This window comes from Chelon labrosus (assembly GCF_963514085.1).
Source record: "Chelon labrosus genome assembly, chromosome: 1".
Classification (NCBI taxonomy): Eukaryota; Metazoa; Chordata; class Actinopteri; order Mugiliformes; family Mugilidae; genus Chelon; species Chelon labrosus.
Window position 1 is genome coordinate 4,373,211 of NC_140337.1, and position 72,089 is coordinate 4,445,299.

Consider the following 72,089-nt stretch of genomic DNA (forward strand, 5'->3'; position numbering starts at 1 on the left):
CCTCTGCTCTACTTATCTATCAACAAACTGAAATGTACTGAAAAAATTAAAACGTGACTGAAAAAATTAACCTGTTCTGCTTGCCATTTTTTTCCCCCACAGAAGGGATATTTTTGGCTGGTTATTTTGCCAGGAATTGGTAAAGTGGTTCAAACGAGTAGGCTGAATGGATGTTAAAGTTTTAGCGTACAGGTTTAACAATAAAAGTAACAGAGTAGGAGTAGGACTGTACATAAACTGGAAGAAGTTGATGTTTCCTCAGCTAATTAACTTGGTTCTTCTATCAAAAAGAGGATAAGCTGACAGGAAGGAACTGATCAGTTCTGAGATGTTTGCTAATGCAATCCAAACGTTTCCTCCTGCTGCAGCCTCACATTAAAAGCTTTTACCTGGAAATACATGACTAGTTGACACGTTTTTAAATTAAAGTGGTCACAGGAAATGGAATGTGGATTATGTCTTTTGCCAGCTAGCTTGGACTTACCGCTTGCTTTCATCAATAAAGCCTCAAGAAAGAATGGGAACCAGGAGCAACCACAGTGAGCTGTTAGATGAAGAGCTGCAGGAGACATGCTGGAGATCTTTAACTTGTCAGACTCATGCCATAAGCAGAGTAAAATTAGGTTACAGTTTCTCACATAATGACTGAATAAGACTAATTACTTCCCTACTTATTAATTAAAACAAGTTCGATTTTCTGGCCCCGAAATTGTGTGACCTGTAGCTCTAAACTTGACTGGTGTAGCCAGACTCAGTTTTCTCCAAAACCGAGATAACGGAGCCATTTTGTTGCATAGTAACTCAACCAAATGTTGCTCAGATGACATGTATGACTAAAGCTTGTTACATACTCCACAAGAAGTGAGAAATTTGTTCTTGATCATAGGGCTGCAAGAAGAAAAAAGTTCATTCTGGCTAGGTAATTTATTCTTCACAAGAAACTCAAGTGCAGAACTCTGGGGAAGTCCTCTTAGGGCCCTACCACGGCAGTATACTTCACAGGCACTAAGCATCAGAATAGTTGCCAGACACCACACGTGAAAACCAGTTCTGCCCAGCTGATGTGTCAAGAATAAGCTGTGAGAATTAGCAAACAAGGGCTGCGAGAACAAACTTCTCGCAGAGTATGTAACAGTGCTGAGTCGCCGTTACGCTTATGTTCATCACCACATAAAGACCACCTAGATGATTTACCCGACAGATGTTTGCCAGAGAATAATCAGTTGCCAACAGAGAGACTCCAGGCCAACTTTCTGCCACAAAATATCCGTAGGTGAGGACGTTGCTTTGGCTACAAGGCTAGTGGTAAACCACATTTACTGGACTGAAATGTTGGTGAAACGCATTAAATACAGTAGCTGATGAAAATGATGGTTAAAAATACATTAAATCCGAATTTTTATTTTCTATTTTAATTATCGGGAAGCTTTATAATTATTTCCCTGTACAGTACACCTTCAGCTATAGCTACTATGCAATGTGTTGTGCCCAGTCCATTTAGTTAAGACTGCAAACGACTGATTTTTTTTTTTTAACCAAGCATTGAGTTCTCATCAAAAAGTGACACACTGAATACAACATCAAGATCTCATCTCTTTGCCCAAATGTTCTTCTTTTACTTCATTCATTGTTTAATGAGTACAGTGAGAGACAAATAAATACAGAAAGAACAGCGGCAAAAAGGAGAGGAGGACGAAGAGGAAGAGGGGGTCGAGTGTGGAAAGGACGGAAGAGGAGCAGCAGGGTTGAAGTAGGACTACAGTTGATCCTTCCGAAGTCCACCAAAGCCACAAGGCAAAACTACTTTTCTTTTGCTTCTGCTGAGATTATCTTTACCCTACAAGCTGGATTCTACTCTGTATAATTGTGTTTTTAACTGTAACTCGGCTAAAAGTCCTGCGTGTGAATGTTGTTACTGGCTGAGGAAATAAAAGAGTTAGGTCAGAAAGGAGGGAAAATGCAGGGAGGAAAAGACGATGCCGGAGAACCCTCACTCGTATTCTGCCCAAAAAAATAACAGGAACACACTGAAATCATTAAAAAGAATACAAAAATTGCCTCATATCCTTTGTTTTTTGTTAGTTTTTACTTGAAAAAATACTTTAAAAAGTAACAAATCAACAGAAAACAGTAGTGGTGGAAGTTTGAGCTTGGCTTAATAGAAAGTACAGTGAAAATACCAACACAGAAACATGAAGCCTGCTTGAATTTGTCAGGCCAAACAATCATGAGCTCAAATCGAGCGTGCCACCACTTCTAGATAATATTTCAGACGTGCCTTCTATGAGCCAAGCTCTGGTGTGAACATACACATGACCTGAAGGGGACGGGGTTCATTTATTTTTTTTTATTGACTATGGGGAGTTAACTAGCAGATGGGGCGTCGATATTAAGACTTGTCTGCTGATTTGATTAGGTTTTCTTTGCTCCTTCTCATCACGTCCCAATTGTACACTCGTGCCATGTCTGGGGTAGGCAATAGGTTAGGGAACAATGGTAACAGAAAGATTGATACATTGAAGTGTTTCATTTCAACATACGCTTCCAGTTTTGTTTAATACACAGATAATAATATCCTCATAAGACCCATAAACATTGAGAATGAACTTGTCGGGACACTTGATGGTGTTTTAAAGCTCGCCTTGTCCTGTAAAACAATAACAAAATGGCGACTCATCCTGCACTCAGGGGCGTGTACTGATTTGGCGTCCAGTGAAATGCTTTCTGGACTTTTCATGTTCCTCGCCAAGGCCCATATGAAACCACTCAGCTTTGTGTAAGGGCGGAGCCTGATTAGGCCATTGGAGTTGACCAATCAGAGACTGAGCTTTTTAAAAAAAAAAAAAAAAGTTAGTACTACATTATAAAACTATTCCACACTTACATGTAGTTTCCAGCCATGTGGTATGAAGTACGTATATCCTATAAAATATACATATTATAAAAAACAGGCAGGGTGTTTTCAAAGCCCGATAGAGAGACTGGATTTTCAAACTTACCATGTGGAGTTTTTCAACACTAGTACCATTACGAAGGTAAGTTTTTATGAGTGGAAGACCATTTTCTGATCTTTAAAGAAGAAGGAGATGCATTTAGTGCTAAAATTAACCATCTACAGTTCCATACCTACATCCCATGTTTTTGGACATACCATTTCTGACTAAAGACAGATCAACATTGCCGAAAGTAGATAGCTTGTTTGCTCTAATACTTAGAGTAAATATTTATGTATATATTCACAAAATCATTTCAAATTCTATGATTTTGCCGTAACCATAAAAACTCTCTATTTAAATAAAATAAATCAATAATAATATTGATGATAATTAGAGTATTAACATTAGTTGCAGTCCTGACTTACTGTGTGATTATGGGCCCCATTTATAAAAATGTAGTATAATGGATTGCCCACTAGATGTCGCGTGTGGAAACACGGATTGAGAGCTTCTGAAAGCTCTGTTCACCAGATGAGTGTGCAAGAAGAGAAACCACAATAACAGCTCTATGACTGTCTGCAGTAAGCCATACCTGGGCAAACTACACAGGAGAAGGATACTGACTTCAGTGGTGGTGAACTGGTCTCGAAGGAAATCCAGATCCTCCTCGAGTGTCTCTAGGTTTCGAGATGCCGTGGACAGGTTCTGCTCTAGGAGAGCCTGGGCTTCATCGATGTCGTACTCTAACATGACGTTTGCCTTTGAAGAGAAAATGTGGAGGTGGTTAGGGATGAGTGAAGTTAAAAGAACTTAAGAGAATTCTGTACCCACAGCAGCACAAAGCTTCATATAAATATCTAGTATAGAAACTGAAGTATAAAATGAAGTCTGGATGAAAGCTGACTGATTCGCTGTTCAATTTACTCATCATTCTTGTTTATGAAAAAATATCCTTATTAAGTATATACACTATTTATGCCTCTGAATACAATAGTTCTGACACATGGTTTTGTGATGAAAAACTAAACACAAATAGCCTAAATAAATGCTACTTACCCCTAACCATAGACCGACTTTATCGGTGGGCGGCACTAAAGCCTTGCAGTAAACACTTTCAGCCAACAGGAAGTGTGTCTCCATGGGCTCTGTGGTTTCCTGGAGGAACAAAACAGAGAACATGCACAAAAGGTTTTTATGATTAGCGTCACACATTTTCATTGGCCAAGACTCCTCTCAAAGAATTTGACACGACTTAGGAAGACGGAAGTTATGATGAATCTTCCACAAGAAAATAAGTCAGCAGCTGGAACCATCTTGTACATTAACAATCATTCATTGCTCATTAAGATTTATATGAAAAGATCCAGAATTTTCTCTGATTCCTAGTACACCTGATTCGACTGTTGAGTTTGAGACCACAATGGATATCACTTACAAAAGCGCAGAGAACCAAAGCTCTTGACTGCTACAATTCACTTACTTTAACTAAAATTAAATCACAACTCCAACTGAAGGTATGTACAATATACCTATTGTGCCAGCATCTTATTACACTGAGCTCATACAAGCTCAACACGACTACAGCCAGTGTTGCAAGAGCAGAATCCGTTTTCAGTAACATTTCAAAGTAACCAACAACCATACGCACCTTTTTCTTCTGCATGTGTTGTAGGATTTCTAGCGTCTGTGTGATCTGTGGAATCTGGTTTTGCAACCTACACATGATGAGAAATAATCAAGAAAGTAAGACACAGTAAATCAAATAAACTGATGCAGCATGGATGCTATTACTGACAGTATGCAAAGGTTTAGGGAAGGATTCTTTCAACATTGTCTTGCAGAATGTGTAAATATTGATTGTGAAAAGAGTTAGGTGGAGTTTAAACCTCTGCGGGACATAGACGGCGCGACATATGCACATAGCCAACGCCAGTGTGAGCCATTTGTACTTGTGCGCTCATCAGTCTGGCTTACGCTTTAAAAACGCCACCCAAACACTAGTAGGCGGCCATGTCTTTTTTACCATCTGGGTTCACTTTTGTTTCTACTTCCTGATTCACTTTCAACAATGGCGACTGAAACCAAAATCTCACTAAAGACGAGACATACAAATGTTTGTGTCTCTGAACCTCCCCAGTTAACCTTTCACTGATGTGTGCCATCTTTATTGATCCAAAACAATCAATTCAGAAACTGTTTAGATTGAGAAGCAGTCGAAAATACTAAAGCGGAAATACGCTACTACCAAGCGGACCAATCACAGCTCTTGGAGTCTGCTTTGCTGTGGTGTGTCGTTACATTTCTGAGGAGGTGCACGTCAGTTAGGGTCTGCGTTGTCACTGAAGCCTCTGCATCAATTTAACGCATACGTATAAGCTGCCTATTATCGGTTAAATGTCCTTTTGTTGATGTTACCTGGCTTTCTTCTGAGACAGATTGACCTCCATGTATTTATATTTCTGGTACTGTTCGTCCAGCTTCCTCAGAGCTGCGTCTGCCGTCTCATTGCCAGGCTGCTTCATGAAAGAGTCGACGTCCTCCTGTATAAAATACAGCCGAGCAGAGTTCAGACAGTGAGCCAAGATGTTAAATAATAGTAAATTATTGAGAACAATATAACGGATGACACAACAGTTGGGTCAAGGTTTGATAAGATAAATCCTCAGTAGGATGTTTTCAGTGATCTCTGGACAAATGAGCTAATTTACTACACTGTGCTTTGCCAATCACATACTTCCAATTTCTTGTTTTTTCTACGCCAACAAATACACATAATAATATAAATAAAAATAATAATAATACACAGGCTAGGGTCTTCTCTGTCTCTGAGCGATTAAAAACGAGGATGGTGATTTTCATATGACGACATGACAATTCAAAAGTCTGCAGAGAAAAAGGTTTAAACTGTCCAAACTTGGTTACAGATGTTTCAACTAATAATCTGCTAGTTATTTTTCCTGATGTATTGAATTCAATTCAATATAAGATTCAATAACAAAAAAAACAGAAAAGTCATTTTGCCATTTGGCATAAACTATTTCATTGAGCGCAACATCTAAGATTGTTTTCTTTTTTGTTACGCCTAAAAACCGGTTAGTCTTGAATTAGAGAGATTTGCAGCCACTCCCCACAATTAAGGGGCTGGATCTGGAGAATAATGACTTATAAAGTATCAAAACTCTTGCCCTTAACAACCCAAGTTCTAATTTTCTGTTATATAAATAATTATTTTCTTTTTCTTAAAAAACACCTGAGAGATCTCCATGTGTTTTGTTGGTTAAATGTTAAAACCCAAAACCCAAATACATTCCTGTTATATTAAAAGATCATTTTAGAGGTTTAAAGGAAATTAAGAAGTTGTTGTCTCGGTTCAAGTGTCATCTGACCTGTACAAAGACATAGATATTACCCTATTAATTATGTCTGAGAGCATGTGACCAGGATTGGTCTAGGTAGCATCATTAGCAAGCAATAAATTGAGATTTTATGCAGCTAACGCTAATGAGCTAATTAGAAAAGCAGCTGCCTGTTGTACTAACTAGTTAATGTATGGCTAGCTGAAATATCTTAAAGCCAAAAGAGGAAACTGAAAATAAAGAGGCGGCTAGCACACAGAGAGCAATGTCCATAGATGGAAGCGAGCAGCCGCCCAACCTGCACACACAGCAGGATCATCTCTGTTAGCTATCCCGCTAGCCTAGCTAACTAGCTCGTAAGCAGCGTGACGCGCCCACACAGCGGCTACAACAACAAATTCGTTTTCAGCCGTGTAATTCCACTGTAGTCAGGCAGGATGCTGAGAAATGTCACGGGCTACGCACCAGAAACACCGCTTCGGGGATACCGAGGTGCTTTTTCTTTGTCGCCTGTGCGGCATTGCTGTTGTCCATGGTCGCCGCCATCTTGGAGAGAGGCTACCCCTTCCTTCCTTCCTGATGTACAAGCATGCGCACAAGGCGTCAACCGTCTGAAGATGAGTAAGGAGGCTCGGCTGCTTCTAGTGGCCACAGGCTGTAACCGCAAAAAAAAATTCAAACTACAATAACAGAGCTTTTGCAGAATTTATAGTTTAATTTAGGACTTTGTAAGAGATTTAAAGCAGTTTAATTCCAGTTTTACAAAAATATTGGACAAAATATTAACCAGTATTATTAAAAACATAAAAAAGCAGTTCAACATAGCCTTCTCCAGCGCATCCCCAGATTCTCAATGGGGTTAAGATCTTGAATCTGTGGTGGCCAATCCATGTGTGAAAATTATGTCTCATTCTCCCTGGACCAGTCTTTCAATTTGAGCCTGATGAATCCTGGCATTGTCATCTTTGAATATGCCCTTGTCATCATGGAAGAAAAAATCCATTGATGGAATAATCTGATCATTCAGTATATTCAGGTAGTCAGCTGACCTATTTGCTTAGTCAAATCCAGGAGGAGACTTTTTTTGACCGGGCAGCCTATAATACACATCAGGTAATATAAATTTCAAGCATTATAGTTAGCTATGGTATAAAGAGTTGTTTAGATCTTGAAGGCAGTTCATACATAGTTGTCCCAACGCCTCACCTGAGAGTACAAGAACAGCAAATGCTCTCCTCTCCATGGGCTTCAGTTTCATTAAGACAATAAAGAAATGCATTAAAAATAATTGTATTTAAGGGAAAACAAGAAGCATCATTAATAAAGTTATCACATAACACCTACCTGCGATGAAGTTTTAATGTGAGGACCTCAGAGTAACCTCCTCTCGTTCTAAGCATTCAAAGTAGATGTCATGCCTGTTCTTCCTCAAGGGATATCTGTGTCACACCAACTCTGGTAATTCGCATAATGATGCAAAAGCCTCCCAGAGATCCTCTGTCTTAAGGACAGAAAGAGAAAAGGGAGGCGGCCAGCTGTTAAATAAATAGCGTTACCAAAGCTGCTATTATCAATGTTTTATATTAGTTACATACCAAAAGAATGATGTATAATGTGGAAGATGTAAGCTTATAACCAACCAGCTTTTCTCAGTGTCTATGAGCTTGTTGTTTTGGTTTTTGAGCATGTGAGTGTGCACTTTTGTTCATCTTAATCTCTTTTATTCACTCAGTTTTCAGAAGTAGAAGAACAAAAGCTGAGGAAAAAGATTCTGTTGTACAAATAACATGTTAACATTAGCATCACGCCAGCTAGCTTATGGTGTAATTAGCAGCTTTTCCCTCAAGTGTTTATCCATCAAGTGGCTGTAACACAACTCCAAATCCTAAATGATATTATTGCCCTGCTTCTTCTGCTTAACATTTACAAGGCGACATGATGTTAGGGCAGTGTTTTGCCTTTGTTCTGCTGTCTCTAATTGGCTGTAAAAACCTACAGTCAGTGACTTAACTGAGAGTTTTGTTTGCATACTTTCATGCCTCATATGCTCCTTTATTGCATAAAGACTTTTCTATTTGCATAATTCCTTTTGCTGACCCTGCATGTTTGGGAAGAAATGTTCCTCTGTGGATGCAAAACACATGGAAATGCAGTGAGGTTTTGCAAGACAAAAAAGCTTTTTGCGTGATAAGTAAAACAATTAATTCCTTCTTTATTTTATAAACAAATCACCATAGGAACACCGACAGAGACTGGAGAGTTGAGGTATTATTCTATTTTTTAAATCCATGGTCTTCACATATCATTAAAGAAATTGCAAAATCAATCGTATGAGTCAATACATGATGGTTGAATAGTAAAGCTCTTAAAGGACAGTCTCTTAAGCTTGAGGAGTCCACAGTGCAAATACATTGCAAAGCTCTGATGATTCAAGTGGTGTAGGTGTTGGCAAAAACCCCAGGAATGCTGATCTTCCGTTGAAGATAATCGCCACTTGAATGTGGGCCTTAGTGGGTTTAAAGATTAGTTTATTCTCCCACAAGGGATCTATGCAGAGCCTACATTGTTGTACATTTAGACTTGTGCACTGGTGTGTCAGCATTGTTCCGTAGCTACGCTGCTAAAACCCAGGTTAGCTGCATTGGTTTTATCTGTGAACCGCGTGGCTTATGTTGGAGATGGCGCTAATAAATGTTGAACAACAGTTACTTTTACTAAAATCACTGAAACACAGGAAAGAGGCAAGATGTTTGAGTAGCTGCTGTGTGTAGGAGGCAGAAGGAGGGAGAATTTTCTGTGATTGTCCTGTTGCTCAGGTCTTTGCCACTGCCCATGGAGCTACATTTCTTAGCATAACAAGCTAAATGTAGGCTAATGTAAGGAAGCTGAGAGAAACGAAAACCGCTACACAGCTAAAGGTGGCCAGCTGCAGTGTTAGCAAGTGTGGGCACAACCTTGAAGTGCTGCCATTGTGTTGACGCTTGTTAGTGTTGACGTCATCCCTTTACAAGCTGAAATAAAACATTCGATTGGTTGATGTGTCACTGCGTCATTGAGGCGGCAAAAAGGTTTTCATTTGTAATTCCGACACATCATTGAAAATCATTGTTGCGCTATCACCGCTAGTGTGAACACATCAAGAGCAGATCAGAGGCAAAGCCATAAATCTGACTGAAGGCTGGCTATAGGCTGCAGAAAGGTTTGATATTTTTAAGATTTAGCATGGATAACTTCGTACTGAATCTTTACCAACAATAGCTTCCATGATATGATCAGGTTTGGCTTCTAAATTAAAACATATTGTCTGTCAGTTAAAGCTTTGCCTTGTACGCATCTTCATGGATTCAATGCAAAAAATATCCTGAGAATCGGAAAACCTTTCAGTTATAAACGCCAGATACTTCTACAGTTACATACCAAATCATCAAGACACGTTTAGATTTATAGATAAGTTAAAATTAAGTACAAAATGAGCTCTGTGACAGGTCTAAGTCTCGTGATTGACAGTTGAGATGACCAAAGGCTCTGTGTTCTTCCCTTCGTCACAAACCCCAGGGCTGAAGAAAGGGAAGATCCTCTCAGAGAACAAACACCCATTAAAGGTGTAGATGTGCATTCTGGCCTCCACGTTGAAGAACGACACAGTTCCCGCCTCATAATCTGTGAAGACTCCCACAGTCTGAGGCTTCTCTGTAAGAGAAAGATGGACAGACGGGGAGTCCAGGGCTCGATATTCGTTCCCCTTCCTCAAACGCACCGTCCAATAGCCGTTCTCTGGCTTGGAGGTGATCATGCCCTTCCTGTTGACAGACTCTTTGACCACACCAAGATCCCAGAAGGTCTTTTGCCCCACTGTTACCTGATTGGAAGAACAGAATATGACAATTAGTGACACTTAAAGAAGGATTGACATTTCACTAAGAATACTAAGAATACAGTTATCCACCTGGTAGTAGAACCTCCCAGACAGGAAGCCTTTCTTTCCCAGAACACAGATGACAGGGTCGAAGCGTTGGGGGTTGTCGGGAACGATGTGCAGCAGCTCGCCGCGGCCTGCCTGCTTCCCGTCAGCTGACAGGACGATGTTTGGATGGGCGGTGTGTGGATCTAACACGACATCCACTAAGACATAAGACAGGGAGAACTTCAATTCATACTGCCATAAATATCATAATTAATTCAGGCTTTAACATGGACTGAGTAGCAAGGCACCGGCTGATGTAGTTTGTCCATATTTGATTGTTTTCAGGTGTCTCCAATGGTTTTTCGGCATATTTGAGCTTCACATATCATCGGAATATGATTATTGATTACAACAATGACTCAGATATGATATGAATCATGCTGACGTGTTTTATCGATCAGACTTGGATGTGACTTGGACCTGCCATCTTTTTAAGTATTTTTTTTTTCAGTATTGTCTATCAGAGAGAAAATGAAAACATGCAGCAAATATCCCTAGCCTGCAAACAAGCAAGCCAGCAAGAAAGTTATGCATCTATGAAAGCGCTGCTTCCTTGAATAAGAAAAAGAATGACAAACATAAACCAGCTACTGAATATACCGTATGTATACTGAAAACATGAGCCTCACTGTCTTAGTAGTAAAGTAAAGTAAAGAAGGTCAAAGGGTCAGGTCAAACCAAATTTTTAAAGACTTTTCCACAAGACGGCGCCAAAATCTAACATTTTTTAAACCCCGCAAAACGGACCAGCAGTTCAAAAATGTACTCAGCACAGCAATGAAAGCAATAAATAGTGCGCTCATACCTGCGTATTTCTGCATCCTCTTCATCTCTGCCAAAAAGACAAAACAATTTCAATGGATTTTTATTACACAGACTTAAATTAATTTTGGATGCAAACAATGAATTGTAAATATAATTTTTAAAAAATCTTTCAGTTTAATTTGTGTAGACTAATATTTATGCTGTGGTATTATAGCATATTGGAACATGTCTTAGTGATCACTAATCTCAGGTAATGTTTGTGGTTGTTGCACAAAGAGGACAATGCTCTACTTTTTTTTGTTTAGGTTTTAAAGCCTTTATCAGCCTACCAAAGTTATAGTGTGCAGTCTTCTCACATCCCTTCTATGCATTTATAGCAACAAGAGGAAGACATCTCATGAACCATTCTGTATATGGGATTCCCTCATCTGTCCTTACACAGTTTGCAATTTGATACATCTAATAGTGATACAATCCTGACACCATGTAGTCACGTTGGGGATTACAACATTGACCTTCAAATTTCATTACACAGTTTTAATATAGTCCTGGGGTGCCAATAATTCTTAAATTCATATTTTTAAATTTTCTTCTGTAAGAAGTTTGGTAAGAAGTATGCCTATTTTACCTTCTTTCTTCAAACTGTCCAGTTCCTTACTCAAGGTGTCATCCAGTTTAGACAATGCTGTCCTCACCGTCCCCACACAGAGCTCAGGGTGGACGCTGATCTCCGTCCAATCTCTGGTGGGTGGCGGTGATGTAAGAGAGGTAAAACGCTAGCAAAGGAAACACGATGAAGAAATGTAAGTACTGATATGTGGTATGTTGTGTATTATTCAACGATATGAATCTAATCGTTATCTTGATGACAAACAGTTGATGGTTCTAACTATATATTTCATGACTGTGCTTTCACCAAAGATTGCTGGAGATGCTGACCTGCAGGAGGTGCAGATGGTCCTCAGCGTTCCTCAGCTCCTCCAGCTCAGTGTTTCTCCTCTTCAGCTCATTGATTTCCTGCTGCAGCTCGTCGATGAGCTCCTGCGCCCTTCTCTCTGCTGCTTTCTGCTTCTCCTTAATCTCCGTGTTGACTTCGGTTCGTCTCTCCTCGATGGAGCGAATCAAAGAGGTGAAGAGGCGGTCACTCTCCGTTGCCTCCTTCTCTGCACTCATCTGGACAAAAATACAAAATGTATAAAATATTACGAAGACGGAAATTGTTCTTTTAAATAATCTCACTTCAATCTTTCTAGAACTAAAGAGAGCTTTTAAAAACAACGTCACAATGCCCCCACATATCTATATTTATCCATAACACACATTTAATGGGCAAAACACAGGCTGAAAATGCAATACGTTTTGCTACTGCTATAGTTTATCAATGTGTGCCTACAAAGCAAGACGGCCATAATTGTTGTCATCTTTTTACAGCATATCCATTTGAAATATTGCAGGCAGTAATGGAAGAAGTTGAAGACACCACAGTAGGCTGTCAGATGAGGAGATGAGGTAGAAGAGGTGACCAGCTCTTTTTTACTTTACAATGCATTTCACAGACTCTGAATAAAATCAGATCAGAAAAAGACCAGCTATTGCTGGACTTCTCTATTAAAACATAGTTTGTTCTTCTGCCCACAGAATTTTGTGATCTGTCGTGTAAAACTAGCCTGGTGTATTCACACTCAATTCTCATCAGAAAATAAGTCTGGTAAAACTTTGGATTTCATTATGCGGTGTGTTTCAATCAATACAGAAAAAAATGCTTCTGCACATAACTGGATAGTCACACAACCAATCAGAGCTATTTTGTTGTAAACAAATTCAACTCCACGGCGCTCAGATGACATGTATGGCTGCATCACTGTTTCTCTTCTGTCCATCACCAAACTTCAACTTTTGGTAAGCTACTTAAAACCTGATGCAATATGTAAATATATTTGTACCATAACATATATTTACCTTTATATAGTTTCTCTTGTCTACCTTATTTTATTTTTTGTATCTTTTTGCATCTTACACTGTTGTTCCCTGCCACTGTAACAAGCTAATTTCCCCACGGGTCTAAGTCTTATCTTATCTTATCTCATCTAACATGTCGCCAGATCAACCAGGACTGTAAGCAGGGATTTTGGATGAATGTTTAATGTTTCCTTCCCCTGCCAACAAGAAACATGATAGAAATGAACCAACAAGACTTACCGTGCTGAGCTTAAGACAGTTTTTTATCTCCTCCACTTTCTTCATTCGCTCTTGGATCATCTGTTGAAAGTCAGCCTCAGTCTTCTTCATTTGAACCTGAACAGGCAAAAGAGAAATAGAAACTTTGTTAGGCTGTCAGAAATTGGACAATATTTGACATTTTATGACCAATGTGTTTTATTTGCTTCAATTGATAACACTCAGACATGTACTATATAATATAGTAATCAGAGCTACAGTGTTCCTCACTTCCCTGCAATAAAAAGCATTTACAGGGTTGTAAGCCAAAAAGAATGTAGTGACCTTAATAGAATCCGTCATTGTGTACTCATGCAAATAGATATCTGTTTTAAACCTGTGTTGCCTAGATCTTTATAACACAAAGTACACTCTACAGACCTTCCTCTCCCTGCTCTCGTCCTCTATCGTTACAGCCTGGTGATCTTTGTGCTCAGTCTCGGTGCAGAACTGACACACACACTTCTGTTCGTCCCTGCAGAACATCTCCAGCAGTCTCTCGTGCTTCTTACACATCCTTTCCTGCAGGTTCTGCACCGGCTCGATCAGCTTGTGCACCTTCAGGGTGGCCACCCTCTGGTGAGGCTCCAGGTGCGCTCCGCAGTACGACGTCAGACACACCAGGCAGGACTTCAGGGCCTTCACCTGCAGGGACGTGGCGGCACAGACGTCACACACCACCTCACCAGGTTTGGCCGCGGACAGTGGTGAAGCAGATGAAGAGACTATTATCTGCCTGAACGTGTCCGCCAGCTCTTTGAAGGCGGTGTTGATGCTTATTTCAGGCCGAGGGCTGAAGGATTTGTTACAGGTGGGGCACTGGCAGGCATCACTGCTGTCCCACACGTTCTGGACGCAGGCTTGGCAGAAGTTATGTCCGCAGGGAGTGGTTACTGGGTTGGTAAACACTTGCTGACAGATGGTGCAATGGAACTGCTTTTCTGGCAGCATGTTACCTGAAGAGGCCATTGTCTGCAGAACTAAAAATAGGGAAGTCAGGTGATCAACTGTTGGAAGATATTTGATAGAGGAAGTTGTATATCTACCAAATGCCACCGCACAACTGTGGAAAGAATACCAATCTACAGTATATTGTTGATATTCTGATATTACCAGTGACAAAATATTTAATCAAATAAACCTGTGTGTAACTGTGTACATAACTAGAAGTATGTAGTACTTGAAACACCCAGTACAGTTTGTTGCGCTCAGTGTGTTAGTCATTTGTTTTCTTACAACACATGCCGGACTCACCCACTCCTTTCACACAATAATACGTTGTACTAATAACATAAGAGTACCAGAACACAACACACTACTAGCAATCCAAAATGTCCAAGTGCTTGCTGTGAAAAGAAAGTGCTCAGTTTGTAACTAATAGCTAGATTTACTTAAGATTTACTTTAAGTTAGCACTTTAAGTTAGCACCAATTAAACTTCATCACCTTAATAATATAAGTTTTATTCATAAACAAACACCAAACACAGAAAAATATGTGTTTCAGAGTTAGTAGTATTTAGAACAAAACTGACCCAGTTATGCTAAACTAACTAACATTTTCTAGTCATGTAGGCATACATTATTAGCTTAGTAGGTTGTAATTTGACTGTATTGTTTTTGTGTGAAATGTTATAGTAGCCTATAGCATATAGTTTAAAATGCCACATTAAAACAAAAAATAAATAGGATTACATCTTTGTGTGCCATGTTAATTATACTGTATAAAAAAATTTATTTTACATTTTAGCTACCTAACATAGGTTTTGTTAGTCAGCGGAAGAAAATGCTACACGTGTCAGTTATAAGGTATAAATATGTTTAAAATTGTAAATAAATTCTTAAAAGTTGATGGTGTTTGCAGTTTGGAAAACAACAAACCAGCGTTTCTATTTTTGTTCTTAAAGGAAAAGTTGCTAGCTTGGTTCTTTCCAAGGGAATTAAGCTACTCTAAATTCTTCTTTCAGATCACTAATAAAAACATTGTACCCCATGGATTCAGTCTATACAAAGAAACAGTTTGTAAAAACAATAATTTATGCTGTTATAGATGATAATGTGACGAATAATTTTCTAGCCAGGCGCAGAACAGCTTAGCTTTTTACCATTACTTTTTCAACCTTTATGCTAGGCTAGGCTAAGCCAACAGAGTAGTAGCTGTACCTTCATATTTGCTGTACAGACAAAAGAGTGGCATCAGTCACCCCTTTATTTAGTAAGCATATTTCCTAAAATATACAGCTATTTCTTTAAGTATATTCAAACACAAGCAACCCAGAGGCTTAAGGCCAAACACAGACCAAACTGACCTTAGCCTTGCTTATCATTACAAACATATTTCATCCCAAACTTGTCAAATATCTCTCTGTAACCATCATATATAGTAGATTAAATGAGGACTTCCTGATACAGCCATTCAGTGAGGAATGAGTTGATTTTAATCTTAAAGCAACTTCATTTGAAATACCGTATGTTAATGGTTTAATTTAAAGCAACACATATTAGTAACAACTAAAGCATTTAATCAGCAGGTGTTAAGCAATATTTGACATTATTTTTAAGCAGTATGTCTCTGTAGCAGGTCAGGCATCCACGCAAATTGTTGTTGCCCTTTTGAATAATCCACATTACTTATTTAAAATATATACACAATCTTTCACAGGTTTCAACATAACAGTCATAATAATAATCACATTTGTAGCTTATACTTACGTTCTTCTTTATCTTGGAGCTGACCAGTCACTCTTTTGTTCTTGCTGACAGCAGAACAGGTGACTCCTGCTGAATGAATGTGTATGAATACATTTTCCGGGCTAGCTGTAAAACAGGAAAATGTTACGTCAACACAGTTATTCATCAGCCAGGCCCTCCCTCTGCTTTCTCCGTCTGCTCTGCTGAAGCTGTCCGATCTTTAAATTGCAGCATTCACAGCACAAACTTGCTATGAGTCACTGTGTCAATACCACTGAGTTGGTATGTTCTGCTACAAACTTTGTGTGCATGTTTGTGTATGCCTATGTGATCATGGGAAAACATAACAGAAACCCTTGCACAAGGAAATAGTGTGTTTGCCTCATGGGTGTGGTGTTAGAGTCCAGTGGTTAACATTTTCCACTTATTATGACACACCTGAAGAGTTTTAGACAGCAGAGGGATCGGAGGAATGCTGCAGAGCAATGCTTTGTTTTGGGGACACGTTAAGCTTGAAATAAAAGCATTGTTTGATTTACCTGTATAAACACCATGAGAAAGAACACTTTAGGACACAAAGTATAGTAAAACCAGAGTGACTGCTATATACCCAATGTGCTTGTAAGATAAGAGATCATGTGACGCATGTGTGATAGGGCCTTTTACCAACGGTGGAAGCATTTACTCCTGCTTAAAGCTACAGTGCAGGACTTTTAAATACTGAATATTGAATGTCTCTTACATTCCATCTCTTGTCAAACAAGTTCACACAGTGTGGATTAAACTTATCAGTGGCAGTTAAATCAACAGACAGTCGACGATTTGCTGGCACTAGACAGTGAGTAAGTGCAACAGCTGCTTGGTGGTTTGGAGAATTAATCAGTTTCACGAATGCACAGAGTGCATGTGAACGCAAGTAGGTGCCTGTAGTCTTTGCAATGTGTTCAGATGCAAGTTTTGGTCCAGACACAGGCAACATGAGGAAAAATACAAGTCAAAAATCCCAGTTAACCTAGCTTATTATTGGATGTGATGTTGGTTTGTCGCTTCCGGGCCTTTAAATCTAGTGTCTGTAATGATCTACTCCCACTAGTGCACTTACGTCAACCAGTAATGATTGTTTCCCAGAGCAGAATTTGAGGGACCCAGAGGGATTAGTCTACAGAAATAAACAAGAGTTATGGATGTAACCATGTTTCTATGAATCTTTTGCAGTCACAAAGAATGAAATAAAACATACAAAGCTTCTGATGCTACAGATATATAGAACACACACACACATAGTGTTGTACTGCTAGCTTTATGTATGAATTGAGGTACTAGTAGTTACACATTTAAACATGAACTTCTGGTTGAAGGAAACAGATTTGTAGTCAGGATGGCTGAGCAATCTAAGGCACTGTCTCCAGGTTGCAGTCTCTCTCTTAAGTGTGATTTTCATGCAATAGAGCTTTGGGGCAGTAGGGTCACAGGGTTGCATCTCCTTGTGTACTTGGCTGAGGTGTCTTGAGCTAACTCCTAACCCCCAAACTTACACTTACACTTTGTTGTGTGTTTGAAAGGATGGGTTAAATGCAGAGAAATAATTTCCCCATGAGGGATAAAATGATAAAGGAAAGAATATTCTTATTCCTCTCATAATCTCATGAATTTAAGGTACATAATACTGCTGTTTTATTTGTTTGTGTTCTCTTTGTCTACTTTTAAGACCATTGTATGCAGAAATGTTTCTTTCAGCAGTTTTCAGTGTCATTGCATTGGTTGCCCTTTTTCTTGTGTACAGCATAGTGAAAAAAAACAAATCAGTACTTTTATTATAGAAGTGTAATTGCAATTTGCATTGGTGCTTTGGTATTTAAGATTACTTAATCTCTACTGAAGATTAAGTATGTTGAATATATGTGACACCATCACATCCTGAGCCGAGGTTCAGAAAAAGAGAAAGAGAGAGACAGATTTAAAATGTTTTCTTCTTTGTTCTCAGGCCTAGAACTGGATGAATAGGAGACTGGAAGAGATTTACAAGAAGAGTGTCACGATCCCTGATCATGTAGTCTAGAGGAGCAACCACAGGAACAAGGATAGTATGTATTTACCCATTCTTGTATCTTGTCCATACAGACTTAAGGAGCAGGGACCTGAATGCACCAGGAGCCACCATAAAGAGTGCCTAGATTCCTGGCATTATGGTGTCCAGAGGAGCAGCCACAGGGACGGGGAAGGTAAGTTGTTCATTTTCTCCATCATCATTGTAGACTCCAGGACCTGAATGCACCACGAACCACAACAAGGGTGCCAGGATCTCTCATAACACTGAGTCCAGAGGAGCAGCCACTAGGAGAGACAATGCAAAAAAGTTGTTAATCCTCTCTTTCATCACTGTCCAGTTGGTGAATGTGGAGGGTGAGGACCAAGGAAGACCAAGAAGGTCAGTGTTAGGTAGATGGAGAGGAGGACCATCTGGAGGACACCACAAACCTACCCTCACCACCATTGCGTATCCCCCTAGAGGAAGACACAGGAGTAGCTGGAGGTCCCCCCTGCCCTCAGGAGGAAGGGCCACAACAGAGAGCCTGGTTTCTCCTGAGGTTTCTCTCTCTTAGTTTTTCCTTGCCACTGTTGCCCCATAAAAGCTGGACAATGAACAAAAAGCCCATTGAATGCATTTGTTAAAATAATATCAATTCATTCTAATTTAATTTCAAATATACATGTACATATTAAATATTTTTATTTTTTTAATGGTGGTCTTTCACAGTTCCATCTTTTCTGCCTTGCTCTCTGCGGAAGGTCTGTATGTAGAAAGAACTTTACAATTGGAGAATGTAGTTGTTTAGAACTGATTTACTGTTTTGAATGTTGACAACTCTTGTTTATTTAGAAAGAAGGAAAAAAAGGTGAAACATTATAAACTTAATAATGACTTTTTGATGTGTTTAACAATTGGTTCTGCTCCACTGGTAGTAGTATTAATAAAGATATTCAACTTCACATCAACAAGACCCTTGAGGAGGACTTCCCAGATGGTATTGATGGTGTAATGAATTATCTTTTTCCAAAGGTCAGAGTGTATTTATACACTTGCATCCAAAGGCAAGGCAAGGCAAGGCAAGTTTATTTGTATAGCACAATTCATACACGAGGCAATTCAAAGTGCTTTACAGAAGCAGAAGATATAAAAGCAGATTTAAAAGCATAGAACATAGAATATAGAAAACACAAAAGGAAATAAAAACAAATTATTTTAAATAAAATAATTACAGTAATTGGAATCATAAAAGACTGATTTAAAATCAATAAAATAATAAAATGTGTCTAAGAAAAAGCTGCAGCAAATAACAATGTTTTCAAGCCTGATTTAAATGAATGAACAGTTGGTGCGGACCTCAAGTGTGAGAATAATTCCAAAGTGTTTCTGGAATTATTCTCACTGTCAGAAATAGAAGTCAAATGTTCTGCACTGTAACTTTAAACTGGGTCTCTATAATGTCCAGTTTGAACAGCATCTGGTTTTCCACAGAGAGACATGAGTCTGAGGTAAATTCCCAAGGACGTTTATTTAGTAAAATCACTCCAGACACCAAAAACTGACAGAAGCAACTTGCAGACCCTCCCTGCTACATGGGATTAGCAGGAGGAGCCTGTTTAGATCAGACCAACACGACATGAATGCAAAAATGTTGACATCAATTCAGATCACCATCAGTGCATCAGTACATTCTATTTCTACTGCACCCCCTCATGTTGCCTTGATGATTTACTCAAGCAACCTTTAAGAAGGTGATCGGGCCTACTTCCCACTTTTGCTTCAAGCTTGGGAGGATAACCAGGAAGAGATAAGTACTGACATTATTTTAACTAGCTGAGCATGCATGTTCACATACGTTCTAATTCCACTCAGTTACACATGCGTTTATGTATAACGCTAAAACACTTAAGGTACACGTATATAAGGATATGAAAATATGGGATGAAGAGGACGTACAAGTACATATCTACATCATATATTATCAGATGTGAAAATACTGGATGGATGGATGGATGGATGGATGGAAATATTTACATGTTGAAAAGGAAGTTAAATTGATAGGATGTGTTTCTAAAATGAAACTTGATTGTAGTTTTCATTTCATCATCCATTCTGTTGGGTAGGGCAACTCTTCACTGATCTGAGAGAACAAAGAAGAAGAAAAAAAGATGCAAGGTTCTTTAGCAATTCACATTTATGGACATTTACTTCCATTAGGACCCATTAAAGCTGTGCTCACACTACAGGAGTTCAACAATGAGGCTGCAACATGTATTTAAAGAGGAACTCTCTCATTTTAAACTTGAACACACTACAAGATTTGAAAAGAATAAGAAATCACACAGCACAGATATTGTTTAGATTGCACTGAATGCTCCACCTCATGTGATCTCAGGGGATGGAAACACAACACAGAATGTCTGCATGTAGCTTTGTAAAGATTTCCAGGAAGAATAAAACTAAACCAAAGCAATAGCAAAATGAATGTGGATGAGAACATTTTGGGGGAGATGAAGTCAATAAAGTCCTCAGCAAGAACTGGAGATCAGATTTTTAATATCTTAACGGTAGTAACCTTCACTTCAAGTGCTGAACTGTTGAGCAGAAATCCTACTATATTACTGTTTCATATAATCATGCTCACCAAAAGATGTTATTGGTTCAATTTCAGAGTAAAGAGCTTCATCAGCTGCTGCACCATGGACTGATGGATGGATGGAATCATGGATGGATGCAATCATAGATAGATGGATGGATGGATGGAATCATGGATGGACGGAAGGAATCGGGGATGGATGGATGGATGGAATCATGGATGGATGGATGGATGGATGGATGGATATTAAAGACAGGGGGATTCCCTTTAGCTGATTTCATTAAGTGAAGTTAAGTAAAGGTTTGTTCAAAGATTCATCTCATGCTTGTATTCTTAAAATAATTACGTTACTGTATAAGAACTCTATGTTAACTTGTCAGCTTTCTAATTTTAAGGATCAATAAAATCATCTCAGCTTCTGTATGTTTAATATATTGTATGTAGTTCTTAAAACACTCACCCGTCTGAGCGAAGTTTTTAAGCTCAATCAAAGAATATGTGGCATCCCTGGATTCATCTGAAACATAGTTACATGGTTGAACTTGAAAGACTCTCAGTCAGTATACTATCAGTATTTCTGCTTCATGTTAAATATGAATCAGAGGCTGGAAAAGTGTGTAAAGTCTTTCAAATGTTCTGTTTTTTATACAATATAATTTGATCATTATCAACGTCAAAAGTTAAAAAACTAAAATCATGTTTAAACTAATGTCACAATTCAAATTTTTTCACTGACATTAAACATTCTCACTGCTGGTGGAAAAAGTGAATGAAATGTTGAATTTAACAACTGGTCAAACCTCATTTGGCAAAATCAACTTAAAGGGGAACTACCGTTTTTTTTTACAACCTGGACCTTATTTCTGATATAAAATACGATTGTTTACTCACCCATATAACTTTGGTGTCATTTTTAGTCCTTCACACAGCCTCTAACTATCTGCCACGAAACTCGTTCATTTCACTAATATTTTGTTATGATACGCTATTCCCCGTTGAGTCCGGAGTTACCTGTTATCATCATCCGGGGTCTGTAGATTTACCTACTAACCTCTGACCCGGATGATATCATCTCTGAGTGCCGCACGCACCCCGCGCAGCTTGTTTACCTGTAATTTGCTACTGCTAGTTTTTTGCAACATGGCTTACTATTTTTTCTGATTCTGAGGTTGTGGACGACGACTTTGTTTATGATGGACATCCTTACTGTTTTGAGCCAGAGCATATGGATGAGGAGCTTGTTGAGAGGAGGATGCAGAGACAGACAGAGGAACAGCTGGACAAAGAACAACAAAGCGCTGCACATCCGCGAATAGATAACAGGTAACTCTGGACTCAACGGGGAATAGCACTAGCGTATCATAACAAAATATTGGTGAAATGAACGAGAGGCCCTAATTTAGAGGCCCCTATTACTCCCACTATATGGATATACAAGGCGCTCTGCTGGAGCTGAATATCTTCCGAAGGACTAAAAATGACACCAAAGTTAAATGGGTGAGTAAACGATCGTATTATATGCCCGAAATAAGGTCCAGGTTGTAAAAAAAAACGGTAGTTCATCTTTAAACCAGCTTTACAGCTCTTCCAGTAAGAACTCTTGGCTTAGCCATATTCTGAGGATGTCTGGTGTGAACAGTTCTTTTTAGGTCATTCCACTGATAATGGTCTAATGCAGTGGTTGCACTGGGGAGCCACCAGAGGGCGCTAGGGGGGCTTCAGACAATTGGAGGGAAGATAAGAAAAAAATTGCAAAAATAAAAACAATATAATCGAATTATTTTATGAATCATTATTATAAAATATAATTATTAATAATAGATCAAATGAAATGTTATTTGCCATGCTCATCTTTCAGCTGCCAGTCAAAACATCGTTCATGACCTCATAATCTGTGTGGACCTGGCAGTTTGCGCCATTTATCAAGTTGCTTTGCTCCTCAAGCTAGTGTGTAGCTAGCCCAAAATGGACAGGTTTTTGACAAGAAAGAGACAGAAGGAACTGACCAACAAACTCACTTATGTGACTTAAATCACTATAATAATCTAAAATCAGAAGGAAATGGTCTCACCCTTTGACTGTTTGTGATAACACAACACCAGCAGCAGGATGATAATCAGTACATGTCCACCAAGCAGCCCAATGATCAACAGAATAAGAAATGAAGAGCTTTCAGACCTGGACACTGCTGGAATAAAGAATAGGTATCACAAAAACACAATTTTAATACTGTAGCATGAAGATAGTTTGATGAAGATTAGTTTTTAATTTGCCCAAGATGTACAGGACATAGAATACATTAGTTCAGATTTCTCATCAACAAATTCCCAAACAGCAAAGTTTAACATCATAACATGTGATTAAAACTCACTCTGTCCAGTGATGTTGACTGCGTTGCTGAATGCTGATCCAGACTCACACCAGTACACTGTAGTACTGTCCTGTATCTTAGCAACATTACATGTAGATCCAGTCATGGTCCCCCAGGTAGAACAGTGTGACAGGAAGCCATCATCAGTAAACCTCCTCACTCTCCACTCAGTAGAGTTTCCCTCACAGCTCAGAGAGACAGAGTCAGAGGTGAAGTGCTGGACTCTGTCAGGATTCACTGTGAGAGACGCTGCTGAATGGAAATCTGAAAAACAAACCATGATAGAAGGTCACACTTTATAAAATAACAATGGAGTTAATCCTTTATGAACTAAGATGAATATACTTCATCATTGTGTGGTATTTAAGCTGTTACTGTAACATTGTTTTAATTTGACAGTCACACTTTGTCTACTACCTGTAACTTGATACCACCTAGATAGCCACACACCCCCACACGCCGGACATGCACACACCCACGCACATAAATCGTACTTAAATCTCCCGCTTCAGAAGATTTCTTTGTCTAGTCATTTTTTCATTAATTACGACCTGCATGAAGCAGAGCAATGGAAATAATTATTTCGATCACATGCACAACCACCCACCCACCCACAAACACCACATTTGTTACTTCTAAAGCCCAACACTCACCTCCAGACCAGACAAACTGAGGATCACTGTAATCAGTGTAATACACTGGGTCTCCTCTTCCAGCTCTACACACATATCCTGCTGTGTGTGTCTGTCCATCAATGATGTAGGAATCTTGTTCAGTCCCTTTGGTGCTACCAGGCAGCAGCTCATGACTGTAAGATCCAGAGGTGTCTGATAGATCAGGAACAGCTTTATACCAGTAAAACCTCCATCCTGCAGATGGATGTTCAACCTCACAGCTCAGAGTTACTGAGGCTCCAGGACTCAGCCATGATGGAGACACAGAGAGGACAGGTTTGGGTTTATCTGTTAGGAAGAGATTTGATCACAATGAAAACATGTTACTATGTACTGATGGAAGATTACATACAACTAGACCAGTTCTGTTAGAAGCGGAGGAGGTGGAGGTCGTGCAGACCTCTAAATATCTTGGGCTCTGGCTAGACAACAAGCTGGCCTGGACAAGCAATACGGGGCAGCTGTACAAGAAGGCCCAGTGCATGATGTACTTCCTGAGCAGACTAAGATCATTTAACATCTGCAAGAAGCTGCTGGGGATTTTCTATTAGTCTGTGGTCGCCAGCGTTCTGTCTTATGCTGTAGTGTGCTGGGGCAGGAGCACATCAAAAGCAGACCTCTCCAGGTTGGAGAAGCTGATCAGACGGGCTTGCTTGGTGGTCAGCACTAGGCGGAGCCAGCAGGTGACTGTAGCAGGGAGGAGAACATGGAACAAACTTCTGGGTATCCTGGACAATGCCAGCCACCCTCTGCAAACTGCCATTGGCAGCCAGAGAAGCATCTTCAGCGAGAGGCTGCTCCTCCTAAAGTGCAGAACCAACAGAATGAGGAACTCCTTTGTCCCCCGTGCTATCAAACTGTCCAACCACTCACTAGGGGGGAGGACAACAAGAAGCGACTGTTGGACATGGGGGGGGGGGGGGGGGGGGGCACTTATATCTCCTGCTTCAGAAGATTTCTTTGTCTAGTCATTTTTTCATTAACTACGACCTGCATGAAGCAGAGCAATGGAAATAATTATTTCGATCACATGCACACCCACCCACCCACCCACAAACACCACATTTGTTACTTCTAAAGCCCAACACTCACCTCCAGACCAGACAAACTGAGGATCACTGTAATCAGTGTAATACACTGGGTCTCCTCTTCCAGCTCTACACACATATCCTGCTGTGTGTGTCTGTCCATCAATGATGTAGGAATCTTGTTCAGTCCCTTTGGTGCTACCAGGCAGCAGCTCATGACTGTAAGATCCAGAGGTGTCTGATAGACCAGGAACAGCTTTATACCAGTAAAACCTCCATCCTGCAGATGGATGTTCAACCTCACAGCTCAGAGTTACTGAGGCTCCAGGACTCAGCCATGATGGAGACACAGAGAGGACAGGTTTGGGTTTATCTGTTAGGAAGAGATTTGATCACAATGAAAACATGTTACTATGTACTGATGGAAGATTACATACAACATTTGTATCCTGCATATTTGGAATTATTTATATAGAATACATGTAAATATAGATGTGAAGCTGTACTTCCAGTTTCAGGTAACTAAGCCATGACTGGTGAAATATGATGTGACTTACTGCTGAATACAGTCAATCTGAAGGAATCACTCCACTCTGTTGAAGACTGTTGTCCACTTTTCATTTTTCCTTTACACTTGTAGTCTCCAGTGTGGAGGGAAGAATCAGATTTAATCCTGAATTCATTTAGATTTGGAGGTTTGAATGAACTGGTAGATCTCCATTCATACTCCCACTCAGAGTCTCCTCCATGGATCTCACATCTGAGAGTAATCATCTCTCCACTGAAGATCTGAGGCCAGTTGGGTTGAAGAGTCACAGTCACCGTGATTGGGACTGTCAGTGTTCAAGAATCACCAATGAAGGTACAAATGTCAGAATCAAACAAATTTACTTCATGGATTAATAAGTACACGGAGGATTGTTACTACAGTTTGTATTCCAACTCAAACACAAACTCACCCTTTTTATTGATCCTGATTGGATCACTGAACTCTGTGTAGTAAACTGGGTCTCCTCTTCCTCCTCTGCACCAGTAGAGTCCTTCCTGTGAGATTTGTTTGTTTGAATACAAACCAGTATGTTCTGTGGTCGTAGGTTCAGAGGACTTCTCATCTCTGTACCAGTAGTATTTCCATCCAGATGATGGATTCACTGAGCAGGTCAGGATCACACTGCCTCCTACTGGAATGTCTCTGGTGACAGCACTCAGTCTGGCCTTTGGTCTTGCTGTTGTTGAGTTTAGAAAGAAATATAAGAAATATACAATTATTATGCTTCCACATTTCACTTCATGGGTGAGGATCACACTGCCCTAAACTTTGCTGACCCTCACATGGCAGGGTTTTTTGTCAGTAATGTGTTCAACCATCTTCTGATGCACAAACATGGACACAAAAGGGAGTGACTGGAGAATCCAAGACTCCTTTCCTCCGCTGGCACGCAACCTGATCTTTCACTTGTTCCCCCAACAAACCTCCACCAGCTCTTGATATTTCACACTTTTCTTTTCATGAGCCTCTTCCATCCTCTATTCCAGTGTTTTTCAACTTTTTTTTGAGCCAAGGTACATTGGCTTGAACAAATCACAAGTCACACCACCAACCTAAAATGTTAAAAAAAAAATGAAACTCTAAAGCCTATATTAGCAATATAAAGTCATTCTTGTCAAAGTGTCTTAAATAGGAATCAGATAAACACAAAGAAAAAAACCTCATGATCTTTCATATTTCTACTCATTCAGTGTGAAACCTGGGCCTGTTTGGATCAACACAGAGCTGATATCCTGGCGGTAACTGAAGAAAGACACACACAAAGCTCTTCCTCAACAGCTCTCTCTCTGTTTTTAATTTTTATAGCAGTGAGGCTTGAGAAACTTAGCTCACACAGATATGTCGTGGAAAATGGGAACAATGTCAAAATAGCTTTGTTTGCCAGAATGGGGAACTCCTTGGCAGCAGCCAACCAAAAACTGTCCAAAGGTAGATCAGCAAAGCTTAGCTTTAAACCACGATTTTGTCTCAGTTCAGTTAGTTCCTCCTGCTCCTGTAAAGTCATGTCCTTTCCAACAACTGATGTTGAGCTATATGGGTCCCTAACCCAGTCAAGGCATTCAGTGAAGGCTTAAGAGAAATAAAATGACATGTTCTCCTCAAGAGGTTTCAAATGTTCACCTATTGTCTCGCACAATGCGACAGTGTTAACATCTTGCCATTTCTTGGCAAGAGGGAACATTTCAAGGTTACCACTTTCCACATATTGTTACCAGAGGTGCACCTTTGAATGGAATCCATTTATTTCATCTGTAGGCAGGTTTTCATTTCAGCCTTGCATTCGTGTGTTCAGTTCATTCAGATGATGAAAAATATCTGCCAGGTATGCCAGCCTTGCACACAGCCTTGCAAGCAGCTTTGCATAATCGGACCTCTCATTTGTCAGAAACACTTTAAGTTCCCCCTGCAGCTCATACACATGGGCCAGCACTTTGCCGCCCGACAACCATCGGATCTCAGTATGAAACAGTAAGGCTTTATGGTCTGCTCGCATTTCCTCACACAAAGATGCAAATGTGACTTTTCACAGGTCGTGTCTTCACAAAGTTTACCATGTGCACAACATCGTCCATCACAGGAACTAGGTCTGCTGGTAAAGTCTTGGCTTCGAGGGCCTCACGGTGTGAAAAACAGTGCATAACAATCACATCTGGGTTTCTTTCCTTCACTCTGCTTACAAAGCCTTTGGTGCACCCGACCATGGCTGCAGCTCCATCAATGCAGACACTTGTGCAGTTTTCCAACTTAAGTCCTCCTTTTTCAAAATATTCTTATGTGGCCCGAAAAATTTCCTCTCCTGTTGTTTTTTTGGCAATGCCTTGCAAAATAGGAAGTTTTCTCTGATTGCGTCTCCATCCACAAAACGCACACTGGCCAAGATTGGAGCATATCCACTAATATCAGTAGACTCATCAAGTTGCAACGCAAATTTCTTACTGAAACAAATCTTTTTTCCAAAACCACACTTTCGATGTCTGCAGACATGTCATCAATACATCTGGAAATGTGTTATCCGAGAGAGGGACTTTGTTTAACCGCTTCAGGTCCGAGCATCTCATTTACAATGGGTTTGCAGGCGGGAAGTATTAATGACTCTGCCACAATGTGGAACTTTTTTGATTTAGCTACAAGTACAGCAACGTGGTAGCTAGCTTTGAGGGCTCTCTCCTTTACCTTTGTGGTTTTTCTCATAAAAGTTGCCTGTTTCTCCGTGTGTTCACGCAGGTGAACAAAACAGTCTGCATTCTTGTGTTGAAGCGAAGGGTGTTTCGTTTGGAGATGGCGTTTAAGCTACTTAGGACCATAGCATTTTTGGTCACCACACACCAAGCACAACGGAGTCGGTGTTGTTTTATCCCCGGTGAAAGTAAATCCAAATGAAATATGGCTTTCGCTGTATTGCCTTGTGCAAAAGACTTTGCTCAAGGTCACCGTCTTTGCTTTCTTTTGACATTCACTCATACTAAGGCCTTCATCTGGGTCCGAATTTGGTCCAAGGCCTACTTCTGAGTTAGCATTTTTCCTTTTCAGAGACTTCTCCATCAGTGTCACCGTAGTCTAACTAGCCACAATGCCACTGTCACTGCCACCTGTCGCATCCGTGCATCACTAATTCTCTTGTCTCAAAGTACAAGGCAATTGGCTACCTGCTGCCACCTATAGGTACACAGATATATATAGACAGACACTTGACAATGGCATATTATCTGCAGATAATAATTCATTCATTCATTCATTCATTCATCTTCTGTAACCGCTTATTCCTGTTAAGGATCACAGGGGTCTGCTGGAGCCTATCCCAGCTGTCATCGGACGAGAGGCGGGGGTACACCCTGGACAGGTCTCCAGTCTATCGCAGGGCTAACACAGAGAGACAGACAACCATTCACACTCACACTCATCAGTTCCATACTGGTTACATTGATGAAATCCTTTTTGGGCTGCAGTTGAAGACATTCACAAAGCTCTTTGTTGGCTTTTCCCTGAAGGACAGGACACGTCCTGTAGCCTGAAATGATTCTTGTCTGTGATTTTCCCTTACTTCATAACCAAGGACCTGGATTTGGCAGTCTTAAAGCTCATGTGTGCCCATGATACTATTCTCTCTAAACCCTTGAGTATTCTCCTTGCTTCTGGCACAGCTGTTGTTGTCACTGTGAGGTCATCCGTGAAGGCTCTGATTGGGTGGTTGTCTTATACCAGATTTGCTGATTGGGGTACCGGCATTCTGTTTCAGCTGCCTAGACCAGCATGTTAATAACGGTTTGGTCTCTGGTAGGAAAGCCCCAGCTGTGTTGATCCTGGTACCATTTAAACAGATGGTTCTGTACAGTAGGATCTATACTAATTATAATAATGTTCATATTTATTTGAATTTATTTGGTGAAATGATTGATAGTTGTCCCTATGACAGATGAAAATTCATTCTACAGAGTTGCGGCCTTCCAACCAAACTCTTTATGAACGAATGACTATCAGGTGAAACAGAGTCTGACTGAAGATGTAACCCATTTCATACTTTTAATACTTCCTGTGATGAGTAGTAACAATTTTGCACAATACAGAAATCAGAGCAAACAACAAACATGACTTACGTGATACTGATAATGTGATGGCTTCACTCCACTCTGTTGAATATGAGTCATCTCTGCGTCTACTCTTACACATGTAGTTTCCGCTGTTGGACTCAGAAACACTGAAAGTCCAGTATTTATTGTTTGTTTTGTGTGTCGTTAACCTGGGTGTTCTCCATTCATACTTCCACTCAGTGTCTTCACCTCCCTGGACCTCACATGTCAGAGTGATCTTCTCATCTCTGAATATCTGAGGCCAGTTGGGTTGTCGTGTTACAACAGCCTTGTATGAAGCTGTTTCCACCAGATATGAACAGTTGGGATACAAATAGAAACATGAAATCAACAGAGAACAACGTAGGTTTCATCACTATTTCTAATAATATATCAAGAAATAATGAATATTTCAAACACAATGACTGAACTCACACGTTATGTTGATGGTGACTGGATCACTTTTATCAGTGTAATAAACTGGTTTTCCTCCTCTTCCTCCTCTGCATCTGTAGATGCCTCCTTGTGATACACTGATAACTCTGTTTTCTCCATCATTTGTTTCGACTGGATCATCAAACATTCTTGTCTCATCTCTGAACCACAGGTACTTCCATCCAACAGAGGTCTCCACAGAGCAGGTCAGTGTCACACTGCCTCCTTCTGGTATGGTTCTTGTTCCTGCTGTCAGTGTGGCCCTGGGTTTATCTGTTATTATAAAACACATTAAACATCAAAATGTTTTTTTCAACGTTTCATTTGAAGTAAAATCTTTTTCTTCACCTTCTGCCAGTCTGAAATAAAACTACACCAACTCTTCTTCTTCTGACAGTTATACTATGTTAATTGATGATCATTTTCTCTGTTTTTTATGAATCAGCTGTGATTTGTATTTCATCATGGTGTCAGAGCTACATTAACTCTGGGTTTAAATCTCAAAATAATCACAATGTCATTGTTTCTCCATTATCTAGCCTGAAGAAGTCACACTGCTAAATGAATACACTGATGGAGGACACAATGATGTGTCCAGAAATATTTAGTATGCACATATGAACAGGGATCATACATTAGTGCTTTAGGTCATAATGATAAGAAAATAGAGGTCTTACCTGATACATTTAAAGAGACAGGATTACTACACTTTGTATCCTGTGATCTCTTGTGTCGACCACAGCACTGATATTCACCACTGTCACTTGTAGACAGCAGTATCATGGTGTAGACTTTTTTTGAGTTGAAGTTTGTATTCAAATGAACTTGTGAACCATTCTTGTTGATTTTATATTCCCAGTCAGTGTCTTCTCCTTCTTTCATATCACATATGAAGGAAACAGTCTCACCAGTAAACAAAGTCGAAAAGTTGGTGTCAGTAGTCAGCACAATATCTACAATCAAACACAAACATGTATATTATACTAGCCTCACTCTGTGTAGACACATCAACACAGAAAGAGGATGTACTTAAAACAATGAATTTGCATGAGATTAGTTTTCAGTGAATAAATAAAAACAGTTTAATCACCTTGAGCGTGTCCTTTGCAGAGGAGTGAATAGAGCACTACAATAAAGAGAGACATTTCAGATAATGTCAAACTAAAAATCAAATGTTTAATAAAAACAATCATTTGATGTATAACACTTACCACGTATAACATTTATCAAATGATCAGAGCTGACAATCTTTGATGAATGAAAACACCTAAATCTGAGCCAAGTTACAAACCCTGGCTACAAATATTAATAAAATAATATCTGTTAAGATGATCAGAAAACTTTACACATGACTGATCATCTGTTTGTCTCACTAAAATGATTCATCTGTATGACTGAAAGTCAATCAGTCAGTGATGTACTCACAGAATAAGCCCAGCTCACAGAGCAAAGTGTGTCCCATCCTCACATCCAGATTTCTGTTCAGTTCTTTGAGTGATGACAAAGAGGGAAACTGCAGAAACCACAAACACAAGTTACATTTCAAATAAATATTGGAACTGATACTGTTTTTCTACTTGTTCTGTCTCTGCTTCCTTTTTAACACATTTAACACAGTTAACCAGAGTTTGACCACAGCTAACCCACAGCTAACTCTCTCACAGCACTGTATAAATACATCAGACTGATTGTCACACAAGGGTTTGTGCATGGTTTCTAATGAACTTAAACAGAACAGCATCAGACTATGAGACATTTTTCCAGATATACAAGATAAAAGGTCATTCAAGACAACTTGAACATAGAAGCATTGAGAGGTCATGTGAAGCCAAGAGATGTTTCCAGCATCAGAACATCCACATGAAAGAAACACAACAACAATAAATGCCTACATTGTTGAGTGATGTCCTGTGGACAGAGTCCTTCCTATGGACTCTTTCTCTATGTTACTGTTTATTCAACATGACTGAGACATCTCTCTGCAACATACAAAGTTCTTTGTGTCTTTCAGACAGGTTCAAACTGCTGCTGACACTGAGTTTGATGTATTACTCCAGAGAAGGGTTACAGTTCAGTCCCATCCAATAAGCTACAGAGAAATACATCTGAATGTCCTTCCTGCCACAGATATGATCATCCTGTAGACTACTGCTGCCTCACAAAGAGTCTGGAATTATTGATGCTACAGTAAAAGCTGCTGCAGAGCAACATTATCTACTGATACTGATGACCAGAGGTGTCATACTCACTCCAATCAGTTCACCACAGCAGGTGGAGATAATCCTTACACTTTCTCACCCAAAACTTCATCTGAAATGATTCTTCATCTTAAATGTTGAGCTTCACCAGTCTAAAGTATCCGAATGCACCACTGGAGAATCTTTTAATGTCCTCACCTTTTACTGAGACGCTGGTGTCAAGTGTGGGCATGACTTCATCCACAGGAAGTGAACAAAACAGAAATAGTGTCATGAACATGATGAGAGTCCTGCCCCCTCCCCCAGCTCTGATCCATTAGAAGTAGCTGTAACTGGATGGGTATTTACAGAGAATGAAACTGTTTTTAGCATTTATTTACACAGTTGGACAGTTGAGAACTAATCATTGAAAACTGAGTCAACTGATTAAAAACCTTGAATAAGACTAAAATTGAACTGTAAGACTTCTTGGTTTAATACAAATCTTACTAAATGTTTCAATAATCTCGGTTTTCATTGATTAAACCACCTTTTTTCTACTTCTAATAAATATGTCCACTATGTATCAGGGGCCAAAATCTGCAGACTATGACGACAAACATAGACCTGTTTGAAATTTCATGTTAGTCTGTGGTCAGTTGTTAAGTCTATTTCTGCTTCCTTCTCTTTCTCACAACACATTCACACCACTGCACTGTGTCTGTGGCGCACAACACTTAACTCTTGATGCTAAAAAGACAATGAAACCACCCAAGGCCATTGGGGTGTAGAGGGACGTAACACAACTGTAGAAACATCTTGCACATGTGGAATCAAATCAATTATAATTAATGATATTATAACATTATGCCCACACCACCTGCACCCACACTGCTGCTATTGTGGGAGAATGTGTGTGTGCAGATACAATATATGTATACACACTAATACAAACAGTAGGTAGTGAACATTCACAAAGTGAACATTTAGTGGATCAAACATTGGACTTTCTGGTAACGTTTTGACTGACAACAATTGGCTCTAAAGATCTTTATTGTGGTGGTTAATGGGAGCATACATCATTTTCACACATCAGTCACTCTGTATAAACAACATCTATGACCACAGACAACACATGAAGGATGGTATGGTACTTTTATAGTCTGGAAGCTAGACCATGGTTCCCCGCCCACGTCCTCCACAAAATGAACGGGGTAAGAACACATCCGGGTATTTGGACTGTACTTGGTCAGTGGTACTCTGAACTGTAACAGTACTTTTGCATTGAGTGATGATGTTTCATAAAAACACAACAAAAGACAAGAACGCATAAACTCCCTGGGTCTGGAGTCGCTCTGTTCAGAATTCATTATGCCTGGTGAAGATCTGTCAGGCCAGTCAAATGTTATGGGCGGGCTTAATGTGCTGATGGACAGAGGAGTAACAGCCAGTAGTCATACACGTCACCTGAGAGTCGTGGAGTTGAATTTGTTTAACCTCTGATTGACATTAGGACTATCCAGTTGTGTGCAGAGGTATTTTTTATCAGTTGAAATACGCCCCATAATGAAATCCAAATGATCAGAACTGAGACTGAGTCAGTCTCGTACTCTGAATGTGTTTGACACTGAAACATAAAATCATCACTGTGCTCTTTGTGTGCCCTTCCTACTGCCTCTCTGCTGTGAGCTGACCACATCAGACTAGTCCTCTACTGAACGGCAGACATTTTGAACCACAGGCTGCATTTCCTCTCTTCAAGGTGGCTCAGCTACAAATGATGAGGTCATTGATTCTCAGTAGATAAAAATAAGCCTGCAGCAGAATAGACAGTTAGCAACTACATTCTTTTATACACATATAGACATTGTAGGCTGTATTCCTCTGTATCTGAATCCAAAAAGCACACAGTATTCTACATTTGCAGTGACTTTAGAGCGACTTATTCAAAGACACATGACACCCCCCCCCCCATCGGCAATTTACACACGCTTACAAAATAAATTGAATAGCATTGTTTTAACCATTGTCTTTAATTTATAACATGTCACCCAATTTATATGCTTAACAAATGACAAATAAATACCAAAAACTCTGTAATACAATATAAATACCCTCACCACAAAATAAAAATCCTGTAAATAAGTAAATAAACAATAATAATAGTAATGCATTATACACTATGCAATAACTATATACAATGCTATATAAAATACCTATATACAACTGTATGCAAAACTATTTACAAAAAAAGGCATTTTACAGACCTCTAGTGGTGCCTTTTATTATTGCATCCACTACAGTGATAAACTATGCCACTAGCTACTCAACCTCACCTCTCCTGCTACAGCTGTAATTTCCTAGATTTTCTCCCAGCAAAGTCATCTAAGACATCATCATATGACAACTCATTGGAGACCACATTATTTATGCTTATCACTGAAAGTCTACAGAGACGAGTTTGCATCATGGTAGACCTCAGGTAAGTTTTAATGAGTTTAAGCTCAGGAAAGCTTCTTTCAGCAGCAGCCTCTGTGACAGGGAGAGTTGGAAAGATTCTTAGATCAACCCACATGCTCGGATAAATTTCTGTCAGTTTCCTCTCACGCAGGAAAGTCAACAGATCCATGTTGGTCATATTTTTTGATGACAGAGGTGTAAAATTGTACATTTCCATTGCAAGTTCAGTGCCATCAATGTCTGGCTGGATGTCATGGGTCAGAGCAGTGCTCAAGGTTTGACAATGTTTTAGGACCTCCTCTTTTTTATGTTAAGATGAGGAGCACTCCAAATTTGTCTTTTACATTTCCAAGGTTCTGAAATCTTCAGCAAGTCAACTGCCACATCTAGCTGCATAGAGGGTGACTGCATGAGTTTACTCACATGCTGGATCTTGCTGAGAACCTTTTGAAAACATTTTGTAGCACAAGCAGTGCAAACTATCATCCTTTTTAGAGTACATGAGCCAGCTTCTCCTGATTTTTTCCCCCATTGACTAAGAATCTGGTAAAATATTCATGCTGACACCTTCATCTGTCCCTTTGTTTTGGCAATATGAAGCTGTTTTGAACTGGAAATGGACCTCTGTGAACTAACTCTCTTCATGCTTGATCATGTAAGAGAAGATGGCCTGTCAGCAGGGCCCAATGGTGCAGCATCACTGGGTTCTTCTGAGGTGGAGGGGACAGAAGGAGTGATTGAGGCTGCTGATGCTGTGATATCTGTTGATGGCAAAACTTTTGCTGGACTCAAATATCTCAAAAGTGTGTCTGAAGAGAGAAGAGGAGTGTTACAGCTATTACAGTAAATAAAAATGATCATAGAAAAAAATTAAAAACCTAATAGATACATGTTGTCTACTATGCAGAATACACAATGTATTTTTTCTGATATGCATATTGGATTAGACACAACTTTATTGTCTTTACAGTGAAATTTTGATCATCATTTGTTGTAATATTAATTGGGCTGTCAGGAAACAATCTGCTGAGGTCTTCAGCTGAACCTGTTGCTGCTGACTGTGACCATAGACTGTTCATTGTGACACATGGTGGCAGTGCTGCACAGAATAAAAGCACTAGAAGAAGAAAGGACAGTAAGAATGCAGCAAGAGAGAGACACAGATACATGGACACCAAAAACACTTCTATCAAACTCAATAATGATTTCACTTCACTTTATTGAACTGAGTTATTGATGAGACAGAATGAAAAAGTTAGTCTACTGTAAAATATAATTCATGTTATATTAGAGGACAAACATATACAGTTGCTATAATATAGACCTATATATACAATGAATGATAAATCTGACGTTAAAGTCAGCATCAATGAACACAACAACTGATTATCAATGATTGATTATTAATGGACTGAGCATAAATCTACATAATAAACAGTTAAGTTCCCTGACAACTCATTTCCAGGCCTTTATCAAGCTTCATGACAACACAACACCCTCTTTAACCTCATTACTGGCATGAAAACTACAAACTCACTGTTAATGCAACACAAACACACATGATAAGCATATATACAAAACAGACTGAATGATCAGTTTTGACATTAAATCCAGATACAGCTGGAATTCTTTAACGGGATCAGAAACAAAAATGCACAAAAGACTGATTCTGGATGGCATCTGTTTTATAAATGTTGTCAAAAACATCTTTAAACATGAATATTGGTGTCATATCATTGTCTGTGAGTCTCTTGTTTTGCTGATGATGCACTTCTTTTCATGGACCTGAAACAAAATCACAATCAGTAAAACTCTAAAACTGAAAAACAAAGACATGATGCTACTGGGGATGTGACCACACTCTCAGCCTCTTAACTTTTTATAAAATTAGACATTTTCACTCAACATTAATATTATCAGAGATATTGTACAATTAAACTTGAGAATTAACATCATCTTCATCCTTCTCAGATTTCAGATACATGTAAATTTGAACTTTGTGAGCTAAATTTCCTGACAGCTCCACATGAATCAAAGTTTATACTGTACCACTTCCTGTGTTTCCAGAGCCTCTGACTGATTCATAGACAGAAACATCAGCTACAGGTCAGAGAAATCAAGACGACATCCAATGAGTCACTTCAGCTTTTGTTTGAAAAAGTCAAAGAGGGTGTTAGAAATAGTTGTGAAAAGAATTATTGGAAAGGCTGACCATGGAGAAGAGAGGAGTAAACTTGAGTTTCATTCTGGTTCTCTGTTTGCTGTGTAGCAGAGCCTTGATTGATGTTCAGAGACTGAGTCAGACTAAAGCATGAAGGAGTTTAACAAGGAACATGGAAAGTATTATTATTAGGATCAAAATGAGACAAGAGTGTTGGACCAACCTGTTACTGCATGCATCTGGAAAAGAGACAAATACAAATATGACACTGTTGTATATGGAATATGTTCTTCACTTCATAGAATTTATCAGTAATTATTAATAAACTGTAACTTGGAAAAAGTCTCACCCTTTATTTTTCTCCAGCAACAAAGCAGCAGCAGTGATGTAATAATGAAGATAATTCCACAAACCAGACGAATAATAAATGGGACGTTAAAGGAGGAGCTTTCAAACCTGGACAATGCTGTTAGAAAGAATGGTTTAAAGTCACTGAATGTATACAAAGACTAATATTCACTAAAGTTCAGTAGACCACTGCTACTATTAACACTGATAACTGAAAAGATTCCTCACGTTTTACTGCCATCCAACTCTGTGGTGATTGTTTCCCTGAGGACTGACACTTGTAGAAGCCTTCATGTGACTTTGACACTGCAGGGATGATCAGCTCCCCTCTGGTATCACTTTGGATGAGTTTGTCATTTTGATAGAAAAACACATTAGAAAGAACATTTTGTGTCTTCAACTCGCAGCCAAGAGTAACAGGAACTCCCTCAGTCACAGGATGGACAGGGCTCACCAGGATAATATCATCAGCTGGAAAACAGTCAAACACATTCATTTAGTGTCAGCTGGAGGAGACTAATGTACAATGATAACATACAATGAGAACATATGTTCAGTCTTCTCTTACATATGTGTATGTCTCACATGTAGGTATCAATCATGTATACAGCAGTTATCTAAACCAACAACAAGGAAACATAACTGGTTTTGTCTATTGACAGAATAACTTCAGTACAGATGAGAAAGATTGGAGATTAGGACTTCTGTGGACAGTTTGGCAAATCACATACAGTAACTGGTAATTTATCAACATGTTACTATTGTCTCGGTGAAAACTGATGGGAAATGTGACACTGTACTTCTTTAACTCTACAGCTTGAAAGAAAAGGGCAGGTCACAAAAACACCAGTTAATACTGTTTACCATAGAGATGACCACTGATGAAGATTCATTTAAGATTTTTCTAAAGAAAGTAATTATTAATAAATCGTAACTTGGAAAAAGTCTCACCCTTTATTTTTCTCCAGCAACAAAGCAGCAGCAGTGATGTAATAATGAAGATAATTCCACAAACCAGAATAATAATAAATGGGACTTTAAAAGAGGAGCTTTCAAACCTGGACAGTACTGTCAGAAAGAATGGTTTAAAGTCATTGAAAATGGCCACCACTTCTGTGGACAGTTTGGCAAATCACATACAGTGACTGGTAATTTATCAAGGTAAAAACTAACATGTTACTATTGTAATACTGTTTACCATAGAGATGACCACTGATGAAGATTCATTTAAAGATTGTTGTTTTCTAAAGAAAGACTCTGCCTACTTACAGTGAATATACAGGACATAGAATACATTAGTTCAGATTTCTCATCAACAAATCCCCAAACAGCAAAGTTTAACATCATAACATGTGATGAAAACTCACTCTGTCCCGTGATGTTGACTGCGTTGCTGAATGCTGATCCAGACTCACACCAGTACACTGTAGTACTGTCCTGTATCTTAGCAACATTACATGTAGATCCAGTCATGGTCCCCCAGGTAGAACAGTGTGACAGGAAGCCATCATCAGTAAACCTCCTCACTCTCCACTCAGTAGAGTTTCCCTCACAGCTCAGAGAGACAGAGTCAGAGGTGAAGTGCTGGACTCTGTCAGGATTCACTGTGAGAGACGCTGCTGGATGGAAATCTGAAAAACAAACCATGATAGAAGGTCACACTTTATAAAATAACAATGGAGTTAATCCTTTATAAACTAAGATGAATATACTTCATCATTGCGTGGTATTTAAGCTGTTACTGTAAAATGGTTTTAATTTGACAGTCATACTTTGTCTACTACCTGTAACTTGATACCACCTGGATAGCCTCCTGACTCAGAGATAAAGCTACAGCCCTGCATTGTCTCCTCTCTTTTCCTTTATTTCTTTTCTCCTCTCCTGTCTGCTCTGATGGCTTGTTGACCACATTAGTGGTAGTTAGTTAGTAAATTGAGTGCGTGCTACTTAGCCAGCAGTTACGACATAAAGTCTACTTCTGTGTTTTATCAACAAAGTAAAGCATTGACCAGAGCAGCAAGCTGCTCACTAGGCAAGGAGAACAATGGAGGATCTGAACACACATGTAAAGGGGAGACTTAAATCTCCCGCTTCACAGATTCCTTTGTCTAGTATCATTGACCACGACCTGGACGTGGCACATAGAAGCAGAACAAAGGAAATAGTTATTTCTATCATTCACACACACACACACACACACACACACACCACATTTGTTACTTCTAAAGCCCAACACTCACCTCCAGACCAGACAAACTGAGGATCACTGTAATCAGTGTAATACACTGGGTCTCCTCTTCCAGCTCTACACACATATCCTGCTGTGTGTGTCTGTCCATCAATGATGTAGGAATCTTGTTCAGTCCCTTTGGTGCTACCAGGCAGCAGCTCATGACTGTAAGATCCAGAGGTGTCTGATAGATCAGGAACAGCTTTATACCAGTAAAACCTCCATCCTGCAGATGGATGTTCAACCTCACAGCTCAGAGTTACTGAGGCTCCAGGACTCAGCCATGATGGAGACACAGAGAGGACAGGTTTGGGTTTATCTGTTAGGAAGAGATTTGATCACAATGAAAACATGTTACTATGTACTGATGGAAGATTACATACAACATTTGTATCCTGCATATTTGGAATTATTTATATATAGAACACATGTAAATATAGATGTGAAGCTGTACTTCCAGTTTCAGCTAAATAAGTCATGACTGGTGAAATATGATGTGACTTACTGCTGAATACAGTCAATCTGAAGGAATCACTCCACTCTGTTGAAGACTGTTGTTCATTTTTCATTTTTCCTTTACACTTGTAGTCTCCAGTGTGGAGTGAAGAATCAGATTTAATCCCGAATTCATTTAGATTTGGAGGTTTGAATGAACTGGTAGATCTCCATTCATACACCCACTCAGAGTCTCCTCCATGGATCTCACATCTGAGAGTAATCATCTCTCCACTGAAGATCTGAGGCCAGTTGGGTTGAAGAGTCACAGTCACCGTGATTGGGACTGTCAGTGTTCAAGAATCACCAATGAAGGCACAAAAGTCAACGTCAAACACAATGACTTCATTGATTAATAAGTACACAGAGGATTGTTACTAGAGTTTGTATTCCTAAAACACAAACTCACCATTTTTATTGATCCTGATTGGATCACTGAATTCTGTGTAGTAAACTGGGTCTCCTCTTCCTCCTCTGCACCAGTAGAGTCCTTCCTGTGAGATTTGTTTATCTGAATAAAAACCACCATCTTGTATGGTCAGAGGTTCAGAGGACTTCTCATCTCTGTACCAGTAGTATTTCCATCCAGATGATGGATTCACTGAGCAGGTCAGGATCACACTGCCTCCTACTGGAATGTCTCTGGTGACAGCACTCAGTCTGGCCTTTGGTCTTGCTGTTGTTGAGTTTATAACAAAAGATTTAATCATTGTACCTCTACATTTCACAGCATAAATGAGGATCACACTGCCCTGATCTCTGCTGACCCTCACATGGGAGGTTGTTGTTATCAGCAACCAGTTTGGTCTCTGGTCTGCCTCTTCTTTAGTTCAACAAACACATAAGAAGAAATAAGACCAAGCTCCAACAGTATAGGTACATCTATTTACCATCATCATAACATAGTAGGAGAGTCCCAGGTCTGTTGCTACTGGAGCCATTGAAACAGATGGTTCTATACTGTTGGATATATACTGATGATAATAATGTTCATATTTATTTGAACTTATTTGGTAGAACAATATAAAAACACTGTCATCCCTATGGCAGATGTAGCTGCCTTCAGACTAAACTCTTTATCAACTACTGACTATCAGGTGAAACAGCGTCTGACTGAAGATGTAACCCATTTCATACTTTTAATGCTTCCTGTGATGAGTAGTAACAATTTTTCACAATACAGAAATCAGAGCAAACAACAAACATGACTTACGTGTTACTGATAATGTGATGGCTTCACTCCACTCTGTTGAATATGAGTCATCTATGCGTCTACTCTTACACATGTAGTTTCCGCTGTTGGACTCAGAAACACTGAAAGTCCAGTATTTATTGTTTGTTTTGTGTGTCGTTAACCAGGGTGTTCTCCATTCATACTTCCACTCAGTGTCTTCACCTCCCTGGACCTCACATGTCAGAGTGATCTCCTCACCTCTACATGTCTGAGGCCAGTTGGGTTGTCGTGTTAAAACAGCCTTGTATGAAGCTGTTTCCACCAGATACGAACAGTTGGGATACAAACAGAAACATGAAATCAACAGAGAAAATTGAACATTGTAGGTTTCATCACTTATCCTAATGGTAATCTTGCACACATATTTCACAGTGGGAGTATAAATGAATAGAGACATTAAAAGTCAACATTGTATTTACTTTTTAGTATGTTTGTCACAAGTAGACAAAAAAATCTAAGAATAATGCAAAGGACAAGAAGACAATCAATAAACAAACAAACTGACCTCCAGAACAGACAAACTGAGGATCACTGTAATCAGTGTAATACACTGGGTCTCCTCTTCCAGCTCTACCCACATATCCTGCTGTGTGTGTCTGTCCATCAATGATGTAGGAATCTTGTTCAGTCCCTTTGGTGCTACCAGGCAGCAGCTCATGACTGTAAGATCCAGAGGTGTCTGATAGATCAGGAACAGCTTTATACCAGTAAAACCTCCATCCTGCAGATGGATGTTCAACCTCACAGCTCAGAGTTACTGAGGCTCCAGGACTCAGCCATGATGGAGACACAGAGAGGACAGGTTTGGGTTTATCTGTTAGGAAGAGATTTGATCACAATGAAAACATGTTAATATGTACTGATGGAAGATTACATACAGTATTTGTATCCTGCATAGTCACCGTGATTGGGACTGTCAGTGTTCAAGAATCACCAATGAAGGTACAAAAGTCAACATCAAACACAATCAATTCATAGATTTTTAAGTACACAGAGGATTGTTACTACAGTTTGTATTCCAACAAAACTCACCAACTAAAACACAAACTCACCATTTTTATTGATCCTGATTGGATCACTGAACTCTGTGTAGTAAACTGGGTCTCCTCTTCCTCCTCTGCACCAGTAGAGTCCTTCCTGTGAGACACTGATTTGTCCATTTGAATAAAAACCAGCATCTTGTGTGTTCAGAGGTTCAGAGGACTTCTCATCTCTGTACCAGTAGTATTTCCATCCGGATGATGGATTCACTGAGCAGGTCAGGATCACACTGCCTCCTACTGGAATGTCTCTGGTGACAGCACTCAGTCTGGCCTTTGGTCTCGCTGTTGTTGAGTTTAGAACAAAAGATGTAATCATTGTACCGCTACATTTCACAGCATACGTGAGAATCACACTGCCCTCATCTCTGCTGACCCTCACATGGGAGGTTGTTGTTGTCAGCAACCAGTTTAGTCTCTGGTCTGCCTCCTCTTTAGTTCAACAAACACATAAGATGAAATAAGACCAAGCTCCAACAGTATAGGTACATCTATTTACCATCATCATAACATAGTAGGAGAGTCCCAGGTCTGTTGCTGCTGGAGCCATTGAAACAGATGGTTCTATACTGTTGGTTATATACTGATGATAATAATATTCATATTTATTTGAATTTATTTGGTAGAACAATATAAAAACACTGTCATCCCTATGGCAGATGTAGCTGATTTCAGACTAAACTCTTTATCAATTAACTCTGGGTTTAAATCTCAACAAAATAATCACAATGTCATTGTTTCTCTTTTATCTAGCCTGAAGAAGTCACACTGTTAAATGAATACACTGCTGGAGGACACAATGATGTGTCCAGAAATATTTAGTATGCACATATGAACAGGGGTCATACATTAGTGCTTTAGGTCATAATGATAAGAAAATAGAGGACTTAGATGATACATTTAAAGAGACAGGATTACTACACTTTGTATCCTGTGATCTCTTGTGTCGACCACAGCACTGATATTCACCACTGTCACTTGTAGACACAAGTTTCACTGTGTGGACTTTTTTTGAGTTGAAGTTTGTATTGAAATTAACTTGTGAACCATTCTTGTTGATTTTATATTCCCAGTCAGTGTCTTCTCCTTCTTTCATGTCACATATGAAGAAAACAGTCTCACCGGTAAACAAAGTCGAAAAGTTGGGGTCAGTAGTCAGCACAATATCTAGAATCAAACACAAACATGTATGTTATACTAGACTCACTCAGTGAAGACACATCTAATAAAAATTATACTGAAAACAGAAAGAGGATGAAGTGAAAATGATGAATTTGGTTGAGATTAGTTTTCAGTGAGTAAATAAAAACAGTTTAATCACCTTGAGCGTGTCCTTTGCAGAGGAGTGTATAGAGCACTACAATAAAGAGAGACATTTCAGATAATGTCAAACTAAAAATCTAATATTTAATAAAAACAATCATTTGATGTATAACACTTACCACGTATAACATTTATCAAATGATCAGAGCTGACAATCTTTGATAAATGAAAACACCTAAATCTGAGCCAAGTTACAAACCCTGGCTACAAATATTAATAAAATAATATCTGTTAAGATGATCAGAAAACTTTACAAATGACTGATCCTCTGTTTGTCTCACTAAAATGATTCATCTGTATGACTGAAAGTCAGTCAGTCAGTGATGTACTCACAGAATAAGCCCAGCTCACAGAGCAAAGTGTGTCCCATCCTCACATCCAGATTTCTGATCAGTTCTTTGAGTGATGACAAAGAGGAAAACTGCAGAAACCACAAACACAAGTTACATTTCAAATAAATATTGGACCTGATACTGTTTTACTACTTGTTCTGTCTCTGCTTCCTTTTTAATACACATTGTTACGGCGTGTGGGCCGATTTCTTTAAATTGTGTGTGTGTGTTGCTGCGGTGCTGTTCTCTCTCTCTCTCTCTCTCTCTAGGTGGATGCCACTCCCCCAGCTCACAGTAGTTTCCAATCCCCTAATCAGAAGCCAGAGTTTAAAAGGAGAAGAGAACAACACTCTGGTTGGGACACAGTGCGGCATGGCTGCGGTGGTGAGATTGTTCCTGTTTTGGCTGTTCCTGTCTTTTGATTACCCTTCAGTGGAAAGGTGTGTGGTGTGTGCTAAACTGTTAGCATTGTGTTTTTGGTTTGTTTGTTTTGTCCTGGTTCCTGTGGAAGGCCAGCGTTTTCATTTTGTTTAACCGTGCAGTTCCTTTTGCAGGCCAGCTGCTTTGGATTCACCCTGATTTTGTCATTTTCTAATAAACACCTTATTGTTGTTTGCCCATAGAACTGTCTCTTTGTCTTATCTTTCCGTGATCAATCCTGGAAACATTATCTTTTGTTACTCCCCTCATCCCCTGTAGCTCGGGGTCGTAACACACATATAGCTGTAAGAGTTTGACCACAGCCAACCCTCACGTATAAATACATCAGACTGATGTCATGCATGGGTTTGTGAATGGTTTCTAATGAACTTAAATAGAACAGCATCAGACTATGAGACATTTTTCCAGATATACAAGATAAAAGGTCATTAAAGACAACTTGAACATAGAAGCATTGAGAGGTCATGTGAAGCCAAGAGATGTTTCCAACATCAGAACATCCACATGAAAGAAACACAACAACAATAAATGCCTACATTGTTGAGTGATGTCCTGTGGACAGAGTCCTTCCTATGGACTCTTTCTCTATGTTACTGTTTATTCAACATGACTGAGACATCTCTCTGCAACATACAAAGTTCTTTGTGTCATTCAGACAGGTTCAAACTTCTGCTGACACTGAGTTTGATGTATTACTCCAGAGAAGGGTTACAGTTCAGTCCCATCCAATAAGCTACAGAGAAATACATCTGAATGTCCTTCCTGCCACAGATATGATCATCCTGTAGACTACTGCTGCCTCACAAAGAGTCTGGAATTATTGATACTACTGTAAAAGCTGCTGCAGAGCAACATTATCTACTGATACTGATGACCAGAGGTGTCATACTCACTCCAATCAGTTCACCACAGCAGGTGGAGATAATCCTTACACTTTCTCACCCAAATCTTCATCTGAAATGGTTCTTCATCTGAAATGTTGAGCTTCACCAATCTAAAGTATCCGAATGCCCCACTGGAGAATCTTTTAATGTCCTCACCTTTTACTGAGACTCTCGTGTCAAGTGTGGGCATGACTTCATCCACAGGAAGTGAACAAAACAGAAATAGTGTCATGAACATGATGAGAGTCCTGCCCCCTCCCCCAGCTCTGATCCATTAGAAGTAGCTGTAACTGGATGGGTATTTACAGAGAATGAAACTCTGAATGTGTTTGACACTGAAACATAAAATCTCCTCTGCACTCTTAGTGTGCCCTTCCTACTGCCTCTCTGCTGTGAGCTGACCACATTAAACTAGTCCTTTACTGAACGGCAGACATTTTGAACCACAGGCTGCATTTCCTCTCTTCAAGGTGGCTCAGCTACAAATGATGAGGTCATTGATTCTCAGTAGATGGAAATAAGTCTGAAGCAGAATGGACAGTTAGCAACTAAATTCTTTTATACACATATAGACATTGTATGCTGTATTCCTCTGTGGGTCCATCTGAATCCAAAAAGCACACAGCATTCTACATTTACAGTGACTATAGAGCGACTTATTCAAAGACACATGATCACCTACAGATAGAGCCGACCCTACCCAATGTGGCGCCTTAGGAGAGACTTTATATCCCCCCACCCCCCACCCCCATCGGCAATTTACACACGCTTACAAAAGAAATTGAATAGCATTGTTTTAACCATTGTCTTTAATTTATAACATGTCACCCAATTTATATGCTTAACAAATTACAAATAAATACCAAAAACTCTGAAATACAATATAAATACCCTCCCCACAAAATAAAGATCCTGTAAATAAGTAAATAAATATTAATAATAGTAATGCATTATACACTATGCAATAACTATATACAATGCTATATGAAATACCTATATACAACTACACTACCCACAATAAGTTAGAGATATTGTGAGAGACTCAGTGGATGTCATACATATGGTGTTTGTTTCACTTCAGAGATTTTCGGGATAGGGAGGCAATTGTATTGGGGTGATAGACACACCTCATTTTGTGTTTTCCATGTAATGGTCTCACTGTGTACAGTGTGCCTTACATATTGGGGCCAATACCAAAAAATACTAAAAGACAATCCTTTTCAATGTGGCATCAATTTCAACATTCTGTGGGTATAAAAAGCTGGTATTGTCAGTAAGTCATTCCAAGTTCATCAGTCAAACAGCCATGAACACACGACGTCACTTAACGGACGAGCAGCGCCACCTGGCCATAGCGCGCCTTCGGGTCGGTGGCAGGCAGTCAGATGTTGCTCGTGAACTTGGTGTGTCTCAAAGTGTCATCAGCAGACTTGCATCAAGACACAGAACTACTGGCAGAGTTTGTGACAGACCCAGGAGTGGAGCCCCACGAGTGACAGGCCGCGACGATGACCAGTACCTAAGGACCTATGCACTCAGACCTCGTTATGCAACTGCCACACAGCTGCAGGTCCGTTTACGAGATGTGAGGGGTACTAGGGTTTCCAGACAAACCATTCGCAACCGACTCCACCGTTTTGGCTTGAATGCCAGATGACCGTTGCAGGTGATTCCACTGACACCAAGACACCGCCGTGAACGTTTGCAGTGGGCACAAGATCATGTGACCTGGACAATGCAGCAGTGGTCTACCGTCCTGTTCACTGATGAGTGTCGGGTCACCTTGCACAGAAATAATGGTCGTCAGCGTTGCTGGAGAAGGCGAGGTGAGCGATACGCCGAGGTCAACATGGTCCCCAGGGTTCACTTTGGTGGAGGAGGTGCAACAGTCTGGGCAGGCATCACCAGTCAGCGCAAAACAGATTTGGTTATTGTAGATGGCTCAGTCACTGCACATTCTTACCTCAGAGACATCATAGAACCCATCATCATCTCCTAATTCCGCCAGCACACCCCCAACTTTCTGTTCATGGATGATAGTGCTCCACCACATCGTGCCAGAATTATCACAGCTCGACTTCAGGAAGTCGGTGTGCCTCATATGGTATGGCCAGCAATGTCCCCTGACCTGAACCCCATAGAGCACGTCTGGGACCAGCTGAAGCAGAGACTGGATGATCGTACCCCACCCCCACGTGACCTGGCAGAACTGCGTATAGCACTTGTGGAAGAGTGGAACGCATTGCCTCAGAACAACATCATGAGGCTAGTGAGGAGCATGAGACGTCGCTGTCAAGCTGTCATTGCGGCAAATGGTGGAAACACCCGCTACTGACATTGTCAATTTTTGTTATTTGGGGCTATCCTTGTTATTGTCTAAATTTTTGGGGTAATAAATATTCAACTAATGAAAATGGTGTTTCTTCTCATTCATTATTAGTAATATCAAAGGGAACTTTTACTTATTTCATTAAAATTCAGACCAAATAGGAAAAGCACTCATGTAAATAACAATATCCCTAACTTATTGTGAGTAGTGTAAGTCCAGTGGTAAGGTAGACCATCTTGTTATATCTTTCTGTATTTCTTGTTTTAAATGTTTATAATTTCCATTATACAGCTCAGAAAGGTTTTTAGTGATCATGACACCTAAATACTTAATGCCTTTTGAGTTCCAATTTAATATGTACAATTCCTGGATCTCTCTCGATGGCTTATAGTTAAATGCTGAAATCTGAGTTTTAGATATATTGACTTTATATCCTGAGAAATGTCCATACAATTCTAGTAGCTTCATCAGATTAGGGAGCGTTGTGTTCAGCTGTTCGAGGAAAGCTATTATGTCATCGGCAAAAAGCCCAATTGTGCACTACATCCTTAATTGTGACACCTTTATAATTTCTTTATTTTGCCGAACTGCTTGAGCCAGAGGTTCTATAAAGCTCGCAAAAAAAAATAAAAAATCGGCAACAAACAACAATCGATCTTTGTAACAATATTTTGATGGTCAAATTTTCATTAATTGTTATTCTACCTGAAGGCTTTTGATACAGTGTTTTAATCAGTTGTACTGATTTATTATTAAAAATCAAATTGTGCTAGCACTTGATAGAGAAATTCCCAATTAACACAGCTGAACACCTTTTCCGCATCCATAACCATATTTGTAACCCTTGTGGTTAATAGGTGCACTATCTATTATACTATACAGTATACTACTACACATAGATACCATTAGTGATGTTGGCTGTCTGTAATTCTATAATATAGGAAGTATTGACTAGTAGTTAATTAGCCATATATTATTATTAATGTATAAAAATAGTAATTCAATTTATTTAAATTTAATTTTCCTCAGTGTTAACAAAGGTCCATATCTTTTTAAGAGGAGAGTTTTCATGGCTGCTGTAACCATTATAATCTGATTTGTGGGCGGTTATGTGAACAATAACGTTAGGCCGCAGAAACAACAGAGGTTGTATACTTCAGGTTCCGGTCAATTGAGCTCTATTAGAGACAGCAGAGTCACAATTATTCTACTGAGGACATTTTGTCTATGTTTACATCTAGACACTGATAACGTTAAGTCGACTCACGAATATTGATGCACGCATTTTAATGCCAGCTGTGCACACAGGTAATTCAACCTGGGTAGTTGTGACAAAATCACAGAAGACCAATGTTAAAACAACCAGCCATATTCTCTCCGTCGCTCCCACAGTTGGACTATGTATCCTCTTGTTTCGGGGGCGTAGCACCAAATTCTGGGCCCCGGTAACAAGCCTCCTGAGAAGCCTCCCGAGAAGCCTCCTGTGTTAGCCCTGCGATGGACTGGCGACCTGTCCAGGGTGTACCCCCGCCTCTCGCCCGATGACAGCTGGGATAGGCTCCAGCAGACCCTTAACAGGAATAAGCAGGTACGGAAGATGAATGAATGAATAATACTGTATGCTGTATAATAACATACAACCACACTAGACTTGACTCACCAGTCACTCTGGTTTTATTTTCCGTGGTACTACCAAAGAGGTTTCCTTAATGCCAAAAATGCCGATCAAGCGACTAGTAAAATTAATGCTAGCACAAAAGACATATTGAACCAGAAGTAGTTGAATACAGAGCCACGAAGATAGGTTTTTTTCTACTGCTCTAGCTTTTGAGAGTCCCGGGAACTTAATAAATTTCATCCAAGCATTTTTTAAGTCACAAAGTGCCAGACAGGACATGGCTACCCTAACTGCAACAGTTACAAATGAAAGTTTGAAACAGCACATTATTTAGCCTTTACCTAAGGTTGCTGTGGTTGATTTGTGTGAACTTGGATATGTTAGTTTAATGGATTGTCTGTGTTCAAAGCAGTGTGTGTAAACCACCATGGTATTTCATTTTTCATCATGTGCTACAACATTAGAGGCTGAACAAACCTCTTCTTGAAAAAAAACTTAGTAAGCATCTGGTTGCCTTTTTTTCTTTTCTCCTTTCTCTTCTGGTAGCCTGACTTGCTCTTTGACAGCGACATGTTGCTGCAGCTCAGATCTCAGAGCGCTGTATGTAAGTCCTACCAGGTGGAATGAACCATATTGCATTTTTGCAAGGGTGGTGCGCGCAATCTCAAACAGTCCTAATTTGTTATTATCAAACTGTTAATATCAGTTACATAGTTCTTTATAGTTGACATAAGTAGATAAAAGAAAAAAAGTCTTTACAAAAGCCCCAGGCCCCCTAGTACTTGGGGCCTCGGTACACAAGTCCCACTTGTCCCCCCACTTCCGTGGTCTTGTTTGAGAAAGAAGCTGACCAGGATGTACTATTTATAAACTTTTTACCACGACAGCTTTGGATATTTAAGTTAAAAAGAATTTAAAAAATAGCCACAAGTGAATCAATTTGACCCGGGCTGTTTTGACTGCTTATAGCATGATGGATAAAATTATTTTTCTTTTTGTTTCACCTCTTTAGTGAACTTGTTTCCAACACATTAACGTAAGTTTTATATTTATTTTTGTAATTTATGGTATACACAGCCCTGTGGTAGACTGGAACCTGTTCAGGGTGTACCCCGCCTCTCACCCAATGACAGCTAGGATTGGCTCTTTACATGAAATTATTAGTTATTTGGGATAACCACTGATTGGTATATGTCAAGCATTAGACAGGGTACCCCTGGGTCAAAACTGACTGATGCTATTGTTTTCATAAATAAGAGAGCAAACAAGTATAATCTGCCAAGTGCAGCATTTATTTAAAAACTCTTTCTTTGACCTTCTTTATAAAATAATAAACAGAAAAACAGTGTGAGCATGTATGTGTGTGACAGACAGCCTGTTGGCCCCTGGTGATCCCTGTCTTGGACCCTCTCCAGTTTGGGTATCAGCCCCATGTTGGTGTGGATGATGCTGTCATCTACCTGCTGCACCGTGCTCACTCTCACCTGGATGGTGGGAAGGGCTCTGTGAGGATCATGTTCTTTGATTTCTCCAGTGCTTTTAACACCATCAGCCCTTTCTGATGAGTGAGAAGCTGCTCAGGATGGGTGTCAGCTCCTCCATTGTTTCCTGGATTACTGATTATTTGTCTGACAGGACCCAGTTTGTGCGGCTAGGGGGCTCCCTGTCTGATACTGTTGTCAGTAATGTGGGGGCACCACAGGGGACAGTCCTGTCTCCATTTCTGTTCACTCTCTACACCTCTGATTTCCAGTACAGCTCTGGGTCCTGCCACCTGCAGAAGTTCTCTGATGACTCTGCAGTGGTTGGGTGTATTAGAGACGGACAGGAAGAGGAGTACAGGACACTGATCGGAGACTTTGTGGAGTGGTCCCAGGCAAACCACCTACTCCTGAATGTGGACAAGACCAAGGAGCTAGTCATTGACTTCAGGAGGAAGAGGACACCAGTGGAGCCCATCACCATCCAGGGTCTGGAGGTGGAAGTAGTGGACCACTATAAGTACCTGGGAGTCCACATGAACAGCAGACTGGACTGGAGGGACAACAGTGATGCTGTGTACAAGAAGGGACTGAGTGGACTCTACTTCCTGAGGAAGCTTAGGTCTTTCAACGTATGCAGCAAGTTGCTGGAGATGTTCTACCAGACTGTTGTTGCGAGTGCCCTGTACTTTGCTGTGGTTTGTTGGGGGAGCAGCACCAGCAAAAAGGACATAAGTAGGATAGACAAATTGATCTGAAAGGCTGGTCATGTCATTGGCAGTGAGTTGGAGACGTTTGTCTCAGTGAGGGACAGGAGGACACTGGACAAACTGCTCTCCATCATGGACAATCCATCTCATCCACTACACCAGACAATAGAGGGGCAGCGGACCTCATTCTCCAACAGACTGATCCAGCTCCGCTCCCACACTGAACGCTAGAGGACTACTTTCATACCATTCTCTGTCCAGCTGTACAACAACTCACCTTTCTGTAACAGATAACTGCATGTTAGAAAAAAGACGGTGTCAGCAGTCCAAAGCCCCATGAAGCTGTCCGACATGATTGATGGAGTGAGCAGAGCTGTTAGCGCTCAGACTGTGGGTATAAACCGCAACATGGAAAACACCTTGGAAAGAGCTATCAGTGCACTGACTGTGGTTATAAATCGCAACATGGATAACACCTTGGACAGAGCTGTTCCTGCTCAGACTGTGGTCATTAACCGCAACATGGAAAACATCTTTGAGAAGCTTTCGGTTTTGCAAAGGATGAATGGATTTGAAGACCAGAATGGACAAATAGAGTAAATCGTGTTTATTGAAATGCGACTACTCGCCCTAACCCAAACAATCATAATCTAATCTGCCCTCAGCAGTACCGGCCTTGGCCAAGGCCGCTGCTGGAACAACCCCCCCAGGAGATCGCTGCAGTAAGACACTCTGCCCTGTTCCTCCCTCCCTTCCTTCATGGACACCTGTTGATGGCTGACTCCATCTGGGACCCGATCAGGGACGTCTCCATGGCAACCTGCAGTGTTATCGCGATGACATCCTGCGAACTGAGACACTGATTGGGAGGCTAGACGAAGCGACTCTCCAGGCTTATGTACACACACGCACCCACGGACACTTACACACATGCACTTATGCAATACACCTCCCTAACCCCCAATCCCACGCCTTCCCTGCTTTCACCCCCCAGTGCGACAGGCGGGGTGCGACAGGCGGGGTCCGAAGGCGCCGAAGATGGCCGGAACACCTCCATCCACCCCAAGTCCCCCGGTGCAAGTTGTTTTTAGTTCTTATGTTGTAAAGTGTGCTCATATGTGCTTATGTTGCTGAGGTTTTTTTCCCCGGTCCCACACTGTACTCCCCCAGAAGAGTGTAGTCTGGGAGCTGCTTTTTTTTCTCCTCCCCTCTCATCTTGTTTTTCTTCCCCTTTTCCTCCCCCCACTATTGCAATTTCTTGTATACGTGTGTGTATACAGTAGTTGTGGCCTGTATCATTAAATGAGGCTGCCTTTCTGAAGATCACAGAAATAACACATTTACAGTTTTTTTCAGTCGCTAACAAGCGTTTGTCCAATCAGTGGTCACATTTTCAAAACTCTAAACACAATTAGCACAGCATCGGTCTTTTGTGGCCATACCATTCACACATTTCATGTCGTTTTCACACAATATGCAGTCAATGAACACATTTCCACAATGCTTACATTTTCTTAACAGACCAGCTGTACCTCCCAAACAAAATTATGGATTGTTTTTGTATTATTTACGAATGTTAACACACAACATCCAACAATAGCAAAAAAAAATTTCCAAACCTTAGATACAGTATAAAAACCTCTTCTTCTGCAATGATATCAGTTCAAAAACAACATATCTCAGCTGATAATACAGTTTTTTTCAATCGCTAACAACATGGTTTGAAGTCCACTGTTGAAGAAAAAAAACAATCCAAGTCTAGTTCCAAGTTTGCTGAAGTGGTGCAAGTTTATTGGAGTTCCAGGTCATGGTGAGCCTACCGACACAGAGTGGGTCCGAGACCGGAGACTGCCCCTGAATGTAGGACCAGAGCACAGATATACCGTGTCCCCAGGTGTGGTTGCATATTGGTCAGTCGAGGGCAACTTTACACAGGAGGGTGAACTCAGTGGAGGGGCAGAGATGGCTCCCATATCCTTTGTCCTTTTGTCCTTTCATTCTGGTCAGAACGAAAGGACAAAAGGACAAAGGAGTGACACTCAGGTAGTATGATCCGGAAACTCTGATCAGCAGGGGAGCAGAGGCAGGAGAGATCAACATATGGCTGGAATTGCCCCAGATGTGTCAATTTCAACGTCCCTTTAAAGTTTACTTCTTCACCACCCAAGACTGGTACGTCTCTTCCTTCCACCCTATTCACCATTCCTCAACCCCACAGAGTTCTTTTCTGCATGGAGGTGGAAGGTTTATGACCATCAGCCACATGACCAGATGTCCCTCCTTGAAGCCATGGATGCTGGCTGCAGTGACATCACAGTTGATGATTGCCAAGGGTGGATCTGACATACCAAGCGGTTTTATCCCAGATGCATCACCTTGGATAATATCAGATACGATGTTGATGAAAACATGTGGCCTAACCCTGAAGATCGCAGAGATTAGATACAGTAATTTTGTGCTTTTTTTAGCCCCCCCCCCCCCCCCCTTTTATCTTTTTGCTGTTGTATTTTTTGTACAGAACGCTCTTGTGTGTTTCATGGATATTTTGTTGCTGTACTGTAAGCAATACTGTAAAACTTTTTCTGTTCTATCATACTGTAAACAGTATTTATACTGTGCCTCCTGTAGTAAACAGTAAAGGAAAAAAAATGATTTGCATTTTACTGGAATGCTTTTGAATCTGAACAATACATGTGCACATACAGTTCCCAACCAAGAAATTTAGTGTAAAAAACGGTGGATTGCATGTTTTGCATGCAAATACCTGTAAAACTGAAGCATAAAAGTCTATGTAGTTTTTGTAATGTCAACAATAGTCAGTATTTTGAAACCTGGTGTACTTTGATTCACTGCATGTACCTTGTGAAGTGAAAACAAGTGTTATTCTTTGACAGCATAATTTCATTTTGAGTCATATTTCCAGTGTTTTGGTATAAAGTTGGTGTGTGCAGAGAAAGATGTGTTCTATTTTGAAATGAAGAGTTAGTATATATTTAACAAAATGTGTTTTTGAGAAGAAAATTATCCATTTGGCCAATTGTGTTTTGTAGGTGTGAGTCCGTGTTAAGAGTTTAGAAAAAATATCTGAAGTATGGGTAAGCGCTTGTTAGCGATTGAAAAAAACTGTAAATATACGATCTTATTTCATGAGTCATTGTACCAAACCAGTGACACCAACAGAGGGAGCTACAGCATAAGACATGCTGTAATCTAACATTTTAAAATATGCATAGAAAATCCATGTTTTGGCCAGTTTACAAAAACGTTTTAAAACTGATACTGTACAAAGCATAGAATCAATAGAATCCACTCTTTCAATCTGGAAAAGTACAGATGACTCATAACGTAGCATTTTATGTAAATGTATATAGTGCCCCCCCAAGAGGGGCAATTTCCTCAAATCTTTTGTTATATGTTAAGTCAAAACTCTCATAGAAAAGATCATGTAATATGAAGATTGTCTGGCTATGTAAAAATGATTCTCCCAAAAACATGATTTCGCAAAAAAACTGTGATGTCATAATGATAAAAGAAAATGCACAAAACCAAAAGTAGTTTTGATAATTATTACAGTTTTTTCTGAATGCTTAAGCGCTAATCGTGATTCTTGTAGCACAATTTCTAAAACTATTAATACGTATAGCAAAACCACTAACTGAGTTTGCAAAACTAAAAGCACAAACACTGCTTTGCACTCAGTTTGCAATTTTGTAACACACACTTTGCAAAACTGTAGGCACAATTCACTGCACAACACTCTTTTTGCGGAACTTTAAACACAACTCACTGCTTACACTCAATTACCAAATTTCCAACACACTCCTAGCAAAATTATACACATGTATGGCTATCATTAACACTATTTTGCCAACTGTCTGGCACACTTTCACATGTGAAAACTGTTTTAGATAATTAGTTCACTTTGCAATCAGCCTAAGCACTATAAATAAGCCACAGGTAAGCTGTCTGTGTGGAGTACAATGGAAGGAGCAGGAAGAGTGAGAAGAGTGAGAATCAGAGGAGGCCGAGGAGGCCGAGGAGGCCGAGGGAGTGGACATGGAGGTGAAGAAGCGAGAGGGTTAGAGGAAGTTAGAGGAAGAGGACAAGGAGGAGAAAGAAGAGGACGAGGAGGGGAAAGAGGAAGGGTAAGAAGAGTAAGAAATAGAATAACTGATGACATCAGAGCTACAATAGTGGACCATGTCATCAACCATGGGATGACCCTGAGGGAAGCTGGCCAACGGGTTCAGCCTAATTTGAGCCGCTACACTGTGGCAAGCATCATTAGGACATTTCGAAATGAGAATCGGTAAGTACTTTGTAGCACTGCCATATTCTAATGAGAAACACAACAGTGCCATACATGCAGAAATACTGAAATTGTTACTTTACAGAATTGCTAGACGTCCAGATGTTGGGGGCAGAGGAAGAATGTTCACTCCAGAGCAAGAGACCCATATAGTGAACATGGTGATTGCCAATAATGCAATAAAACTGCGCGAAATACAGCAGCGCATAACTGATAATGAAAACATCTTCCAAAATATACACAGTGTAAGCATTTCTGCACTAAGTCGTGTACTTGCGCGCCACAGAATAAGAATGAAGCAAATTTACAGAGTTCCTTTCGAGAGAAACACAGAACGTGCAAAGCAACTGCGATATGACTATGTGCAGGTAAGCTATAGTGTCATTGGTTCTGAATTTGGAAGTGCATACTGTAGTGCTGTGCATGGGCCTGATGTGTTGCATTTGTTTTGTCTTGTCCAGAGAGTGATGGAACTAGAAGCAGATGCTATTGGACATGAGCTACTTTTTGTAGACGAGGCCGGTTTTAACCTCAGTAAAACCAGGAGACGTGGCAGGAACATTATTGGACACCGTGCCATCATCAATGTCCCAGGACAACGTGGTGGTAACATAACCATGTGTGCAGCTATAAGCCAAAATGGTGTTGTTCACCATCATGCAACCATAGGCTCATACAACACTGCACACATTATTGCATTCCTGGACACCTTACATGACATGCTCACTGTTCAGAGACCAGAGCATACCCGATATGCCATCATATGGGACAATGTTAGTTTCCATAGGGCTGCTTTGGTCCGCAACTGGTTTACAGACCACCCATCCTTCATGGCACTCAACCTCCCTCCATACTCTCCATTCTTAAATCCCATCGAAGAGTTCTTCTCTGCCTGGCGCTGGAAAGTGTACGACCGTCATCCTCATCAACAGGTAGCCCTTTTACAGGCAATGGAGGAGGCATGTGGAGATATTGACCTGGCATCATGTCAGGCCTGGATACGGCATTCAAGGAGATATTTTCCCCGGTGCCTTGGACTGGAGGATATCGCATGCGATGTGGACGAAATTTTGTGGCCGGACCCAGAAAGACGACATGATGTAGGCTGATTGTCTTTTTTTTCTTTTTTTTTTTTTTGTGAAATCACTATTTTGTGTTTTGACTTTGTCTTGGTTTTGATGAGTGTGAATAAACACCAATACTTGAAGTTTGGATCCTTGTATGTTTACATGACACTATGACAAAAGTATGACCTCAAATTGACATCTATACACAGAGAAAGCAAAAGCCAGATGTGTTTTGTATTCATACCATCAGTGTGTTGGCACATTGTGTGCTTAGTATATGATGGCTTGTGTTTACTGTTTGATACGAAAACACCATTTTTACGAAGGTGTGAAGAGTTAATCTAGCTGTGTTCGCTTTTGCAAGAGAACTACAATGTTGTGATAATTTGGTGAAAGGTTTTCTTATTTGTGTGTAGAGTTTTGCAAAAATAGCCAATAGTTACAAAAAATGTGCTTAAGCAATCAGAAAAAACTGTAATAGTTTTAGAAATTGTGCTACAAGAATCACGATTAGCGCTTAAGCATTCAGAAAAAACTGTAATACCCTCACCACAAAATAAAAATCCTGTAAATAAGTAAACAAATAATAATAATAGTAACAAACTATACACTATGCAATAACTATATACAGAACTAAGTAAAATAACTATATAGAAAAGCTATATAAAATATCTATATACAGCTATATGCAAAACTATGTACCAAAAAAGGCATTTTACAGACCTCTAGTGGTGATGTTTATTACTGCAACCACTAGAGTGATAAACGCTACAAGCAACTCAACCTCACCTCTCCTGCTTCAGCTGGACTTTCCTAGGTCTATGACATCATCATATGACAACTCATTGGAGACTACATGATTTATGCTTATCATTGAAAGTCCACAGAGACGAGTTTGCATCATGGTAGACCTCAGGTAAGTTTTAATGAGTTTAAGCTCAGGAAAGCTTCTTTCAGCAGCAGCCTTTGTGACAGGGAGAGTTGGAAAGATTCTTAGAGCAACCCACATGTTGGGGATAAATCAGTTTCCTCTCATGCAGGAAAGTCAACAGATCCATGTTGGTCATATTCTTTGATGGCAGAGGTGGAAAATTGTACATTTCCATTGCAAGCTCAGTGTTATCAATGTCTGGCTGGCTGTCATGGGCAAGAGCAGTGCTCAAGGTTTGATAATGTTTTAGGACCTCCTATTTTTTTATGTTAGGGAAGTTGCGGAGCAAATCAGTTTTTTACCTCTCCAAGGTTCTGAAATATTCAGAAATCATCAAAAAAGACAGTCTTTCTGTAGGACCCAAGGATATCTCTAGCTTTCTTCAACAAGTCAGCTGCCACATCTAGCTGCATGGAGGGTGACTGCATGAGTTTATTCACATGCTGGATCTTGCTGAGAACTTTTTGAGAACATTTTGCAGCAGAAGCAGTGCAAGCTATCATCCTTTTTAGAGTACATGAGCCAGCTTCTCCTCATTTCTCCCCATTGACTAAGAATCTGGTAAAATATTCATGCTGACACCTTCATCTGTCCTTTTGTTTTAGAAATGCGAAGCTGTTTTGAACTGGAAATGGACCTCTGTGAACTAACTCTCTACGTACTTGATCAGTTAGAGAAGATGGCCCAGAGGCGTAGCACCAAATTCTGGGCCCTGTACACTCTTAGGGCGTATTCACACCAGGAAGGTCCGTTAGTTCACTTGCTTTGGTCCGGACCAATTTTTTTTTTCTTTTTTTTTTTTTTAGTGCGGTTCGCTTTCACACTGTGATTAATTGCAACCGGACCAGAATTTATAAACAAAAACACATGTGCTAAGGTCGTTCAGCCATTGGCTGGTAAACGTATAGGCGGGGTAAAGAAGGAAGCCAAATGTCCCACGTAAATAGGCTACAATGGAGACTTTGCGTACTGTAGGTCTACTTGTTATTATGCTAGCAATATGGTTTATAAACTGAGCGCTGGAATCCCCTCTCTCTCATTTGTTTACTAAAAATCTTCTGCATTTTTATGTGTTTTCTCCAGCATTTGAGATATCTGGACATCTGCCCAGATATCTAGGAGGCAGCGTGTCTCCTCAGAGCTCGGTTAAGCCACGGCTCATCTCTACCTAACCTACCTGCGTTTGTTTGCTTCACGTGTCTCTCTCTGTTGTGTGTGTCACTGGGCTATCCTACATTTCCCATAACTAGTGCAGTGCCCGTCGGAAGTATGTATTCCTATAGTGGGAGCTGAAGAAGATTTTTCAGTTGTGACCATTGTCGTGACCCATGTCTCCTCCCCACAAAGACACCTGCCCAGTTTCAAATCAGCGTGCCACAGACAGACAGACAGACAGACAGACACAAACTCACCAAATAAGTTAAAAGAAATTCTTGATTTATAGATAGATGATCAAATCACTCATGTTTTGTCTGTAAACTGTAAAATAACGTTGAGTCTCCGTTGCCATGGTTACCATCTAGCGTTTGAGCCAGCGCAATAATTTAGAACTGTCATCAGGCAACTGGAAATATTAGAGCGGAGAAAATCTATTTTACCGATATATTTTACATTTCTTATCCAAACAACGTCAAACTTAGCAGTGCACATCTTCGTGCCCGTAGCGAGACACCTGCCCAGTTTCAAATCAATCGGGCCAACGGTTCGCGACATATGCGTGCCACAGACAGACAGACACACAGACGCTTCTTGATAGATGCGCGAAAACTACGGTAGCTCGTCAAATCCAAAAAGGTAGATTTTTGCAACTTGGGTCGGATCGAGGTCGGGCTGCTTTCACACCATAAAGGAACCGCACCAGGGTTCGGTAGGAACCGCTCCGAGACCACCTCCTCAGCTGGGTCTCGGTCCGCTTGTTTGGTCCGCACCAGAGTTCGAGTGATTGTATTCACACCAGTCAAAAAGGTCCGAACCAAGCAAGGAAACGAACTTGAGTTCGTTTTAATCGAACTAAACAAGGCAGGTGTGAATACACCCTTAATGTCAGTAGGCCCCTATCCATGCCAGTGAACAAAACGGACAAACAAAAAAATAAATAAAAAAATTGGGGGCATTTATTTATAAATAAACAAGCATAAATAGGGTTTTAAGCTAAAATCAGATCAAATTATATTGATGCCTGGTTCTTTCATTCACCACCTGAATTGATGCATTTAGCCTACTTGTTCTCAAACCGCTATAAACATTAGACTACATCTGATTTGATCCATGACACATTTTGAATTAAGAAAATTTATTCTTGAACAGGAGCCAACAAGTGTACACAGCGCCACTGTATATTTCTGAAACTGGTTAATGTTGACAACTAACGTTAGCTGGCCCATAATAGTCTGTACTTGTAAGCAACCTGGTTGGCAAACTTCAGCATACAAACATCGGCAACTGACAAACTGCATGCTGTCTGGACTACGACAACGTTAATGTTAATTGGATGCAGTTACACAACAAGTAAATTCGGTTCCCCTTTCAGAAAGAAAGAAAGCAGTTAACAGTTGCTTCCCCTCATTCTGCCTTATTTCTTTTTCTTTCTGCTCTTTCTTTTTCTGGTACCCCGATTTGTGTTTTTTTGGGCAGCATGATGACAACTAGCCTCCAGGTCATTCAATCTGGGCTCACTGATGTACTTGTAGCCGGCTGCTGTCTATGGGCGGACTAAACCATTTTGGGTCTCCAAGAGGGGGCCCCCACAACGTCCAATATGTTGGGAGGGCTGTGACACAAAGTTCATTCTCTCAGTTGATGTTATCAGTATATTTGAAATACATTCTGACACCAATTAATTGGAGGGCCCAATTCATTCAAAAATAAATAAATAAATAAAATTAAGGATTTTCATGGGCCCTCTCCCCTGGGTAGTCAGGTCCCCCAAATAAAAGTGCATGAAAGCACGAGAAGAAGAAAGGACAGTAAGAATGCAGCAAGAGAGAGACACAGATACATGGATACCAAAAACACCTACAAAAAACACTCAGTCATTTCACTTCACTTTATTGAACTGAGTTACTGAAACATATACACTTGTCATATAATATAGAAACCTATATATACAATGAATGATATGATTTAAAACAATGTTTCAGCTTTGAATTCATCCTTTACATTGCTCTTATTGGACTTAAATGTGACGTTAAAGTCAACACAAATGAACACAACAACTGATTATTGTAGTGGAAAAATACTGAGTGCTGACTGTTATGCATGTAGGAGGAAAGTACCTGTAACTGTTACTGACTGCCACTAATGAGAAAGGTCTAGGGATGCGCTCAGAAGTCTCTGTGAACTGTTCTTTCTTTTGCTCACACACGAACATCTGCAGATAACAGTTGATACACGAGAACCTTCTCAAGGTCACACTGTTGTTGGGCAAAACTAACAGAAATTATAATATCATACGAGAGAACAAGAACCAGTGAGTGGAAAGTAACTGTACCATATGCAAAGTGACAACGCCTAGTTCGAAGTATAAAATATCTTGTAAGACCTAAACTGCCCCGGAGAGAGTCCTCGGAGCATTCACAGCCTGTGTTGTTCTGTGTATGATTCTCCCCCCCTTCGCGAACGGTATACCTTTGTTTGATGCAATAAAACTCACAAAGACAAAACCTTCGACTTGAGATCTTTTTATTCAAAGTAAATAGAAAAATCCACGACATTATCAATGATTAATTATTAATGGACTGAGCATAAATCTACATAATAAACAGTTAAGTTCCTTGACAACTCATTTAAAGACCTTTATCAAGCTTCATGACAACACAACACTCTCTTTAACCTCATTACTGGCATGAAAACTACAAAATCACTGTGTTAATGCAATACAAACACACATGATAAGCATATATACAAAGCAGACTGCAGATGCAGATACAGCTGGAATTCTTTAGGATCAGAAACCTAAATGCACAACAGACTGATGGTTGACTCCGTCATTCTGGATGGCATCTGTTTTATAAAAACTCCTTTAAACATGATTATTGTTTTTCATGTCATTGTGAGTCTCTTGTTTTTCTGATGATGCACTTCTTTATATGGACCTGAAACAAAATCACAATCAGTAAAACTCTAAAGCTGAAAAACAAAGACATGATGCTACTGGGGATGTGACAACACTCTCAACACTTTTTTAAAATTAGACATTTTCACACAACATTAATATTATCAGAGATATTGTACAATTGAACTTGAGAATTAACATCGTCTTCACCCTCCTCAGACATGTAAATTTGATCTTTGAGATGTTCCCTGTTTTATTGTGCCTCTACAGCAGCAACAGAATTACAAACAATCTAATTATGTACTGTGAGTATGAACAGACTTTTCCTCTGAATTATGTACCTAACTTATGGTTCAGTCACATGAAGTAATAAAGAATGTTCATTCATTCATTCATCTTTTGTAACCGCTTGTTCTTGTTAAGGGTCGAGATGTCTGCTGGAGCCTATGCCAGCTGTCAGCGGGGTAATAAAGAATGTTATGCAACATATTTACAGTAAATGTCATTTGATTTCTCTTGAGCCAGTGGCTGTAGTGTTAACATTTGTACCTGTGGTTGATTCAGGATTCACATTTTCATAGTCAGAGCTCTCCTCTGTATCATCACGTCTCCCTGTTAACATGACAGCATCAGTGTATTTAATAACACACACTTTTTATGTTCCACTGGAAACTGGGTTTTACAATAAGAATTTCCACATTTTGTGTGATTACTGCTGACCATGAAGCTGAAGATAATATGTAACATCACAATATGTATCGTCTGTTTCACCTGAAATCATAATGTTCCATTAATTTAGATCAGTCTCTGATAATAATCTAATGTCTGACAGATCCACATGAATCAAAGTTTATACTGTACCACTTCCTGTGTTTCCAGAGCATCTGATTGATTCATAGACAGAAACATCAGCTACAGGTCAGAGAAAAACAAGACAACATGCAATGAGTCACTTCAGCTTTTGAAAAAGTCAAAGAGGGTGTTAGAAATAGTTGTGAAAAGAATCACTGGAAAGGCTGACCATGGAGAAGAGAGGAGTAAACTTGAGTTTCATTCTGGTTCTCTGTTTGCTGTGTAGCAGAGCCTTGATTGATGTTCAGAGACTGAGTGAGACTAAAGCATGAAGGAGTTTAACAAGGAACATGGAAAGTATTATTATTAGGATCAAAATGAGACAAGAGTGTTGGACCAACCTGTTACTGCATGCACCTGGAAAAGAGACAAATACAAATATGACACTGTTTTATATGGAATATGTTCTTCACTTCATGTCATAACATTAGAATGTATCAGTAATTATTAATAAATTGCAACTTGGAAAAAGTCTCACCCTTTCTTTTTCTCCAGCAACAAAGCAGCAGCAGTGATGTAATAATGAAGATAATTCCACAAACCAGAATTATAATAAATGGGACTTTAAAGGAGGAGCTTTCAAACCTGGACAATGCTGTCAGAAAGAATGGTTTAAATTCACTGGATGTATACAAAGACTAATATTCAAAATGGCTGTCACTTCTGAGGACAGTTTGGCAAATCACATACAGTAACTGGTAATTTATCAGGGTAAAAATTAACATGTTACTATTGTAATACTGTTTACCATAGAGATGACCACTGATGAAGATTCATTTAAAGATCGTTGCTTTCTAAAGAAAGTCTCTGCCTACTTATACTGAATATACAGGACATAGAATACATTAGTTCAGGTTTCTCATCAATAAATTCCCAAACAGCAAAGTTTAACATCATACAATGTGATTAAAACCTGCGATGGACTGCTGACCTGTCCAGGGTGTACCCCGCCTCTCGCCCAATGACAGCTGGGATAGGCTCCAGCAGACCCCGCGACCCTTAACAGGATTAAGCGGGTACAGAAGATGAATGAATGAATGTGATTAAAACTCACTCTGTCCAGTGATGTTGACTGCGTTGCTGAATGCTGATCCAGACTCACACCAGTACACTGTAGTACTGTCCTGTATCTTAGCAACATTACATGTAGATCCAGTCATGGTCCCCCAGGTAGAACAGTGTGACAGGAAGCCATCATCAGTAAACCTCCTCACTCTCCACTCAGTAGAGTTTCCCTCACAGCTCAGAGAGACAGAGTCAGAGGTGAAGTGCTGGACTCTGTCAGGATTCACTGTGAGAGACGCTGCTGAATGGAAATCTGAAAAATGAACGATGATAGAAGGTCACACTTTATAAAATAACAATGGAGTTAATCCTTTATAAACTGAGATGAATATACTTCATCATTGTGTGGTATTTAAGCAACAAAATTGTTGTAATTGTTTTAATCTGACAGTTATAATTTGTCTACTTCCTTGTCTAACTTGATACCACCTGGATAGCCTCCTGACTCAGAGATAAAGCTACAGCCCTGCATTGTCGCCTCTCTTTTCCTCTCGTTCTTTTCTCCTCTCCTCTCTGTTCTGATGGCTTGTTGTTGTCATTTCCAGATATTCTGATATTCTTTTGGACAGTGACAGAAGAACCTACTAAATTCTCATTGGCCGTGAACGCACCATAAACTGAGTACAGGCTACTTAGCCAGCAGTTACGACATAAAGTTTACTTCTGTGGTTTATTATCATGTTAAGACGGGGGCTTCACAAAATCAGGACTCAAATGCACGACTCAAACAAACAGTTTTGGGTTTCCAATAAACACAGTTTACTTCCAGAAAAGTGGTTCAGTACACGAAAGGCAGTCCATAGAAGGCAAACAAGTCAAAAGGAAGAGGCAAGGGCAGTTGTCAGTAACAGGCAAAAATCCAAAACCGAGAAGACAGATTACGAGAGGTATGAGGATTGCTGGAACATGAGACACAGAAGTACAAAACGAACTGGCACAGAGAGGAGGTGTAACGAAAGTTACGGTTGTAACTACGGTTCTATGAGTCCCGGATGACCGCCAGAGGCGGTGCTTTAAGCACCGGATAACTCCGCTCGCGCTAGCGCATGTCGAGTACGAATAACAACAAAGTCACCTGGGACCCCTGCATGACCCCCGGGAGGCTATATCTTCCGGTGTCAGCAGGCGATCGGCTCCCAAAATCTTCACGTGAGCGCGCAAGGATTCTGAGTGACAGAGCGCTCTGGCGGTCATCCGGGACTCATAGAACCGTAGTTACAACCGTAACTTTCGTTCAATTTCGTCCCTCCTGACCGCCAGAGGCGGTGCTTTAAGCACTGGATGACACATACCAACAGTGTCATGAAGAATCCCACAACCCACCTTACTAATGAGAGGTTGAAGACCCAGGGCAAAGGACCACGCCCAGCGGGTGGGGAGCGGCCACATTAAGCCGGTAAATCGATGGAAAGTACCCGGCGAAGACCAAGAGGCTGCTGCACAGATGTCATCCAGGGGTACGCCCCTCAGGGCAGCCCAGGACGTGGAGACACCACGTGTGGAGTGGCATCTGACCCCTCGACCGTTGACCCTGTAAGCACAAGAGATGGTGTCCACAATCCAATGAGAAAGGCGCTGTTTGGAGAGGGCACAACCCCTGTTATGACCCCCATAGCAAACAAACAACTGTTCCGTCTGTCGCGCATGTGCAGTGGCACTGATATAGGCAACCAGGGCCCGCACAGGACACAAAACACGCAACCCATCATCAGCCACTTGGGGATCAAATCGCGCCAGGTGGATAGGGCGGTTGACATGGTCACGGGGCAAGGTCTTCGGCAGAAACGCAACATTAGGCCACAGGGTCACCCCTGACCCCTCAGACCCCAACGCAGGCAGGACTCGCTGACAGACAAAGCATGTAACTCCCCCACCCGTTTCGCTGAGGTGATAGCCAGAAGAAAGGCTGTCTTTAATGACAGCCACTTGAGGTCAGCCCGGGCGAGAGGTTCAAAGGGTGAAGAAGACAGAGCCTCCAGCACCAGGGAGAGGTCCCACGCTGGAACCCTGGGGGACACAGAGGGCCGCAGCCTCAATGCCCCCCTCAGAAATAGAGACACCAACCGCTGGCTCCCTACGGTAGCATTGTCTATCAAGTTATGCTGCCAAGAAATTGCTGCCACGTACACCCTCAAAGTGGAAGGTGCCCGGCCGTCGTCCAGGAGAGACTGAAGAAAGTCCAGAACGGTGGCCACTGGACAAGAAGTGGGGTCCTCCCCCCTGTCAGCTCACCAGGCAGAGAATCTCCTCCACTTGCTCTGGACGGGTGGACGATGCACGAGCATGCGCGATGGTTCGTCGAACATGCTCAGTGCAACCGCTCAGCAGCGTGTCGGGCCCTGCAGCAGCCAGGCCCACAACTGGAGACGGCAGGGGTCGGGGTGCCAAATCCGGCCCCCCAGCTGTGATAGGAGATCCTTCCTCCCTGGGAGACGCCATGGCGAGCTGCTGCAAAGCTTCCGCAGCAGTGGAAACCAAAGCCTCCCTGGCCAGAACGGGGCCACCAGGAGGAGGCGGTGGCCCCGATGAAGGACCCGCTGCAGCGTCGGGAGGATCAGAGGCAGCGGTGGAAAGGCGTACAGAAACACGCTGGGCCACTCGTGTCCTAAGGCATCTTGCCCCAGAGGACTGTCCTCCTCCATCCAGGAAAACCACAGGGGACAATGGGTTGACTCCCTCGAGGCAAAGAGATCCACCTCTGCCCTGCCGAAAACGCCCCAGATCAGCTCGACCACCTCTGGGTGTAGTCTCCACTCCCCCGGCGGAGGCTTGTGTCGAGAAAGGAAATCTGCCACCTGATTCCGCTCCCCCGGGAGCCACATCGCTCGCAAACTCAACAGACGGGGCGTGGCCCATGTCAGCAGGCGCTGGGACACCTGCAACAGTTGTGCCGACTTGGTGCCCCCCTGATGGTTGATCTGGGAGACCACTGCCTTGTTGTCTGACCGAACCAGCACATGTTTCCCCTGCAGGTGCGGTAGAAAATGCCGGAGTGCCAGGTGGACAGCCCGCAGCTCCAGCACATTGATGTGCCGTGTGCAGTCCCGACGAGACCACCGTCCCTGGGCGGATCTGCCACGCCAAACTGCACCCCATCCTAACTGGGACGCATCTGTCGCAACCGTCTCTCGGAATGAAGGAAGGACCCCCAGAGGCGCACCCCCCAGTAGGAACGCCCTGCCCTGCCATGGCTCCAGGGCGCGGACACACACCCGAGACACTCTGATTAGCCTGTGCTTGTGAAGCCTCTGGTCCAGACGGAAGCTGTTCAGCCACATTTGAAGCGGGCGCAGCAGCAACAGGCCGGAAGGTATGGCAGTCGATGCTGCCGTCAGTTTGCCCAGAAGCTGCAGGAACTGAATGTAAGGCAGCCGCCTGCCCCTCTAGAAGGAAGGAAGGAAGGAGCTGGAGGATGTCGTCCACGCACTTCTCTGACAGGTAGGCCTGCATGGCAACTGAATCCAGAATCAGACCCAAATAGGCAGCCCGCTGAGTGGGAACCAGGCAACTTTTTGCAATGTTGACCCTGAGGCCCAGTCGGGACACATGCGACAGAAGACGGTTGGTGTCCCGAATCACCTGGGCCCGGGAAGGCGCACACACCAACCAGTCATCGAGGTAAGGCAGAATCTTCATGCCCCCCGCCTGCAGAGGTGCCAAGGCCGCTGCAACACAGCGGGTAAACACCCGTGGAGACAGGGAGAGCCCAAAGGGGAGCACCCTGAACTGGTAATGGTGGCCCTGGAAGGCAAACCTCAGAAAGGCCTGATGATGAGCAGCGATTGGGACATGGAAGTATGCGTCCTTCAGATCTATGGAAGTGAACCACTCGTTGGGGCTGACTACACGCTGAACATCTGCTACAGTCAGCATGTGGTACGGCAGAACTTTTAAGTACCTGTTCAGGCCTCGCAGGTCCAGGATGGGTCGAAGTCCGCCGTCCTTCTTGCCGACCAGGAAGTACGTCGAGTAGAACCCCCCGGGATGAAGGAGGGGGTCCACCGGTACGATGGCACCCTTGTCCAGGAGGGTCGACAGCTCCTGGGTTAAGGTCTGGGCCTTGGCCGGGTCGCCGATAGATGTCATCCTCACCCGGCCGAAGGCAGGGGGCCGGCGTCGGAATTGCAATTTGTAGCCCCGGGTCAAGGTGGAAACCACCCAGGGATCTGAACAGCAGGCAGCCCAGTGGCTGAGCTGCTGCTGGGAAAAGCATACGACGACCGGCCCCGTGGCCCTAGCGCCGCTGCCCCCGGGAACCGGAAGAACGGCGGTCGGGCTTGGAGGCCTGCTGCTGACGAGGTGAGTGTCGCACGGTGGAGCGAAAGTCATCCGCTGGCTTCTTTGCATCCCGTCGCGACGGCCGCCGACCACCCCGGGGAGGCAGCTGTGGAGGACGTGGGGGAGCAGATGGAAAAGCCCTCGGCCCGCTGGAGGTAGGAGTTCTCTTATGCAGGCCTGCAAGCCGCCTCCTGGTCTCATCTGCCTCAGCCGTGCGGTCCAGTGCATCCAACGCTGCAGAGCCAAACAGCTCACCAGGTGTCGCTGGCACCCTGCGAAGGGCCCTACGAGTCGCCTCCATCAGGGGTGATTGGGCCAGCCAGACGTGTCGACGAGTGTGGACGAGCGTGGACATGAGTCGACCCAATTCTCTCGTCTGGCAGGCAAAAGTCTGCAGTGAGGCATCGCAGATGTCACGGACGGAGTCGTCCACCTGAACCCCCTGCAGAGAAGTCGAGAGAGCCAGAAGGAAGTGGGATAGGGTGTTTCCAAGGCGGCCGATGCGCGCTGCCGTGTTGTAAGCTCTGCAGACGTAATCATCCGTGACTTTACACTGGGCAGAAGGACACCGGGGATCCGACTTCATTGCCTCATCCGGAGACACAATCAGGGCAGCAATTGCAGGCTCCACCGATGGCATGTGGAGAAGGCCAACTGCCTCAGCACCCTCCATGGCAGCTAAGGCCCGCTCGTCCGACCCCGGCCTGGTGAGGGCCGACGTGTCTCCCCAGCAGGAGTGCAGCTCCTTCAAAAAATCAGGAGAGTGTGGCACCAAAGTCTTCGCCGTTGGGGGGTTGTGCCTGTAGAAAGCGCTAGGAGCCTGTTGCTCACTCGGAGGATCAAGCTGCAGGCGCGCCAGGGCAGCTCGGATGATTGCCCCCATGGAAGAATCCTCAGAGCCCCGCCGGGAACCCGAGGCTGAAGAATGTGAGGAGCCCGCCGCCGTCGGAGTCGCCAAGTCAGCCTGGGAATCATTAAACTGGCTGGACGAAGCTGCAATGGAGATGGCATCGTCCACTGGCAGCGGTGACCCCTGAATAGCTGCACCAGCAGCATGTGGCATCCTACCAGCAGGCTGCAGGCCAAGAAGAAGTGCCTTCATCTCCTCCATATCAGCTGCCAGACGGTCAACCTTAGAGGAGAGCTGATCGTCTGTCTTCCTCCGTCGTTTTCCTGCGGGGACACCATCCACACCCCGTGAGGCAGACCTCTTCCGTGCACCCCGACAGGAATCTGCCCCCCCAGACTGGAATGAGGGCAGGCAAGATAGTGGATCCAGTTGGGCCAGCCTGGCCAGCCTTACTGATCTTGGCATGATGCCACAATTTATGCAGGCTTCATCTGTGATGGCCTCCCGCAGGTGATCCACGCCAAGACAGGACACACACCGATCATGGCCATCCTCAGGCTCCAGGGACGCCATACAATTGCTACAAGCACGCTCCATCCGGGACCAGATGGAGAGGTAGCCAAGGAAAATACAAAAAAGACACAAAAAGAACACAAAGTGTCACGCCGCCGGGACGGAAACGCCAACACTTTGAAATGCCAAGCCAAGTTGGGAGAGGGGGCAGGTGCGCAACCTTCACCAACAAGGTCAGTAGTTTAACTTTTTTTTTTTTTTTTTTTTACACAACACCCAACTGAGCTTGAAGAGGGGCTGAACCCTACCCCAATAACACAGTTGAATCCTTCAATAATACTCTGAACACTGAAGAGAGAACAGAAAACAATCAGAGATTAGCATCAAACAGCATCATCCTGCTAGTAAAGCTGTATGCAATGCTGGAAGGTGAGGGGCGGAAACGCCACCAAACCAGCCAGCCACCTTTACAGAGCAGGTAAACATACAACGTGCAAATCGCTGGCGACAGCCTCTGGGAGGACGAGCGTCTGCCCGTTACTCCTGCCACAGAGGCACGAGACTGCACAAAGCCAGCAGCACGCCAGTAATAACCATACCAGTACAGCTGAATGGCTATGCTCTACTTACGTACACCTCCACGCGCGGTCACGAGAAGAATGAAGGAGCCGATCGCCTGCTGACACCGGAAGATATAGCCTCCCGGGGGTCATGCAGGGGTCCCAGGTGACGTTGTTGTTATTCGTACTCGACATGCGCTAGCGCGAGCGGAGTTATCCAGTGCTTAAAGCACCGCCTCTGGCGGTCAGGAGGGACGAAATAGAACACACACTATAAACACAAGAGGCGTACTGAAAATGAGGAACAGGTGCAACCAATGAGGGCAGGGCAGACAACCAAAACTGGCGGGAAAACACAGGCAGGAAGTGAAGTGGTCTGAAACGAGAGGAGAGGTAAGTTTTCACAATAAAACAGGAAACAAGACACAAGAAAGAAGAACAACAAAACGTGACCTTATGACGAATGATGAGATGTCACACATCAAAGTAAAGCATCGACCAGAGCAGCAAGCTGCTCACTAGGCAAGGAGAACAATGGAGTTACCGTTTCCACTAAGTTGCATCTTCAGAACACGACACAGAAAGACTACAACTCTCACAGCTGACTCACCACCCAACCACAGATGTGATGGACAGTTTAAAGGACAACATCCTCTGATGGACTATTTTGATCCTGCTTAACTACTGTTGCAATAAATGTGGACACTTGGTTTGGCCATTAACAGATGTTTTTTATAGCTAAGTTTTGGATAAGTGGCAGCACCACATAGCTTAGTTGATGAGTAAGTTGAGCTTCATCCTCTTATCTGACTGACGCCTTAAGGCTCACAGACAAAGGATCTGAACACACACGTAAAGGGGAGACTCAATTTTTCCACTTCACAGATTCCTTTGTCTAGTATCATTAACCACGACCTGCACATGGCACATAGAAGCAGAACAAAGGAAATAGTTATTTCTATCACACACGCAGACACACATACACACCACATTTGTTACTTCTAAAGCCCAACACTCACCTCTAGAGGTGTTCGATACCGCTAGATTTGGTATCGATCCGATACTAAGTAAATACTGGGCCAGTATCGCCGATACCGATACCGATATCGATACTTTTTAAAAATGAAGGTGGATGCGCTATCAATCTGAATCAATCTATATGTGAATTACTTCTCATGACATTTTAAGTGTTTTCGTGATTTGCCTTTTGGATTATTAATCAATTAAAGTTCAGTACAGAATTTGGTTTATAAGTAAATAGAAAATACTTTATCACAATAAAAGTTTTTGTTCAGAAACAACACAAAATGATCACTTGAGGACAAATAAAAACAAATTATTTTTCAGGCATGTTCAGAAACTACAATAAAAACTTAATCTCTCCCTTCATTAAACTTCTTTCTGGATTTTCTTTTCTTAAATAAACAAAGTGTCGAAAATTATCACTCCACAACAAATATTATAAATAATGTAAGGACGTGTTTAGGAAGTACAATACAACAAAAAATAAGACAACATTTCTCCCCTTTAGTGCACTTTTTTTCTTCTTATCAGCATCTGTAGGGGCCAAGTGGGCGGGGGATTTTAAAAATTTCCATATGCTTTTACAAGTTTGTTGTGTTACCACTGTATCTTACCACCTTTTTACAAATAGCACAAGTTGTTATCGTTTCATTTTCGGCCCGAAAATAGAACCAAACAGCCCTACTCTTTCTCTCGTGTGTAATGCGTTGCTGCTGGCCGAGCCTGGCTGGTAGCGGTGGGCTTGTTCGGTCACCTGGCGCCGACGTAACGGTACAACGAACACACGCGAGGGGGAGGAGGAGCAAAATGAGCCTGATCTGCTCTGAGACAGCAGCGGCATCTAGACAAACAGAGTCGGGTCGCTTCTTTAATGAAACGAGAGAAACTGAAACTTAAGTATCGATCTCATTACATTGGTATCGATCAATCTCGATACCAACGTTGGTATCGATATTATCGATATTTGAAATCGATCCGCCCACCTCTGCTCACCTCCAGACCAGACAAACTGAGGATCACTGTAATCAGTGTAATACACTGGATCTCCTCTTCCAGCTCTACACACATATCCTGCTGTGTGTGTCTGTCCATCAATGATGTAGGAATCCTGTTCAGTCCCTTTGGTGCTACCAGGCAGCAGCTCATGACTGTAAGATCCAGAGGTGTCTGATAGATCAGGAACAGCTTTATACCAGTAAAACCTCCATCCTGTAGATGGATGTTCAACCTCACAGCTCAGAGTTACTGAGGCTCCAGGCCATGATGGAGACACAGAGAGGGCAGGTTTGGGTTTATCTGTTAGGAAGAGATTTTATCAGAATGAAAACATATTACTATGTACTGTTGGAAGATTACATACAACATTTGTATCCAGCATATTTGGAATTATTCATATATATGTTACGGCCCTAGTGCCGCTGTAGGTTGTTGCAGTGTGTGTGTCTCTCTCTCTACCCACTCTCCTCCTCCAGGTGATCTGCAGAGCAGAGAGAGATGGTGGGCCACAGTGGTGGAAGCGTGAGGCTTGCTTTGTTTGCTGGTGATTGTATTAACTGTGAAGTACTGGGTACTCTTTTCTGTGGAAAAGACGTTATTGATCTTTCTTGGTTTTCCTGTGTCCTTTTTTCCACCCAGGTGTGGTGGCGG

At 41.4% G+C, this 72,089-nt stretch overlaps 3 protein-coding genes across 3 annotated transcripts; all 3 read right to left on the reverse strand.

Annotated features, from left to right (window-relative positions):
* Positions 1–1,421: 1,421 nt before the first annotated feature.
* On the reverse strand, positions 1,422–6,914 carry vbp1 (von Hippel-Lindau binding protein 1). Its single transcript, XM_084553142.1, has 6 exons — positions 6,758–6,914; positions 5,352–5,476; positions 4,585–4,651; positions 3,993–4,091; positions 3,557–3,695; positions 1,422–2,466 (listed from the first exon to the last, which is right to left on the reverse strand). Exons 1-6 carry the CDS (start codon positions 6,836–6,838, stop codon positions 2,390–2,392), a joined length of 588 nt encoding a protein of 195 aa, XP_084409268.1. The 5' UTR covers positions 6,839–6,914; the 3' UTR covers positions 1,422–2,389.
* A 1,207-nt stretch (positions 6,915–8,121) lies between these two features.
* On the reverse strand, positions 8,122–14,292 carry LOC311488161 (E3 ubiquitin-protein ligase TRIM39-like). Its single transcript, XM_084544687.1, has 7 exons — positions 13,620–14,292; positions 13,221–13,316; positions 11,961–12,194; positions 11,650–11,797; positions 11,062–11,088; positions 10,239–10,414; positions 8,122–10,151 (listed from the first exon to the last, which is right to left on the reverse strand). Exons 1-7 carry the CDS (start codon positions 14,205–14,207, stop codon positions 9,780–9,782), a joined length of 1,641 nt encoding a protein of 546 aa, XP_084400813.1. The 5' UTR covers positions 14,208–14,292; the 3' UTR covers positions 8,122–9,779.
* Positions 14,293–25,549: 11,257 nt separating this feature from the next.
* On the reverse strand, positions 25,550–42,141 carry LOC311486289 (Fc receptor-like protein 5; the record flags this gene model as incomplete). The annotated part of the gene is made up of 6 exons (XM_084542083.1): positions 25,550–25,851; positions 29,270–29,542; positions 29,678–29,950; positions 39,559–39,843; positions 39,958–40,224; positions 41,835–42,141. 6 exons carry the CDS (start codon positions 42,139–42,141, stop codon positions 25,550–25,552), a joined length of 1,707 nt encoding a protein of 568 aa, XP_084398209.1.
* Between the last annotated feature and the right edge of the window lie 29,948 nt (positions 42,142–72,089).

Bases quoted from the DNA above. Each gene is read 5' to 3' on its own strand.
- vbp1 (XM_084553142.1), bottom strand. From the start codon at position 6,838: ATGGCGGCGACCATGGACAACAGCAATGCCGCACAGGCGACAAAGAAA. The intron at 4,092-4,584 runs GTGCGTATGGTT...TTGTTCCTCCAG, and splicing joins AACACATGCAGAAGAAAAAG to GAAACCACAGAGCCCATGGA. The intron at 3,696-3,992 runs GTAAGTAGCATT...TTCTCTTCAAAG, and splicing joins AAGTCGGTCTATGGTTAGGG to GCAAACGTCATGTTAGAGTA.
- LOC311488161 (XM_084544687.1), bottom strand. From the start codon at position 14,207: ATGGCCTCTTCAGGTAACATGCTGCCAGAAAAGCAGTTCCATTGCACC. The intron at 11,089-11,649 runs GTAAAATAGGCA...TCTTTTTGGCAG, and splicing joins GGACAGTTTGAAGAAAGAAG to AGATGAAGAGGATGCAGAAA. The intron at 10,152-10,238 runs GTGGATAACTGT...TCTTCCAATCAG, and splicing joins CTGGGAGGTTCTACTACCAG to GTAACAGTGGGGCAAAAGAC.